The sequence below is a fragment of the Marmota flaviventris genome, chromosome 19 (genome assembly GCF_047511675.1).
Source record: "Marmota flaviventris isolate mMarFla1 chromosome 19, mMarFla1.hap1, whole genome shotgun sequence".
Lineage (NCBI taxonomy): Eukaryota > Metazoa > Chordata > Mammalia > Rodentia > Sciuridae > Marmota > Marmota flaviventris.
The window spans coordinates 17301380-17373468 of NC_092516.1; the positions used below are offsets into that span (position 1 = coordinate 17301380).

The following is a 72089-nucleotide window of genomic DNA, read 5'->3' on the forward strand; positions in this document are numbered from 1 at the left end:
GCTGATGAATTCCTCAGCAGGTTGCAGGATATCAGCCCAGCACACAAAAGATAATCAGCTCTATTTCTACACATTAGTGATGGAGAATCTAAAAATGCAATTAAGAAAACAATCCCATCGACAATAGCAACGAATAGAATAAGAGAAGCAGGAATAAATTTAACCTAGGAGGCAAAAGACTCACGTACTGAAAACTATAAGACATCTCTGAGAGAGGTTTTAAAAGGCCAAATAAGGGAAAAGACATCTTAGGTTTACGGATTGGAAGATGTGACATTATTAATATGGCAACACTACTAAAGAGAAGAAATTCAGCGGAATCCTTATCAATCAAAATCCCAATGAAGTTTTTAAGAAAAGTGGGAAATTTGATTCTAAACTTCATATGAATTGAAAGAGACCCTGAATAGGGGCTGGGGATGTGGCTCAAGCAGTAGCGCGCTCGCCTGGCATGCGTGCGGCCCGGGTTCGATTCTCAGCACCACATACAAACAAAGATGTTGTGTCCGCCAAATACTAAAAAATAAATGTTGAAATTCTCTCTCTCTCTCACTCTCTCTTTAAAAAAAAAACAACAAAGAAAGAGACCGTGAATAGCCAAAATACTTTAAAAAGAAAAAAAAAGTAAGTTGGAAGACTCACATATTTTGGTTTTTTTGGTACCAGGGATTGAACTCAGGGCACTCAACCACTGAGCCATATCCCCAGCCCTGTTTTGTACTGTATTTAGACACAGGGTCTCACTGAGTTGCTTAGCACCTCACTCTTGCTGAGGCTGGCTTTGAACTTGAGATCCTCCTGCCTCAGCCTCCCAAGCTTCTGGGATTACCAGCATGAGCCAATGCATCCAGCTCACTTGCCTTGATTTTAAAACTTACTCAAAGCTGTAGTTATCAAAACAGTAAGGTACTGGCATTATCCTAGACATACACAACAGTCGAACAGAATTGCAACTCCAAAAAATTAATTCAAAATGGATCAAAGATACAGATACCAAAGTTAAAATTATAAAACTCCTATAACAAAACACGGGAGTAAATATTCATGACCTCAGTTTTAGCAATGGATTCTTAGAAATGATACCCAAGGCACAAAGAAGAAAAGAGAAAAATAGATAAATCAGACTTCATCAAAAAATGTTTTTAAAAAAACCTGTGCATCAAAAGGCACTGTCAAGAAAGTGAAAACAACTTAGATATGAGAGAAAATATTTGCAAACCATATATATGACAAGAGTATAGGATTCAGAATATATATGACAAGATTTCAGGTCAATAAGAAGTCAATCTTTAAAATGAGCCAAATGGGTTGGGATTATGGCTCAGTGGCAGAGCGCTTGCCTCACAGGTGTGAGGTACTGGGTTCGATCCTCAGCACCACATCAAAATAAATAAATAAATAAAAGCATTGTGTTCATCTACAACTAAAAAAAAAAAATATTTAAAAAAAAATGAGCCAAGTGCTGGAGTAGACATTGTGCCAAAGAACACATACAAATAAGGACCTGTCAATCAAGATGACAATCAGGTGCCACTAGACAGCACTCTCCATATGGTAGTATGGCTACAATAAAATAAAACAGAACAGAAACCAAGTATATTGGCAAGGAAGCGGAGAAATTGGAATCCCCCTGCTGATATAAAACGGTACAGACACCATATAAGATAATTTGGCTACTTCTTTAAAAGTTATATAAAACCAAAGTACTGGAAATAGCTTTCTTGTCTCTCAACGCTGTTTCCAGCTGAAGAAATTGGACCCCAGATGGTGGGCAATAATACTTCATCTCCCCAGGTACTTCTACACTATCCAATATGGTCGTCGGTAGCCAAGGAGGCTATTTCAGTGTAAGTCCCTCAAAATTAAATAACATTTTGAATTCCATGTCTCCATCACACTAGCCACATTCAAAATGCCCAACAGGGGGCTGAGGCTGGGGCTCAGTGGTAGGGCGCTCACCTAGCATGCCCGAGGCACTGGGTTCCATCCTCAGCACCACATAAATGTAAAATAAAGAGATTGTGTCCACCGAAAACTAAAAAATAAATATTAAAAAAACACACTCAACAGCCCCAGGTGGCTAGTGGCTACTGTACCGTAGAGTGCCACTGGGGAGTATTTCCATGATTATAGAAAATTCTATTGGGCAACCCTGCTCTAGCCTCAAACATGGGCAATAGAGTATTCCTGAGATAGAGACAAAAAATCTTGTATGACATGTCTCCCCTGGGGTGCCCTGCCCATTGAAAGTACTCTTTTACTAGTCCTTAGCTCCACCCAGGGTCCTACTGGTCCTCCTGAGAAATCCTTTATTTCCCCACCTGCTAATAGATTGATGCAGCTGGCAGTTTGAGAAATAAACAATAATTAAAACAGGAATTAATACAACTTTTTTTCCTGTGCACTACATACCCACATTAGAGCAATGCTTGTTGTCTATTAGGCCTTGGTAATTATAGTCATGCACTGAATGAATCATTGATAATAATGGCTAACATTTTTCAAGCACATAGATTGTGCCAGGCTGTATTTGTCTGGTTTTGTGGCTATAACAAAATTCCTAAGGCTGGGTCATGTGTAAAGAAAAGAGCGTTATTTACCTCACAGTTTTGGAGCTTCAAGGGCGCTGTGCCAGTATGGAGATTCCTCAGACAACTTGGAATGGAACCACTATTTGACTCAGCTATCCCACTCCTTATTTAAGAACTTAAAATCAGCATACCACAGTGACGCAGCCACATCAGTGTCTACAGCAGCTCAATTCTCAAACGCTAAACCATGGAACCCACCTAGGTGTCCTTCGACTGATGAATGGATAAGGAAAATGTGGTGTATGTACACAACGGAACATTACTCAGCCCTAAAGAAGAATGACATTATGGCATTTTCAGGTAAATGGTTGGAGCTGGAGAATATCATGCTAAACACAATAAGTCAAGCCCTCAAAGCCAAAGGCTGAATGTTTTCTCTGATATGCAGATGCTAATTCACAATAAGGTGTAGGGGCTAGAGGAAAATAGAGATACTTTGGATTAGGCAGAGGGGAGGGAAGGGAGGGGAGGACGTAAGAGGGTAGGAAGGACAGTAGAACGAATGGGACATCCTTACCCTAGGTACATATATGATTGCACGACTGGTTTAATTCTACATCATGTACAACCAGAAGAACGAGAAAGTTATGCTCCATTTATGTATGACAGGTCAAAATGCATTCTACTGTCATGTATAACTAATCAGAAGACATTTTAAAAATAAAAGGAGCACTCTGCCAGCATCTGCTTGGCTCTGGTAAGGATCCCATGACACATGGCTTCTCAGGGACAGAGGTCCATGCAGAAAAACTCACCTGGCAAGACAGGAAGTCGGCGACCAGGGAGGGGCCAGGCTTGATCTTTATAACAACCTTCTCAACGGAATAACCTAGTAACCTAATAACACCACCACCTGGAGGACCAGACTTCCCACCTGTGAATCCTTGGAGGGACACACTCAAAACACAGCCAAAATCCAGAGCACAGACACGGGGCCGGCTTCACCTGCCCTGCTCATCAGGGGATCAGAGGGAGCCTGCTTTGAAGCTCACAGATTCTGGTAGACATCATATCATCATATTTTCACGGAGAGAGGGGGTGAGAACGGGGAGTGGGGGGCGGAGAGCACCCCTCAGCCAGCCCTAATTGCCGGGGAAGGGGTTTTTGGTACTGTAAGGGTTAATGAGCTTCAGGACTGGGCTGGTGAGGCCCTAAGCCATGTCTGGAGACATGTTTGGCTGTCCCAGCTGGAGACAGGGACGCTACTGACATTTAGGGGGTAAAGGCCAAGGATATGAGCCAGTCCCACAAGAAAAGATTAACCTGCCCAAAATGTCAACAGGTGGAGAGACTATTAGGTGAAAGCCTGGTGTGTCCCTTGGAGTTTGAAACCCGTAAGGAATGCTGATGTCAGACCCTGACCTGGGACCCCAAGAGGACACCCTTGCTGTCATTTCTCCACCCCCACCCCAGGAGGAATTATGCATTTCTTTATTCTCTGCTGGAGGCCAGAGGCTAACACAGCCCCTTGGGAATCACAAGAGATTGGCTCCAGGAACCCCCCCCACCTATGTAAAATGGCACTGTACTTTCTACCCACCCACATCCTCCCATCTTTGCATCATTTATAACGCCTCATATAATATAAATGCTATAGAAAGGGTTGTTTTATTATTCAGGGACTATTTTCAGCCGCTGGGCACGGTGGCACAAGGCTGTCATCCCAGCACCTTGGGAGGCTGAGGCAGGAGGATCGCGAGTTCAAAGGCAGCCTCAGCAAAGGCAAGGCACCAAGCCACTCAGTGAGACCCTGTCTCTAAATAAATACAAAATAGGGCTGAGGGTGTGGCTCAGAGGTCGAGTGCCCCTGAGTTCAATCCCTGGTACAAAAAAAAAAAAAAAAAGAAAGAAAGAAAAGATATTTTCAGTCCTGGGTTAGTTGAATCAAAGCGAGCAGAGGGACCTAGAGGAAGGTTCTTTAAATCTTGTAGTTGCAGACCCACGGGAGCCCACTAGGGGGCGTTCCTCGACATCATCTGTTTGCAAAAGTTGCAAAATCAAAAGAAAACAAGAGCAGTTCCCTGTCACGTGCTCCCCTAAAAGAAATTGAAGAGTCTGAAAGGGAGACACGTGGGTTAAAATTCCGGTCCACTTATCCGTATTTGCACCCCCCAAAATGAGATATGCCTGCGGATAGCACATCCACAAGGAAATTTTTCAAGGAAAAAAAAAAAAAAAAGGTAAGCACAGAAAGTTATTTTTAAGTGGTTTTATAAAGAGAAATTTTCTTTTTAAAACATAGGTAGTACGGCTTTTATAATTAAGCATGCACGTAGAGCAAAATTTGAAAAACACGAAAGAATACCCCGTGGAAGGTGGTTCTCTCTTATGCATCCATAAAATTGTCAAAAATTAAAAATATGGTATTGTAATTCTAGGTGTTGGCAAGAATATAGAAGCTGAGGCAATCAGTTACTGCTGGTAGGAATAGGAATTGGCACAACCATTTTGAAAAACAGTATGACATGATTAAAGTTAAAGGACTTTGATTCTTTACCTCCTTCATATGTGCACCAGCTGACACAGCTGAGATATTTGTAGTTTATAATGCTATTGAAAACATCCTCAGCAACTTCATGAGGCCTAAGCAACTCATGAGACCCTGTCTCAAAATAAAAAAAAAATAAATTAATAGGGCTGGGGATGTGGCTCAGTGGCTAAGCATCTCTGGGTCCAATATCCTGTACCCAAAAAAACAAATAAACAAACAAACAAAAAACTATTGAGTTCTCCAAAGAGCATTGGCTCATAGGGGTTACACCTTTTCTTTATTCTCTTTTGTGGTGCTGGGGATTAAACCCGGGGCCTTCTGCATGCTAGGCAAGCACTGAACCCCAGCCCAAACTGTATGTTTTTAAAACATGGGAAATCTAAACTGAGAAACTTTTGAAACACTTATTAATGAATTCCTGAAAAGATAACAAATCTACAACATGTTAATATAATTATGAAAATAACATTTTGTAAAATTGAAAGTTGGGATAAGGGTTGCGTAACTTTTCAATCTTGTAACTCTCTTGAATGTCTACTTTACTAGGAAACAACCACGTTCTCGTATTCTGTTCGGTCTATTGCAATATCACGTACTATTGGGTTTCTTAAAAGCTCCACAGCACACTGATGAGAAAGAGAGAAGATTTAAAAGGCAAACAACTGCTTGGTATTATGTGCTGTGCACTTATCCTGGGTACTGTGGGAATAACTCTGATCCCTTGCATGCTCTGACTTTGAAAAGTACTCTTGTATAACCATGGAAATGAACGAGTTACATGATCAGAAGTGTGGCATACATGTCCAATGTCACACAGAGCTCTCACAAATGTCCTCCTGAACAGAAGCAGCAAAATGCAAAGGGATACATTCAGGGGGAGAGAAATGGGCCATTATCATTTAATGGGCCATTATCATTTAAGGTTGCTGAGGCTGACCTCACCTTCATGATCCTCCTTCCTCAGCCTCCGGGCTGCTGGGATTACAGGTGTGTGCTCCTGCGCCTGGCAGAACTCAATAGTCTTAAAGAATGTGAGGAAGTTCTGAGAGTCACAAATAGGTTGAAAGTTTCAGGTTTACAAGACAAAGAGAATCGTGAAGATAGGTGGCAGTGATTGCCGCTGTCTGGCAAGGCACAAAATAACGGAGCCGCCACACAGCCTTGTAGGTTCAAAACAGGAACTCCTTCATTCTCCGCACTCCCGCGATCGCCACGCATGGGGCCTTCTCCCGGGACACACCACACACCAAGGGGAAATGCCTCCTCCGGAAATCCCTCCTCAGGCATTTCCCCAACCTACTCGAACTCCCCAGGAATTCTCCTGGAGAACTCCAAAGTAGCAGGCCGAGGTGGACAGCAGGGGTCTAATATACAATTGAATACACAGCTTAACATAACCATCATCATCTCAATGGCTCGCTGGCGTCACCTCTCAACCACTTCTTCTGGCAAAAATGCCATGCATCATCCCAACTGGGCTGTGGCCCTCAACAAGTGATGTTTGCACAACATTGGAAATGGACTTAATAGCACTGAGCTAGACACTTGAAATGGTTATGAGGACGATTGTTCTGTTAAGTATATTTTAGCACAATTAAAAAAATTTTTTAAAGAATGCATTTGACATGACTCCATTCACAAAATGTTCAAACAGTGTCAAAAATAAAATGTTGCTTAAAGATACATCCAGAAAGCTGTGGTGGCACACACCTGAAATTCCAGCAACTCAGGAGGCTGAGGCTGGAGGATCTCAGTTTCGAGGCCAGCCCCAGCAACGTAGTGAAGTCCTAAGTAACTTAGTGAGGCCCTAAGTAACTTAGTGAGACCCTGTCTCAAAAATAAAAATCAAAAAGGCTTGGGGATGTAGCTCAGTGGTAAAGCATGCCTGGGCTCAATCCCCAGTGCAAAAAGGGAAAACACACCTAGGTACATGGTACATCTTTAAATACAAGCAAGGAAATTTGCATTACAAAAATCAGGATGGTGGGTACTCTAGAAGAATAAGGTTGTGATTGAAAACTGAGCTGCATGGTACTCTGTAATTATAACTTAATGTGAACATACATAATTAGATATTTTATATATAAAATTTATTTAAATATACATATTTTATTCAAAAGAAGAATAAGCAAAAGTTCCTGTGTAAAATCAATGGCTCTCAACACAAGTGAAAAGGAGGCTTTCAAGGGGGTAGGTAGCCCAAAGCAGGTGTTGCAGAGACAACTGCAAATCCATGCAAAAAAGTCATAATGATAAGTTTTGACCCATAATCAAAAATTACCTCATGCTGGGTGCTGTGGTGCATGCCTGTTATCCCAGTGACTCAGGAGGCTGAGGCAGGAGGGTCACAAGTTCAAAGTCAGCCTCGACAACTTAGTGAGGTCCTAAGCAACTTAGCAAAACCCTGTTTCAAAATGAAATATAGAAATTGATGTGGCTCAGTGGTTAAAGTGCCCCTGGGTTCAATCCCAGTACCCGCCCCCCCAAAAAAAAAATTAACTCAAAATGAAAGATAGGCCTAAATGTAAAACCTAAAATTATAAAACATCTAGAAGAAAACACAAGAGTTATTTGAGTTACTTAGGCAAAAATTTCTTAGACAATTTCTTTTCTAATCCGTAAAAGTAAATTATATTGTATTGAACTTCATCAAAATTTTAAAATGTGTGCCCTTTGAAAGACACTGGTAGAGAAATTAGGAGTCAAGCCCCAGAATAGGAGAGCATATTTGCAAAACACATTTTATAGCTCTCAAAAAAAAATACAAAGAACTCTAGGAACTTAATAATAAGAACACAACCCAGTTTGGAAAACACAGGGCCCCAACTAGCCAAAACAATCTTGAAAAAGAACACTTGCTGATTTTTAAACATACTATTAAGCCACACACAAAAAAAATCAAGACACTGTGGTACTGGCTTGAAGACAAAGTCATAGATCCATGGAATAGATTCAATAGCTCAGAAATAAACCCTGTATTTACAGCTAATTGATTTTGCAAGGGTGCTAAGCGTATCCAGTGAAGAAAGAATAGACTTTCAACCGCCTCCCATCATGGCATCCCACAATCCCAGGAAACCAACTGAAAATGATTCATAGGTGTAAACGTGATAAGTAAAATTATAAAACTGCTGGTAGATAACACAGAAATAATGCCCATACTAAAATACATGGGTTTGATCCCTTGGACCGCACAAAAAGAAAATATATTCAACATTATTAACTATTTGGAAAATTTATGCTAAAACCACAATGAGATAACCCTACATACCTACTAGAATGCCCAAAAAGAAAAAGAAAATCTCACAATACTAAGTACTGACAAAGATGTAGACCAACTGGAAGTCTCATATATTGCTTATATGAGCTTTCCACCACTGTGACAAAATGCCTGAGAGAATTCACCAAAAAGCAAGAAAGGTTCACTTTGGCTCATGGCTTCAGAAGTTCCCATCCACTGTTTTACAACCCTGTTGTTCTGGGCCTGTGGCAGCACAGTTCATCATGACAGGAATGAGGGGCAAAGATACTGGTTCATTTCATGGTGGCTGAGAAGCAAAGAGAGGAAGGGAACTGGGGGTTCAGGACCTCCTTCAAGGATCCTGCCTGTAACACACAGGGCTTTGGGGGATATTTCAAACTGTAGCATTGCTGATAGGACAGCAAAATGAAGCCACGTGGGAAAACACTTTTGCAAATGTTTTTTTTGGTGAGGTTCATCATATGTATTTACTCCAAAGGCCAATAACCTACTTTTAAGTATGTGCCAAAGAAAACTGAAAACCTGAGTTCCTACGGAATCCTCTACAGAAATTGGATAGCAGTGTTGTTCCCAACAGCCAGAAAAAGAAATAACCCAATGTCCTCAGGGGATCAATAAGGAAATCATGTTGCATCCAAGCAATGGTTGATCACGCTGTAACAGAAAGGAATGGATCCGTGAGGCGTGGTGGCACAGGCCGCCATCCAAGTTCCTGGGGAGGCTGAGGCAGGAGGAGCTCAAGTGTGAGGCCAGCCTCAGCGACTTCACAAGACCTTGTCTCAAAATAAAAAATAAAAAGGGCTCCAAATGTTTTCTCTGATATAAGGAGGCTGACTCATCATGGGGTAGGGAGGGGGAGCCCGGGAGGAATAGATGAACTCTAGATAGGGCAGAGGGGTGGGACGGGAAGGGAGGGGGCAGGGGGTTAGCAAGGATGGTGGAATGTGAGGGACATCGTCATCCAAAGTACCTGTATGAAGCCACGAATTAGTATCAACATACTTTATATACAACCAGAGATAGGAAAAACTGTGCTCTATATGTGTAATAAGAATTGTAATGCATTCCACTGTCATTTATTTTTTTAAAAAAGATCAATTAAAATAAATAAATAAAAAGGGCTGGAGATGTGGCTCAGTAGTTAAGTGCCCCTGGGTCTAATATCTAGTACCAAAAATAAAAGACTTAATATTTACAAGCATATATGTGTATATATACATATTTAAGTGTGTGAGTGTGTACATAATTTATATATATATATATATATATATATATATATATATATATATATATGAGCATATTTGCATATGATTTACATATATGCCTATAATTTAGGCAGCTTATTACATGGTGATTTTTACTGTGCTTTTGACGGTATATATTTTGGACACCCTCTGAATCAGACCTAGCAGCCTGTCTCATGCCTTTTCTTTTTCTCTTTTGTTTTTGAAGCAGGCAGTTAACGTGACTGAACAGAGACTTCAGATCGTCCCCTTGGGGCCGTGGCTGCGTTACCAGCCGGCCTTGCCTAGTCTTGGCTGGAACCGCTTTGCGCATGCGCACGCGTTGCTCCAGAGATATGGGCAGAGTTCACATACGCAGGGTTTGGGGCTCCCCTTCCCTGGGGCTCTCCTTTCCAGGACCTAGCCCCCTCCTTTTCCAGAAGCTGAGTTCCTGTGATTTCTGGCTCTTTGGGCCAGGAAGACCTGGGCTTCCAGCACTGTTGACCCAAGACCGCCCCTTGGCAGGGACCTGCTCTGCCATCCAACAGGGGATACTCCCCCAGAACCGTCCCTTCCTTCTTCCCAGTGACAACTCTAGCAGTGCCTGTGTGTGTGGTCTCTCCCCGGTGTCCCCAGGCTGACAGTGATTATCTGCTCCAGGCCCCAGGCCAAGGGTGGACCTGGGAGGAGTTAGCCCTGAGCTGGGAGCAGAATCCACCTGGCAATGTGGCTGTGGGTAGCAGGAGGCCACTCGACCCCGATCATTGCACGATGAGGGATGGAATGCGCTGTCCGGCCTTTCTGTCTGCATGTGGGAAAATGAAATGCCTTTGGTGTGACCTGGGACGGATGGCTTGACTTGGGCTCTCCTTTGTGAGCCTGGACGACAGGGATCCTTCCCTTGCTGAATTGAAGTTGGGTGACAGCACAGTGGCTGATGCTGGCGTGGGGTGCCCTCTTTGCGGCTTAGGGGCTGTTCCTTGCATGACCTATGAATGAGGTCCTGCCATCTCCAGCGCCACTGGACACGGAGAGCCCTGGGGCCACCATGAGTTGACGTGACTTGCCCCATCTCTCTTGTGGAGTAGCGGGGGTGGGGGATGTATATGGTGCCTGCTGGATGCATTTAACTGAGAGCAACCTCCGGTGGTTTTTTCCTTTTTTTTCCCTTTTTTTTTTTTTTTTTTTTTTTGAATCCTGGGTGTGCGTGACAGTCACCTGGGGATCCCCTAAAGGCTTGCTCAGTCGGAATCTCCCTCGGCTTCTGCATTTGGAAAGAGCTCTGCCCCTTGCCCCCTGGCATGCAAGCCCTGCCTTCTGCTCCCGGTCTCCCGTTCCCTGACTCACTAGAAAGACTTGCTCCTTCCAACCCCTCTGGGCCCTCGAAAGAGTCGCAATCCTGGATTAATGTATTCGTGTCACCTCTGACCCATTCCTAACAGAGCTGTGGAACCTGTCAGGTGGAACCTGCTCCAGGAGCTACCGGAAGCAGATCATGCTCCCCACCTGACTGAAGCCCTAACCCTGGTCATGTGACTGCCGGCAGAGAGGCTGGGAGCGTCTGGGTCACTCAATCTCTGCTTTCTAAACAACCATGCCTGGCGACTCCACGCAATCGTGGGCCCCTGCAAGTTCCTGGAACACCCCAGGACGCTCCCGAAGGTCATTACAGTCCAGCTGTAACTTGAAGATCTTGGGGAACCCTGGTACCAGCCAGCCATACTCAGAGGGTGTGGTGGAGGAGGCCACCTGTCATCCCAGTGGCTTGGAGGCTGAGGCAGGAGGATGGCGAGTTCAAAGCCAGCCTCAGCCATAGTGAGGCCCTCAGCAATTCAGTGAGCCCCTGTCTCTAAATAAATACAAAATAGGGCTGGGGACGCCACTCAGTGGTCAAGTGCCCCTGAGTTCAATCCCTGATACCAACAAAAAAGAATGTCCTGTGTTTCATACCCATATAGGACCTCTCCTCTCAGATTTAAGTATGGTCCTATGGCTTTCTGATCCCACGTGATCTAGCCCCTGCTCATCCTCCAGCCCTGGCCCTCTCCCTCTCTCTGCATTAACTACCCATGAGCCACGCTGACCTTTTCTCTTTACCTGGATCAGACCTCAGGGCCTTTGCACTTGCTGTTCACCCCACCTAGAAAGTTCTTCCCTTAGAACACCACTGTCCCCATTCCTCTCCACCTTGCCGACCTGTTGGATTTACGGTCTATGGATCCTGTCTTCCCTTTGCCTGCCTCCATGTTTATCGGGTCTCTCCCAAACCAGCGTGAAGACTTCAGGAGAGCTGTGAGAACTGTCCCAGGGGCCTAGAACCCCCCCCCCCAGTGAGGTCACTGTCACTCAGTAAGTACCTGTCAGATGGACCAACGCCTTTGCCACCTGCACCTGTTGACCTACTGGCTCCCTGCCGTCTAGGGTCAATTCCTCTCTGGATTTCTGGTGACATCTCACGCGATGGAAATGCTAAAGGGTGGTCACAGCCTACAGTTTGGAGCCATGACAGGAAGGGCTCTGTCCTCTTCAGGACAGACACAGCTTTTCCGAATATTTGCAGCCTGCCCAGTTGGAACCCGGAGGGGGATGGTGGCCCGGGGTAGGTGTCACAGCGTCACCAGGCGGCGGCAAGGGCGGGGGTTCCTGGGAGCAGCTTGTCAGGCAGGGAGCCCCAGAGATGGCCTGCGTCAGCAGCCTCCACCTGCACTTCCTCCAGGGACATGGACGCCAGAGTCAAGGCCGCAGCTTCCCTTTCATCTCCCAGGTTTGTGCTGCGGAGTCACAGGGGGACCTTCAGGCAGGACTCTCCCATTATCACCCAGAGAAGCCGCAGAGGAGGCCCACAAAGCGCTGCCCTCGGGGCAGTTAATCTAGAAGCCAGGACAAGACAGGAACCCAAGGCCCCAGATAACCGGATTAGCCGGCAGGAGCAGGTCTGCTGGCCGAGGGCCAGCATTGCTACCGGCTCTGGGGAGTGGGGCATCCCTTCCCCGACCGCCCCCCCCCATAAGAGGCCTTGGCTGCATGCTCCATGTGAGGCAATAAAATGGAGTCAGTGGTTAAGAGGCCGCTCCTCCCAGCCACGCACACCCTGTTTTAAATTATGGCTCCTGTGTGACCTCAAGCCTGTGACCTAACCTCTCTGAACCTCGCTGCCTCAAACAGGGATAACATTGGGACTTCTTCACGGGATCCTTGGGAGGACGGAAGGAGTAAACGTGATCAAAGGGCTTGGCCTAGGTGTGGTGCTTGGCAAACGAGAGCCACTGATGTTGGGTCACTGTGTTTATCCAAGTTGGAAACACTTCAAAGGAAGGTCACAAGCGCTTGCCAGTTAAATCTCCCAAACAACATTTACGTGGTGTTTGGACAGCTGGACGGTCATTAAATCATTTTAAGACCCCTTTAAGTAGGAGTCTGTGGTTTGTTTTTTTTTTAATTTGTCTTTTTTAAACATCATTTTAATATCAGTTTTTACACAAGACATAAAATTTATCATCTTAGGCATTCTTAAGTGTGCGGTTCAATAACATCAAGTCCATCTCCGTTGTCACACAACTGATCTCCAGAACGTTTTCATCTTGCAAAACTGAAACTCCACGTTTGAACACTACGTCCTTATTTCTGCCTCCTCCTGCCCTCCCCCCAATAACCACCCTTTTACTTTCTGTTTCTAAGAAGAAGCTGTTTTAACTCTGGTTTACAGACCCAGAAACCAGGACCAGCTACGGCATTTGCATGACCCAGAGTAAAATGAAGAATGTGAAGTTCTGTGTTCAAAATGTACAAAGAATGTCAAGAGGATGATGGCCGAGCATTAAACTATGCACATGTGACTATTGCTACACAGGGCCCAGGAAGCAGGCTCTGGAGTGAACAAAGGACCAGAAAAGTTAAGTAACTTTTTCAAGATTGCACAGCAAATGTTGGAGCTAAAAATTCAAGCCGAGCCTTTAAAATGGTGTGGCTTCCCTTACCTATTGTAAGCTCCCTGCATTCCAGGGCTCTGACTTGATCACCACTGATTGCCCAGCTCACATTGGCACTCATCACATCATTCCATATTTGGGGGGAATGAATGAATAGGTCATTCACTCAAAGAAAAGAGGTGCACGCCCTGTAAAGCCAGCAACTCGGGAGGCTGAGGCAGGAGGATCGCAAGTTTGAGGCCAGCCTCAGCAACTTAGCAAAACCAACCCCGTCAGAAAATAAAAAAGGCTGGGGATGTAGCTCAGTGGTAGAGCACCCCTGGGTTCAATCTCCAGTACAAGAACTCAAAAAAAAAAAAAAAAAAAAAAAGAAGAAGAAGAAGGAGGAGGAGGAGGAGGAAGAAAAGAAGCTTCTTCGAGGTTCCTCACTTTGCTTCAGCTTAGCTCTGACAAAATAATACTTTCATCCTCCATATTGACCCAGGACTCTTGAATTCCTAGCATGAGCAAGACAGTGGGACATGCGTCTGTGCACGTCTATTGCCCACACACAGACACCTTCCCAAGGCCCCACCTCTCAGGCCATTCCTGTCTCTGAATCCCAGATTTAGGAGACATTGGGTAATGTGAAGTCACTGGTCACATGTTCTCTCTCCCGGTCCCACATCATCCGGAGGCTGATGGCCAAGTCCTCTCTCTGATCTCAACACAAGAAAACTAGAAGCAAATTATCAAAGCATAACCAAAAAAAAGAAAAAAAAATTTTTTGAATTATGTTTATGGCATTAAATGAGAAAACAGCACCTGGTAGTTAAAATTAATCTGAACCCATCAGATGAGACCAATCCATCTTACCCAGACTTAAGAAACCAGTCTAATCCTTATTTCTTTAAACGGACGCTATTTTTCTGTCTCAATGTTCTGTGAGGTTCTCTGCTGGAAGGCAAAACGGACGGAGACGTGGAAACTTGGGGTCACACAGATTCATCATGAGTCTGACATCAGGACGCTTGTCAATGCTGTCCTGCCCGTGGCTGCCTGCGTCTGCTTTAACAGTCGTTCTTTGTTTATTTTCAGTAAAAGGAGCAATACTGCAAACCTCACCCAACCAGCAACAATCACCAGCATCTCCCAGGTCCCCCCGCGGCTCAGCATTCCATGTCAGAGGTCACCAGGGTCCTGAATTTTGTGTTTTGCAGTCCTCTCTTTAAAGACTTGTTAAGTATGCAGGCCTCCCTGAGGTATTGCTGAATTTCATACGTCTGTGAAATTCATAAAAAGGATATTTTACACTACATCATCTTTTTCTTTTCTTTTTTTTTTTTTTTGGTGGTGGGGGTACAGGATTGAACTAGGGGCACTCAACCACTGAGCCCCATCCCCAGCCCTATTTTGGATTTTATTTAGAGACAGGGTCTCCCTGAGTTGCTTAGGGCCTCACTCTTGCTGAGGCTGGCTTTGAACTCAAGATCCTCCTGCCTCAGCCTCCCCAGCCACTGGAATGACCGGCGTGCACCACCGCGCCCCGCTACTACATCATTTTTTTTTTTTAAAGAGAGAGAGAGAGAGAGAATTTTAATATTTATTTTTTAGTATTTGGCAGACACAACATCTTTGTTGGTATGTGGTGCTGAGGATCGAACCCGGGCCGCACGCACGCCAGGCGAGCGCGCTACCGCTTGAGCCACATCCCCAGCCCCACTACATCATTTTTTGATACTTGCTTTTCTACTCAAAGAAGCTAAAAACATTCCACTACCATGTTACTGCCTGTAGCTGTGTTTTATTTATGTCTGGATAAACCAGAAAATATTACCCATTCTCCAGGTGGAGAACTGGTCCCTGGGCTTGTTTCAGGCTTTTGCTATTAAAAAGAAAGATTCCATGGAATTCTTGTGCAAATGCTCGAGTTAAATTTCACCATGAACATATAACCAAGAGTGGAATTGCTGACTCCCAGGGTATGGGAATGGTCGAATTATTGAGAATTCCAAATCGTTTCCCCAAGTATCATTCTAAGGTACACGCACCAGCGAAGCACACAGGCTTCCTTGGATCTCTGTCACAGAGAGGGTATCGTCAAACTTTTTAATTTTGCTAATCGAATGGGTGTTGAATTAATAGATGAATCGTGGGGAAACAAGGGATTGTTCACATCAATTTTCAAAAAAAAAAATCTGTTCTTCTGATGACTTAATTTAAGACTGGTTTTCAACAAATTGAATATTCTTTAAAATGCTGCTAAGAAGGCAAATCAAAAAGCAGTCTCTATAATGCCGAAAAAAAATCCTTTAAAATTAAAATCATTTCATCTGACATAAATCACCATAAAACATAGTTGGAAAACATAACGTTTTGTGAAATGTCATAAATTCACTCAGTCGTTTAATAACATGCAATTACAGAATAATCATCTAGAAAAGGGGTACTTTTTCTGTAAAGGGGTAGGTAATAAATTTTGTTCATACTATTAAATATTCTTCTTTGATTTTTTTTTTAATTTCACCCTTTAAAAAAAATAAAAGAACCCTTCTTAGCTCCAGAGTCACACGAAAGCACCTGGTAGATTGGATTTGGACCGTGGGCCATTGTTTGCAGATCCCTAATCTAAAATGACAAAAATCAACATGACATTCCAAAATTGGTGCCTTTGCTACATGTGTATGGGTTAGCTTTTAAGGGACTTGTAGTGAACTCTTATGGTTTCAATGCGAAACAAAACAATCAGCTAACTACTTGGAGGAAAGTATCAATGAGAAAACAGACTTATCAAAATACATTGGGTGTCCCTCTGTGGACCATAAAATGAAATGGAACCATACTTCTCAACATACACAAAAACCAATTCACACAGGTCAAGGAATTAAATGTGAGGGGCAAACTAAAAATCTGTAGATGATAGAAGATTATCTCATGTCACCAGTTTGGGGAAGGGTTAGTTTGGTTTTGTTTTTGTTTTGCACTGGGATTGAACCCAGGGGCACTCTACTGAGCTGCACTGCAGTTCTTTTTATTTTTTTTATCTTGAAACAGAGTCTCACAAAATTACCTAGGGCCTGGCTAAATTGCTGAGGCTGCCTTGAATTTACGATCCTCCTGCCTCGGCCTCCCGAGTTGCATTGCGGAGTTTACAACATGAGCCATGGTACCCAGCTGGACGGAGGGATTTTTAAACAGTACATAAAGTACCTTAACCATAAGGGAATTTACAATATTTATTTGTAAATTTCTATTTGCTAAAATATATCTAGACTGGGGCTGGGGGTATAGCTCAATGGTAGAGCGTTTGCCCAGCATACGCAAGGCCCTGCATTTAATCTCCAGGACTCAAAAGAAAAAGAAAAAAAAATCTAGACTAACAACTAAAACATTAAGAAGAAAGGATGATCTTAGAAAAAAATCACAATTTTGCAAATGTCATAGTAATCATTGTTTCATGTAGGAATCTTCAATGGATGCCAAAACTAGTGGGTAAAATGTCGATGAGGAACAAGGTATTCAAAGTCTCAAATGAATCCTTATAATGGATAAAACTAGCAAATACAACCTTATTTTAAAAAATCAGGGCTGGGGGCTGGGATTGTGGCTCAGCAGTAGAGCGCTTGCCTAGCATGCTCAGGGCCCTGGGTTCGATCCTCAGCACCACACAAAAATAAGTGAATGAAATAAAGATATTGGGTCCAACTACAACTGAAAAAAAAATAAAATATTTAAAAAAAAATCAGGGCTGGGGTGGGTGGCTCAGTGGTAGAGCACTTGCCTAGCCTATGCAAGGCCCTGGGCTCCATCCCCAGCACTACGAAAATGAAAATAATAATAATTAAAAATCACATTCCCAATAATGAGCAACTGTCACATGCTTCCCACTAGAAAGGTGTCCCAAGGACACATCAATTCTATGTTTTTTTCCTACCAAAATTGCATAGCCTGAGTGAAGCTCTGAGGAAACATTAAAAGAACCCAAATTGAGGGACCAAACTCAAATGAATGACCCTGTGCTTTCTAAAACTATCGAAAGACCAAGGAGGGCTGGGTGTGGTGGCTCATGCCTGTGATTCCCCCCCCCCCCCCCTTGGCTGGGGGAGGCTGAGACAGGAGGATTGCAAGTTCAAGACCAGCTTCAGCAATTGAGTGAGGCCCTCAGCAACTTAGGGAGACCTTGTCACTAAATAAAAAATTAAAAGGGCTGGGATGTGGCTCAGTGGTTAAGTCCCCCTAGGTTTGTTCACCAGGGGCAGAAAACAAAACAAAAACAACAATAAAAACCATAAGGAGCTAAGAAACTGTTTCAGATTAAAAGAGATTTCAGAGACATGACAACTAACTGCAATGTGTGATCCAGGATGGGACCAAAGACCAGAAAAAAAAAGAGATGAATGACATTAGTGGGTGGCAAACTCGGAATCTGAACCGAGGATTAGATAATTGCTGGGTATTGGTGTTCCGTTTTCTGCTTTGATAAGTTTTAAGTTTGGAAGAGAAAGTCTTTGTTCTCCAGAATCATACATGGATATTTTTAGAGATAAAGGGACCTGAAGTCTTCAAAATCCTCTCACGTGGTTCGGAAATAGATATACGGAGACAAAGAAAGAACAGATGATACAGGGAGTGGGACAAAATATTAATACTTGGTGAATCTGAGGAAAGGATAAATAAATGTGCTCGTGTTGTTCTCGCCATTTTTCTATGAATGTAAAATTATTACAGATTTAAAAATCGCCCAGTGATATTCCAATCTGAGTGTGATGGGGGAGAGGAGGGACACACAGGCAGAGCACAGGAGACTTTCGGAGCTGTCATGGTAGACGATGTCACCCTACATTTGTCAAGACCTCTAGAAGAGCTGGGCATGGTGGCATATACCTGTACTCCCAGCAGCTCCGGAGGCTGAGGCAGGAGGATCACAACGTCAAATCCAGAGTATTGGAAAATGAATTTGCAACATGCAATTGTCAAAGGACTGATGACCAGAATACAGTGGTCCCTGGGTATCCATGGGGGACTGATTCCAGGGCTCCCCCACAGATATCAAAATCCCAGGATGCTCCAGGCCCTTCATAAAATGGTGTGTTACCTCCCCACGAGGTGGCACACGCCTGAAATCCCAGCGGCTTGGGAGCCTGAGGCAGAAAGATCTCAAGTTCAAAGCCAGCATTAGCAATTTAGCAAGGCCCTAAGCAACTCAGCAAGATCCTGTCTCTAAATAAAATATTAAAAAACGGCTGGGATGTGGCTCAGTGGTTCAGTGCCCTGGGTTCAAACCCCAGTACCAAAAAAAAAAAAAAAAGTATATAACCTACATATATACTCCCATGTCCTTTAAGTAATCTTTAGATAAATTGTCATACTTAATACAAAATAAACATTCTGCAGATAGTTGTTATACTGTATTTTTTAGGGAATGATAGCAAGGGGGGAGGGCAGCACAGGTTCTGCGCATGTGCAATGCTTTCCCCAGCATTTTCAATTGGAGTTGGTTGAATCCATGGATTCAGAGCCCTTGGATATGGGGCAGACACTACACAGATTTTTTTTCCCATAACATCTCAATAGGAAAAAATGGACCAAGGATGTAAACAGGTATCTTCCATAAGAGAAAACCCAAATAGCCAATAAAGATGTGCTCAACTTTTTCATAGTCAAGGAAATTTGTGTTACAACAAAGAGAAGCAATTACCTACTTGCTCAATTGACCAAAAAAAAAAAAAAAAAAAAATGAGGCCTGAGAAGAAAACCTGCTAGGGCGGCCCGCCCTGCTGTGGAAGAGTCTATTCCTGTTCCTCCATAAATCCCATTAGGCAAGGTTCAGGGGACTGTTCTTGGACTTTAGAGCTGCAACACTTCTTGGCTGCAGAGGCCTGCAGCTTGTGCAGACCCCCACCTGCCAGAAGAAGCAGTGGATTGAGTTGCATCTCGGAACTCCAGTTTCAAAGGTGTTTGCGGATGCTCTGCAGCTGCCTGGCCCAGGCAGAATGACTCAGGAGGAGCATTTGTGCCTGAGAATCAGAATCAGAGATCATGGCAGCTCAGCTGGTGCCGGAGAATGCTCTCAGCCTGGTGATGATTATGTCTCACGAACATAATTCATTCAACATACATTCATTGAGCACCTACTATCCTCTGGACACTCTTCTGATGAGTTCCAACAGGGCACAGTGGTCATGGCTTTTCTCTGCCCCACACGGAAGACTTAGCTGGAAGAGCCGGGGGCTGGGGTGACTTGACAGCTGGAAGTGTGGAATCTCCTAGAGGCATCTTCATTCACAGGTTGGATGATCTGCCTTGAAAGAGGAAGAGAACATAAGACAGGCTGATCTATTGTGTGAGAAAGTTCAGGAAGACCTAAGAGAAAGATAAGAACAATATGACAGAGAAGTTGAAGAGAGTCTCCAACTCTTTTGGGATAGTGGACATGGAATTGGGGGCTGTCAGAAATTCTTTGACTGAGGTTGTGGAGGAAAGAAATGAAGCCCAGAGGCAACTCTATCATGAACAGAATGAGAAATACAGTTCATGAGATTCTGGACAATCAACTTTGCTATGAAAAGGAGTTGGATGATCTTAAGAAACAACTGGAAACTTCATCTTCACACTGTGCGTGTCTAGATATAGAAAATCCATTCCTGAGGCAGGAGGTTCTACCTGGGGAAGGAATGAAAAGAAGATGCAAAACAAAAATAATAATAATAATAAAAACAAACTGGATGAGAAGAAAAAGCATTTGGAAGACGAAATACCCTCCAAAGACCTAGGGAGAATACTATGGTAGAAGTTGATCTGATAGAACAGGATGAAAGGATCACTGAACAGAGAGCAAGAGAGGACGCCTTGGAGGAGATGGTGCGATTTTCACAGGCACAAAGCTATTTACATAATTTAGGAGAGCATCACGGGGCTTCAAGGAGAAGGAAAATGAAGCCGAGAATTCAAGACATGGAGCCCCCAATCCGTGAAACGACCATTCAAGCTTCTTTCATAAGAGAGATGGAAAAGTCAGAGCAGCTCTCTTGAGAAGAAATGGACACTGGAATAAATATCCTTGTCAGATGAACTTCACACGACAAAGGAGAGGCCGGCGGAGGTCAGTGCTGGACTTGTCACAGAGGAAGAGCAGAATCTGACCTCACTGACCGCACTCCATCAAGGCCTGCCCTAGACCACCCTTCCACTGGAAACGGTCCTGGCAGGTCCCTACTGGGCAGAAGGTGTATGGTAAGCCGAGAGCTCAGTGGTCATAAACCACACCCCTTGTCCTGACAAGGACAAATGGCACAACCCTGACCGCAAATGGCTGCTGAGCTTGAATCTAGAACTTCAGGGCTTCTATCCTGGGATCGACTAAGAAGTGGAGACACACCTTCGGAAGCATCACAAGAGTAGAGCAAAAAATTGGAGACGAGAATATATGAGCTGAATGATCCTATCTTATAGATGAGGCGTTTTATATAGCATTTTAATTGTTTCTCATTAAAAATGTGATCTGGAAATTGTAGGGAAAAGAATCTATTATAAATATACGATGGAATTCATATAAATTGAAGAAGGTCTCTTAGCATGTATGACTTAATAAATACTGTAGTGTTATATGTTTGGAAAGAAAACTGTAGAACACCAGGCCTCACCATCCCAAGCTTGTCAAGGGTGTGGGACAGAGGAATGGGCATCACTGTGGAAGTGCCAACAGGTACAGTCGCTTTGGAAAACGGCTTGGCATGGCACTCCTAAGTAAATTCCCACAAGACTGCATTTCTCTGAACTGGAGGAACGTGTGCAGAGTAATCCCAAGAGGTAGTTCAGCAGAGCGATAGAACTTACAATAGGACTGATAAGTAAATTACCATTGTTCTAGTCAGCTTTTTCGCTGCTGTGACCAAAAGACCTGACAAGAACAATTGTAGAGGAGGAAACGTTTGTTCAGGGACTTCAGCTGACTCCATTCCTCGGGGCTCAAGGTGAGGCAGGAGGACATGGGGCAGAAGATTGTAGGGGAGGAAAGCAGTTCAAGACTTCACACCAGGATGCAGAGAGAGCTCTGCTCAACACAGACAGAATGTAAACCCCCAAGGGAGGCCCCCAGGGACCCGCCTCCTCCAGCCACACCCCACCTGCCTACAGTCACCACTCGGTTAATCCCTATCAGGGGATTAATCCACTGACTGGCTTAAGGGTCTCCTAATCCAATTGTTTCACCTCTAAACCTTTTTGTGTTGTCTCACACCTGAGCTTTGGGGAGACACCTCATATCCAAACCATAGCAATGAGACAATATATTCCCACAACGAAATAATCTAGAAAACTGAAAATGAGCAAACAACTACTCACGATATGGATGGTTCTTAAAAGCAGAAGGTTCAATGAAAGAAATGTGACATGAGAAGATAGACCATAGGAATCATCCATCCATATAAAGTTAAAAAATGATTTTAGAGTACACGTACACATAGACTCACCAGAAAGAAAGGTATCAGGACGGTTGCTATTTCTAAGGATGTGAGAAGACAAAGGACTCACAGAGTTTTGTTTCAGTGTTTTTTAGTCTTTAAAATGGGAAATGTTGCTCATAATATTTTGTGCATTAACCCAGGTGGTAAGTATATGGATAAGTCCTTTGTAAAACATGTGCAGTTTGCATTAAACTGTAATATATAGAGTGTGCTTTTCCTCATTAACAATATTCTTTACAACTAGAAGAGGATAAATTATCTTTGTTCTATAATATACTTGATACAATGAAAAATTCAAGTGCATTACAACGTTTAATTTAAAAACACAAAGTCATACATCAACTAGAGGGAAATATAAGCAAATAAGTGCCTAACACGAGAGCTAAGTGGCTAGGAATTACTTTTCCAAGCATATGAGTAAAGGCAAAAACCATGAAAGAAAAAAAAGTGGGTGGATTTTATTTCATAAAAATGCAAAAGGTCCTGTACGCTGAAATATTAAATAATAAAATAAAAGACAATATAAGGGCAATCGACATCTGGGGAGAGGAAGATACTAGGCAATGTTGAGATGCATCTGGCTTTTGTGAATTTGGAAGAGGGCAAGAATAGACTTATACTCACAACAACTGATTAAATTAAATGTTATAACAGCCTCTTTTTTTTTTTTTAATTGGTACCAGGGATTGAACTCAGGGGTGGTTAACTACTGAACCACATCCCCAGTCTTTTTTATATTTTTTAATATTTTATTTTGAGACAGGGTCTCACTTTGTTTAGGTCCTCCTTAAGTTGCTGAGGGTGGCTTTCTACTTACAATCCTCCTGTCTCAGCCTCCTGAGCCGCTGGGCTTACAAAAGGGCACCACCCTTTTGTAAGGAATTACCACCTGTTTGGAGTAGACCTAACTTCTAACTTCCTGAGCCTAGATAGTGCACCAGGGGACAGCCAACATGCAGAGGAGCTTCTTGGGCCTCCCAATTCTGTTCTCTGAAACTGAAATTTGGGCACCAAGATATAAGATAGAGGCTGGGTGCAGTGGCGCAGGCCTGTAATCCCAGCGGCTTGGGAGGTTGAGGCAGGAGGATCGCAAGTTCAAAGCCAGCCTCAGCAATAGCAAGACACAAAGCAACTCAGTGAGACCCTGTCTCTAAACAAAATACAAAATAGGGCTGGGGATGTGGCTCAGTGGTCAAATTTCCCTGAGTTCAATCCCTGGAACCCCCCCCCCCCACACACACACACACACACAAGGTATAAGATAGAGCATCTGCTCACTGTTTCTGGTGTGAGAATATAGAGAGTTTGAAAGTGGCAAGTTCGAAATCCTGGGATCTTAGAATCTCTCATTGTAGATATAGTTTAAAAATACTTTTCAAGGGATAATAACATTTTTGGTAGGAATTGGAAAAAGTGTCCTGGAAAACATCTTCATCTTCCTGAATGAGAACTACAAAACTGAAATTAGTAAAGAAATTTCAAGAAATGAGCCAAATGTATCATCATCAATTAGTCTAATAGCTCAGTGGTAGAGAACTTGCCTAGCAGATGTGGGCCCCAATTTGGATTCCCAGCATCATCATGAAAAAAAAAATAGCCAAAAGAACTTAAATCTTAAATCAACTTAAATCTCCCAAGTATATTTATGATGATTGTGAGTGCATTTGGAGCTGTTTGATGGGATTACAGTATTACAGTATTCAGGTGAATCACAGAATTCAGGTGAAAATTACAGTATTCAGGTGAATAAAGGTTGGTGATGGGCTTTTGACCTGGTGTGGTCAAATTATAATATTGACTACATTCTTTCCAAGGACACAAACTGTTTCTTTGGTTATGTTCTTATCCTTTCTATCCTATCTTGAGGGTGTGACCCACTTATCCATCAGCTGTTTCAAGTAGGCATTTTGGATATAAAGGGATTAACTAAAGAGTGGATAGTGAAAGGATTTGGCAGTGATGATTTATCATTTTCTTTTCCAGTTTCTTTCATTAGATATAATTTTTTTCCTTTCGTTTACACAGATTTTTAAGAAAATCAGCCATCCTGGGCCAGATGACAGGGAAATTTTGTTATCAAAGATAACAAAAGGGAAGGGCTGGGGTTGTGGCTCAGTGGCAGAGTGCTTGCCTAGCATGTGTGAGGCACTGGGTTCGATACTCAGTACCACATATAAATAAATAAAAAATAAAGGTACATCAACAACTAAAAGATCTAGCTGGAATAGATCGTACCAGCTATGATATTTCTATAGATCACATAAAAATGTATATAGTTATTCAATGTATCAAGCATTGAGCACCTACTATGTCCAGGCATGGTTCTAAAGACAGGGAATTCAGCAAAACTAAAGATAAAATCCCTGTTCTCATCTGGGGGACATAATTAAACAGTAAATATATACCATGTCAGCTACTGATTAATATACTAAGAAGAAAATAAAGAAAAGAGGAATCAAAAGTAATTGCCATCCTATTTAACTAAGATGACTGCAGGAAGGTTTCTCTGACAAATTCAGAGTTTGGGGTGTGACATTCAGGAAGTTCTTGGGGAAACTGCTACCTCTTGATTGATTTGTTCTTAGTTGCCCAACTTCTTCGTAAAATTCATAGGGGATGAGGAACATGCATTGTAAATGATAGTGAGTATCAGTTTATTATAATAATTGTATAACATTATGAATTTTATAAGGCAATAACTTCCCCATGTAAGAAAAAAAATATTCCAAACTCCCGGCGGGAGGGGGGGACTTCATGGCACAGTTCCTGGCAATCCTAATTAAAAATGGGACTGGGACCCTACAAAGGAGCAGGCGTTCCTCTTCTGCAAATTCAGGAAGTGCATGACGGTTCGCTTCAGTTCTCTCATCTGTAAACGGGAGATAATGGGAATATGAATAATTTCGGGAGTTTCATGTTGCTACATTGACATCTATGGAGTCACCTCTACTGAGACACATTGAATCATTTGTGAGGCATGGCCTCAAAGCCTGGAAATGTATTCATTCATTTAATCCATGACAACTCGGTCAACCAAGGACTATTTTTAACCGCGTTTTACAGCCAAGGAAAGTCAGGCAGAGAGGAGTTGAACCCAGAAGCCCTCAACCAGGGCGCCAACCCAGACGACTTGGCTCCAGCTCCTGGCGGTGCTGTTAACCCGGTTCGCCCTGTGCGTAAATCTATTTGGAGCTGTGGCTCCTTGTAGTGATACCTGAGTACCTACTCTGTCCAGGCATTGTTCTGCAGAGAGGGAATGCAGCACACACCGAGATAAAACCCCTGTTCTCGTCTAAAAAGTAAACCAACAGCCTGTCAGCTCTAAATGCAATAAATTGCCCCCATTCAATTGCGTTATCAACTGTGGGCAGAGGCAGCTCCGGAAATTCTGCTTACGAAGAATCCAGGGTAGCCAGTTTGTCCGAAAGGGAAGTTGGGGAGTGCTTGCGTAGCCACCGTCTTGTACTGCCCAGGGACATAAAACTTATTTAAATGGGGGGAGGCTTCGGTGGTGGCTGGGGACTGTGGGACAGGGGAAGGCAGCCCGCCACCCCCAGGGCACGCCAATCAGCCGCAGGGAAGCCACCCCGGGCAGCAGCTGCCAAGTGAGCTCCCCTCCCGGAACCGCCCCGTGAGCCGGTCCTCCCAGAGCCTCAGCCTCACCCCCCCTACGGGAGGCAGATGGTCTGGCCCGTTCTCGGGCTAGTTCAGGTTCCGCGCTCCGAGTCACAAAGCGCAGGGTCACGTGGGCGGGCCGGTGCGCTTTGTGACGCCACGGCCCCGCCCCTCGGCCCGCCTATCCGCGCACACCGGCTCCGCCTCGCGCGCGCCGCCCGTGCAATCCCTGCTTAGAGACCCCGGAGTGGGGCGCTCGCCCGAAGCCAGGCCGCGTCCGCCATAGTGCCTGGCTTGGAGGTGTCGCCGTCGCTGGGTGAGGGCCCGAGAGCGGCAGGGGGGCAAAACAAAACAGGGATCCCGCGAAGCCCTCACCGCCGCCCGGCCATTTCCGGGCTCAACTGGTCGCGGTTCTGGGCCTAAAGGCGACGGGAGCGAAAGGCGAGAGAAGCTCGGAGGAGGATCCGGCGAGAGGAAGCGTCAGGGAAGCCTCGGCGGTGTCCCCGGGGTCCGCCGAAGCCACCCGGCCGCTGGCTGGGGCCCGGGGTGGTGAGGAAGTGCTCCGAGGCCTTGCGGAGGCCCAGCGCCGGCTTTGTGTCGAGGCGGCGGCGGCGGCGGGGGGGAGGCGGAGCCCGAGCCGGGGGCGGCCTGCGGAAGGCCTCTCCTCCGCCGACCGCGCGTCCTCGGCCTAGGCCGCGGGCCGCTCGTGGCCGCCGGGGAGCAGGCGCCAGGGTGTGTGTGTGGTGGGGGCCTGGGCCTGGGGAAGCTGACGCCGGTCGTCCGGAAGCCAGCCGGAGGCGAGAGGCCGCTCGAGGACTCCGGGCCTAGGCCCTCTCCCCGCAACCTTCTCCCGGGGCCTGGGTCACCCCCATCCACGGAGAGAGACCAGCCGGGAGGTGCGGCCGCGCTATGGACCCCTGACCCCGCGGGGGCACCCGGACTCTAACGTGTGGACTGACCGCTACTGACTGCACTGCCGGCCCTTAGCATGAGCGAGGGGGACCCAGCCGGGTGACATTGTGCCCGTTGGAGGATTCTCGATTTCCCCCCTTCCCGGTCCTCGTCCTCCTCCTCCCACATGAAGCGCTTCTGAGTGCCGGGGGGGTTCTGGATTATTGTTCTCACGCACCCCTGCTTGTGGTTGGGGGGTATTTAATCTGAGGCCTCAGGGTCCTTCGGTGTCTCTTTTGAGTGTTTTCTGTGTGTACATATTTTGCTCTTCCGTTTTATAAATATACATATATTCAGAGTGTCCACGTCTCCTCGCTGAACCGTAGGAACCCTTTGGCACAATGTCCTGTGTGCATTATAAATTTTCCTCTAAACTCAACTATGATACCGTCACCTTTGATGGGCTCCACATCTCCCTCTGCGACTTAAAGAAGCAGATTATGGGGAGAGAGAAGCTGAAAGCTGCCGACTGCGACCTGCAGATCACCAACGCGCAGACGAAAGAAGGTAAGGGCCACCTGGGCGCCAGGTGTCTGCTGGGTGGAGGTGGGTGGCCGAGCCCTGGTTGTAAGGTGCCTGGCAGGGGACTAACCGCCATTCTGGTTCGTTCTAATACTTCCGATCCAACTTTTCATTGATGGCCAGGGGGTTGCAGCAGCCGACCTTGCAGTTTCCCAGCCCTGGGTGATTTCTGCAATGCTGGGGTCTTCTGGAACAGGCTAATCCGAAAACGTGGAGATCTGGTTATTCCCGATTTTTTTTTGTTTTTTTAAATGGGGAGGGTGGGTCGAGAGAAGGGGACCTGGCTGTTATCTGTGGCGTTTTCTAACTTGTTTGAAATCAGAATGGGAGCAGAGTCTAGGCAATGTTTCTTTCTTGTTAAGGCAGTAGTAGACATAACATGAATTTTTTACCCAAGAACCTTTTGGAGGTTAATAGCAAATTGTGTGTACCTTCCCCCCCCCCCCTTATTTATTTGTTTATTTTGGAGTTGCCTGTGTTGTAGAGAAGGGATCCTTGCTTTAATATTTTTTAAAGATTTTAATCAGTGTCGGGATTGTTTTTGGAATTTGAAATGTTCTGATGTCATCACTCTTGTCTTTTGTGTAAATTCCAGAATTTGCAATACAGTAATTGAGTGGTTGACCTCTTAGTTTATCGTATGACTCTTAAAATTTAGCAATTCAGTCAAGCTCCAGAATACTGACATTTCTTCTTTAAAGTGGTAATTGCTAGAATTTCTTTGGCTCTGAAAAATAGTGAACTCTTCTGTCTTGTGAGTACAGGTAAACACTGATTAGAATCTTTTGAGTTCTTTCTCTATTTTAAAGATATTTTGTAATATTTGGAATTTAACAGTAAATATGTGACCCAGGAGTCCTGTCTGAATCTGAACTCGTTTTGGTTTCTTTTTCTCAGTGTAGTAATGCTGATGTGTAGTTTTCAAATAGATCAGTCTTCAGAGATTTATTGATGGGGGATGCAAAGAAATGGGAATGAAGTTCTAATATGGTTAGGGTAATTTTTGATCACCAAATTCCTGGTAAAGTATGGCATGAGCTTTTTATATTTGGAAATGAAGGTTCCCACCTCACCTGGAGTTTGGTAGATGAGTAAGTTTTATCATATAGAAGCAGAAAAAAACATTCATTAAGGAAAAACTATATTTGCTCACATAACATGCAAAAAACAAATTGCCCCCCTTATTTTTTTAACAAGGGTCATACCCTTTAAAAATTGTCATCATCTGTAATGTCCCTCTGCTTAGGGAAAGGGACAGATAGGAAGTAGATTTTTTTTGAAGTTCACCAGAAGTATCCCTTAATACTGCAGTTATAGTTCACAAAACAAATGGATTTTTAATAATTTTAGGCCATATTGCTACATTAATGCATATTTATGAATGAAAGGTAAAGCAATATAGGTGAAATTTGAGGATATTAAGGCAATTTTGTCCCGGGTTTCTGCACCAAAAAAAAAAAAAAAAAAAAAAAAGCAATTTTGTTACATACTATGCAGTTTTCATTTTTGCCATTTTGAGTTATGTGGTAGGGCTAGGCTTTATCCATCTTGTCTACATAGCAATTAAAAGCAGCTTTTAGACTGGAGGAAGTTATGGTTGAAGGAATCTTGTCCACAAATGGGAGAGTTTTGTGACTATGTGTTACTTTTTCCCTAGTCCAGGAAATATAAATACATGATAACATAATCTAGGAAAGTGCTTTGCCCAGCAGCATGTTTTCTTTCATTTATAGTGTAAGCTGCACTTCAGTGGAGAAAGGTTAGGCTGGTTAAGAAAAGAGTGGGAGACAAATGTCTATTTCGTGTAGTCGTCATTTTAGGGGATGAAAAGATACCATTGATAGCAGCGTAGAGGGTAGCAGCTTCATGAGTTTTGTGAAAAACAGCATCCGCTGTTTCAAGACCCTTGAATAAAGATGCCACTTGGTTTTAGCACTGTTAGTAAAGTTGCAAAATAAGTGTTTGTAGTATAAGAGATTGCCTAAGAAAGAAGGTTGAGCTGGATCATTTCAGTTTCTGCTGTGTTTCTATTAAACATTTCTTATAGTTTTTGAAATCTGTCTGTTTAGGACCCCTAAATCCTGGTAATACTAAAATGCTTGAATCAGAATTTTGTTTTAGATTTTAAGTATCCTGTTTACTTTTAGACCCTTTCTGAATCTCTCCATTTCTCAAATTCAACATTTTTCATTCCATCTATGCCATTCATGTTTTTGGATCAAAACTTATGCTGGCAGGTCCTTAGAAGCTAAAAGACTACTTATTAAGGAGTTATTTTAAATGTAAGATATTTTGGGAGTTAGAAAACCATTGTAATTCAAGTAAAGTGGTCAGTTAGAATATCTGTTTGAAGGGCATCAGGACACCTGACTCTTTAATACTATTTAACATAGTACTGTGCAGATCAAATTAATAAATTGGTTTTGGAAGCTATTATGAATGCATTTGAAAATTGTTACATATTCAGAAACTTCCTGTCAGATAGTTGACTTATTTTGACTTTCAAATTAACTTTTTAAGCTTATTAAAAATCCCTCATCCTTTCCCACTTCCAATTTTCCTGACTCAGATTGATTGGAATTTGGGACTGTAACAAGCTATCCAGCATAATGTCCAGAGTCTTACATTGGCATGCCTAATTCTGGGAGATTGTGTCACTCTAATTGGATACTTGTAAGGTATCACCAAGTAGTTGAAATATATTGATAAGAACCCTTGCCTGAACAATTTATTTTATAACAGGGAATACTAATAGCATTATGACTAAAAATAATAAAGCTGACATACATTTAAAAACCTAAAAATTCCACACATGTAATAAGCTTGAAATAATTGAAAGAGAGATAGCCACTTTGTGCTAAGTAATTTAAGAGAAGCACATAAGCTTAATACCATTAAAAGTGAACCCTAATATCTGGTTGTGGGATTAAGAGAGATGGATACATTTTTGCATCTCTAATGAGTTATTTTTTCTTTTTGATACTGAGATGCCTTGGTAAATCTTGTTATTGTAGTTAAGGGTGGGTTCAGTTTGTTTGTTACTAGTATAAGTTATAGACAGTCCAAGAAGGGAAATAGCACCAATTCATCCTCTCTCGGTTTTCTCAAAAAGTAGCACCATTTACTAAAACTAGGAACCTAGGAATTCATGCCTCTTTTTCCTTTATCTTCCCATTATTCAGCCCATCAGCAAGCTGTGTCATTTCTGTCCTAATAACATTCTTTATTTTATGTATTTATGTGGTGCTGAGGATTGAACCCAGTGCCTCACACTCACTAGGCAAGTGCTCTGCCACTCAGCCCCAGCTCCAGCCCTGTCCCCATAACATTCTGGCTCTCCATTTCTTTCTGCCACATCCCCACACATTATCCCTGTCTGGTATCATCTTCATTATCTCTACCAGGACTAAGAGGCAGCAGCCTCTTAGTCACCCCGTTTCTCCTCTTCCCCTACAACTTATTCTTTACATAGGTGACATAATTTTATTTTTTAAAATTAACTTGTTTGATTTATTTACTTATTTTTGTAGTACTGGAGTTTAAACCACTAAGCTAAGTCCCCAGTACTTTCTATTTTTTATTTTGAGTCAGGGTCTCATATCCTCCTGCCTCAATCTAATAGGTGGGATTATAGACATGTGCTACATGCCCAGAATCTTTTTCTTTTATAACATAAATTGTTGTCATTTCATATAAAATCCTCCAGAGACTTCCTTGTACTTAAAAACAAAATATAAATCAGTATATGTCCCACGCCTTTTTATCTGTTGTGTATGTCATTCTCTTGTTTGTTTGTTTTTTTTTCAGCTCTTTAGTTCTTTGTGTCATTTTTTCATGTTTTTCCCTCTGCCTAAAATACTTTTCATCTAGCTTTTTTGTGTACCTTGCTGGCTTCTCAGTTGTGTTTTGTTGTTGGTTTGTTTTGTTCTGTGGTGATGAACTCATTCTGCCATTGAGCTACATCCCCAAACCCTTTTTATTTTTTACTTTTTATTTTGAGACAAAGTCTAGTTGAGTTGTCCAGGCTGACCTGGCACTTGATGATCCTCCTGTCTCAGCCTTCTGAGTAGCTGGTATTGCAGTCCTCTGCCACCAGGCCAGCTGTATCAGTCTTCAGAGTTGCAAATGTAGGTTCCTTAGAGGGGCTTTCTTTGGATAGAATGTTGATTCTATCCAAAGTTACATCCACAATCTTTTATTATATAAAAAGAAACTCTGTTCATAATGTCATAATTTAATGCATAGGCTGTTTTCTCCAGTAGTAATAAGCTCCATGGGTGCAGGGTTTGTAATATTCAGTTCATTTTTAGAGCTTGAGGAGGCAGAACTAATCTTCATTCTAAATAAGTTTTGCCATGTATGTTGAACATTTCTGGCTAAATACACTAGGGAATGGCATAGTCTTAATGAGATTGGGAGTTCCACGAAGTAGAGGTACCAGAGCTAAGCATTTGCTTTTGTTATTTGGTGTCCTTGGAACAGAAGCCCCCTATGGCTTTGGATATATTATCTAACAATATTAGAAATGATGCAAGGAACATGCAGTTGTTAGTGCCCTTTTGTGATTGTGTTCATTTCCCACGACACTTATATTTGGTTGAAGTTGTCTAATTCTTGAATATTTACCCAAATCCCCAAATAGAAATTTGACTCTTTTTTTCCTTTATTTACAGAATATACTGATGATAATGCTCTAATTCCTAAGAATTCATCTGTAATTGTTAGAAGAATTCCCATAGGAGGTGTTAAATCTACAAGCAAGACATATGTTATGTAAGTATTTTTGAATTTTTATGGATTTCTCAAAATAGACCTTTTTAAATTTTTGAATCCTATTTATATCTTTTTGTTTGTTCTGATTTCTTTCCCTGGTTAAGCTGACTTAGCCTGTCATTTATAAGCAAGAACTATTCTTAGGGAAAATTTCTGCTATTTTCTCACCATAAAAAATGTATATGTGACATAGATCTTATATATTTTGACAGCATTGAGAGTATTCAGTAATGCTGACTTACGTTCTTTATCAAAAGAGACTTCAGTTAGGAGGCCATATATATAGGATATATGAGCATAGCACTGGAATCGGGCTTAGGTTTGACTTTGTTTATTGCTTTATGCCTACCAATTGTGTTACTTTGGGTGATTTTCCTAAAGTGTGTGTTGCCTCAGATTTCTCTAAAACAGAAAGGGATATGATATATAGTTTGCACTTTGTATCCTTGGGTTCTGTGTCTGTAAGTGCAGATTGAAAAGATTAGAAAAAGGAAAAAAAAGTTACTATATAAGTCACATATACATTATATTCAGATATGCCATTTCATATAAAGGACTTGAGGGTCCTAGATCCAATCTCATGAATACCTAGGTTCAACTAACTTACAGATTCTAAAAATTAGATAGTGCTAGCCATATGGTAAATGCCCAATATTGAAATAAGAAACAGATTCTCTCAGGACTAGTCTAAGAGTTTATATTTACTAGAAGGGTATAATTAAAACTTCAACTTCTCTGCTTTCTTGCAACTTTTAATACTGATAGCAGAACTAAAAATATGTGAAGAAGGCAGCAATTTGGGCTATTTAAAGAGTAGTGGTTTTTACTGAGAATTTACATAGCTTTGTTTTAAATTTGGCAAATTCTGCTTTGGGTCAAAGAAAAATTATGGAATTTGTTGGTCCTAAGAAATGCAATGTGTTCTTGGAAATAAGGTAAAATAGTCGTTTCTTGGAGTTTTACCTCATGTGGGCAAGTGTTGTGAAATTTTTCTCACTAGTTAGTTGTAAAGTTACATTCTATATCTTAACATTTGAAGGTCTCTTGTGTAATAGCTGCAGAATAGTATCAGCTTTAAAAAGGTGAATACCTTTTTGTTGTGATTACCAAGTAAACTTTGTAGTACATGCTTTTAACTGTAAATGATATTAAGGATTATGAATTAAGATGATGATTTTAAGAATTAATTTCTGTAACCTAGTATGAAATTACACTTTTTATCATGTGTTTTTTAGAAAAATAGCAAACATCCCTTTCTCTGGATTTCTTTTCTCTTTCTTTCTTTTTTTTTTGATTGAGAAAAGAATAATTTGAAGTAAATGGCAAAACAAGTTGCCTCTTAACACAAATTGCATGTTAATTATCAACACATAGGGTTTTGTTTATAATAAATTTGCCTGAAAATATCTCTGTGTTTGTTGAGCAAATACTAGAAAATGAGCCCCCCACACCCATTTTTTTAATCTCAGAACTTCCAAATAATGCATAAACTTAAAATTAAAGCTGAGCATTTAAAAGTTATACTTAGAAACTCAACCCCTGTTTATTTCCTGTGTGAGCTAAGGAAATTTCTTTTTAGATTTATTTGTATGTCCTTTTAAAAATCGTATTGTCCAATTCTACATAACCATTTAACTCATTCTTTTTAACTAAAATACTCTCAGACTAAGTTGTATCTTCCTGAGAGTTTGGGTTCTTATTCAATTATTGGCCATTGTTTTGAAACTTTTAAAAAATGAAAATAACTGTCAACCTGTCTATTTGAAAATTAGTTTTTGGAGGACGGTAGTTTCTCGTGGATCCAAATCAAATGCTAATGGCAATAATCTTGCTTTGAGAAAATATGTGTGGAAATTCATTAGGTGACTCTTAAAAAACTATAGAATGATCTTTCAGTCTCTTAAGAATGAACCACAGGGGCTGGGATTGTGGCCCAGTGGTAGAGCTCTTGCCTTGTGTGCATGGGGCACTGGGTTCTATCCTCAACACCACATAAATAAATAAAATAAAAGTATTGTGTCCTACAACTAAAAAAAAATTTAAAAAAAAATGCACCACAGAGTTTCTCAACATAATAAAGTCCCCATACTACCTTTCAGAAAACATTTATTATAAATGGCAAGGTACACCTATTCTAGAATTCCCCACTGTGGAAATTTTTTTAACCCTTTTGAAAGGGGGTAAATATAAAATTTTTGTATGAAAGGAAAATTGTGTTACTAAAAACATGTGATTGGTGATATGAATTAATATTTATTAGCACAAAAAAATCAAAAATACTAAGGTTAGTTAAGATTTGTAAAAACTAATGTTAGTCTTTGTTGTTTTTTGTTTTTTAGAAGTCGAACTGAACCAGTGATGGGAACTACAAAAGCAGTATGTAAAAACACAATCTCACACTTTTTCTACACATTGCTTTACCTTTTTATATTGTTGCAGTGAAGTAAATCATTTTTAGTACTTAATATTCAACTGATCATAGTACATATTGTAAATAAAATGTATTTTGATGACAGCTCAGTCGAATATGGATATATGTGGCATAATTTGCACACTTATTCTGTAGAAATGGGAAATTTGTGCCCATAACACTGTTTCATATTAAATATGATAGAATTCTCCCTGTATGACACTGTGTTGTACAGTAATGTATGATCCTTTTTAGATCGTATAGGTTTTACACTAATGAACATGATAACATGTTCTACATCTGTCTGTCTATAGTTAGTATTTTGTATGTATGTACAGGCTGTTGTGTGCTTTTTGTTTCTTGCAATAAAAAAATGTTTGGAGTTGTATATTTTGCCATTTTCACGTTGTATCACTTAGTTTTTGTTAGTTCCCCACCCCACCCCCTGGCTGATTGATGGCTTTCAAAAATGCATTAGCAACATGCAAAGCTTACATTAAAGTTTGATGCTTTCTCTAAGTTGAAGCACGTCATAGAAAAGAGCTTTCCAGAGACCATTGATGCAGCTTTATTATTTATTCTTGCTTTATTTGGCAATTTTGAGCTCCTATTCTTTCTTTACAGTGCATTATAACGTAAAAACTACACCCTTCTCCCCATAAGTACATAAAAGTCTCAATGATTTTGATGATTTCATACAGTTGGGTATATTGTTTTCAAAATTTAATACAAGGCCTTGCACTTCTATCTAGCTTATTCAAAAGTCCAATTGAAAATATTGCTCTTTCATGAGATTCTAAAATGCTGCATTAATTGTAGGCTATTAAAGCTATAGGTTATCAAAGGTAACTCCTCTTGACCAGGGTAACGTCTTAATTTTTATAATCCCAGATTAACCTTAAGTGTGACACTTCTTTGACTTTAAGCTCTTAAGTAAAAGGTAGCAGCATTCCTAAATTGTGAAGTGAAACATCTGTTTCAGAATACAGGTCTATCTTAATTGAGTTCTGTAAACTTGATGGTTCTCTAAACATTTTACTGCTCAGGCTTGATATTGTACACAATGCAAGATGTCTGAAATCTTCATTTAGAATTCAAGGGTTTTGCTTGCTATTTCATTTTATACTTTCAAAGTACTACTGATTTTGTGTATGAGGCATTTCACTAACCTTGGATCACTGGATCTTAAACATAACGTAGAATATCTGAACTCTGGACTTGTTCTCTAAAGTATATGGCCTTTAGTTCTGATGGAACTAAATATAGTTATTCAAAGATCAAAAGTCTTAGAGTTTTGGGTTGTTTTTTTTTTTTTTTTTTTTCCTTCATTTTGGATATATGGGTTTTTTTTTTTCTTTTTCTTTTTCTTTTTTTCTTTTTTTTAAAAGCATAATGCTGTAAAAACTGTCCAAGTTTCTGTTTTGCTGGTGATTGGTTTAAAATGATTTTTATGTATCCAAATGCTAGCACAAATTAGATTGACTCTCCTGGTGACTGTAGTAGTAAATGTAACACGTTTTGTATAAAGTACATTTTTATATAGTATTTAAGCTAATTCAGATGAAGTTTTATTTCTTGAAAACAATTATTTCCTTTTTGTTTATTAGCATGTGTATAAGCACAAAATCACATGTTCATAAATAAAGTTAACATTCTTTTAGCCTTGTGTGTTCCCTGGCATGTCTGTATTACATTTATAAGAAGCAGTTTATTTTAAGCTTATTTAGGCTTTTCTTTTTATTTATTTTTTTAATACTTTAAAAGTGGTTTTAGTTTTTAGCTAGGATTATCTGAAATGGACAACTTGTTATCCCCATTCTTTACCTGCTTGGGGTGCATATGCTGACATTTAGGATGCAAGAGTATATTCAAACATAATCTGTGCTCATCTTAGGAGACTTAATTGTGTGGATTATATTCATTCACAAAAGTAAATAGAGGTACAGGTCTAAATTTTTTATTCTCATTAGTAAATGTATGCACTCTTTTTGGTAATGTAAGGCAAGTCATAATCAGAGGTAGTCATTTCCATACTCCCCAGCCTTGTTTTAGTCAGTCATCCTTCCATGTTAGTCCTTCAAAGCTGGGTGTTGTTCTTGCTAACTAAATATAAGAATTACATTTAGGATCCTTTAGTTTCAGACAAGTATAACCACATAAAAAGTTTCAGATCCTTGCTCCCAGAAGTAAGACCTCCTGGTTAGATGCAGGGAGGTGGGTTAATTTTCATGATGACTACAATGCCCATCAATTAGTTTTGTGTGAGGACTTTTTTTTTTTTTTTTTAATGTGGTAGGTTTTTTTTTTTTTTTTTTTTTAAACATTAGTATCTTGGTAGAATGTTACAGAGAAGTCACTATGTTGACATTTTAGTACATATAAATTTCTAATCATTTTTAAACCATTCTTTGTTAATATTCTTCACTCATTTCTTATCACCTTGCTATTATATAGAAAACAAAATTGGATGCCTTTCTAAATTTGTGGTAAATTTGACTTTTTGCAGACTGTAGGAATTATTTGATGGAAAAACTTGATTGAGGTGCAGTTGCATGTGTGAAACCACTTTCAACTCATTAAATATATGATAGTGGCAGAAAGCTGGAAAAAAAAAAAAAAGAAAACCCAGCATAAAAACAAAAAAGTTAGATTTTAAGTGTTAAGAGTGGGAAGATATTTTAAAACATTTTTTCAGTTTCAATGGTAAGAATATAATGGATTGCTTTCTCAGGAAATTCTCAGCATTCCTATTATAGATAGTAATGAACTATTTTTAAAGGCTATTAATTTGTTTCATTGGATAGAAACATTGTATAGTTGATTGGGTTGATAGCGATTTTTTTTCAGTCCTTGGTAGTTAAATTCAAATAATTCCTGGTTAATGTAAAATGTAATCTTTTTAAAATAGAATGAGTGGGTCTGAATTCTGGATAAAATAGGAAAGTTATATATTTCATTTCATTGTTCTGCTTATCCTTGAGATTAGTTCTTAAAGATTATGCTACTTCAAAGCTGAGCAAGGAAGAGAGAACCTACTCGTGGATTATGTGGTTGATACACATTAGGAATGTGGGATTTGTGCATTATGAGAACTCTTTACAGTCCTTCAGTGTGGAGCAAAAAAATCTTTTGTCTGAACAAACACCACAGTAATAATACCCATCAAACTAATTTAAAATCCTAAGATATTTGTAAGATGTATCTTAAAATTAGACAACATTATTTTTTATTTACATTTATTTGGTCCCTTCTGTGGTGGGCTTTGGCGAAGAACTTCATACTGAAACTGGTTACATTTCTTTTTGAGGTCTTGAGTCATGCTGCTTTTATTTTAATAATCTTAGAAAAAATATCCAATGAAGACTTCCTTTGATCCAAACATCTTGTTACATTCTCTCCATTTTAGGCAAGAGTTCCGACCAATAATGCATGAGGAGCTTATAACTTGGAATAAGCAACCCACTTGCTAAATAGGGAGCTATAGGGAAGCCATGTCTTCCAGGTTTTAACTAATTAAAATCATTTCATAGATCAAATGAAAAAAGTCTGAAGGTTACATTTTAAAATAACATTTTTTAAAGCCCTCATATCCTTCATATATATTCATATGCTTCCTGTTTGATTAAATTAACTTTCTTTTCTCCAAATATTAGAATCCATCATCATACTTGACAGCTGTTCACCCTTTCTCCAGGGCACCTTCAATTTTCCTTTTTTCTCCCCCTTATCATCTTTGCCCTGATAAAGCTGTGGTTTCTTTGGCAAGAAGCTATTGTTACTCTTTATGTGGAAGAATAAACAAACTTATTCAGACTGAACAGTGCATGCTCAAAGAGGAGAAAAAAAGTAGCAATTATGTGGGAGCTGTTATTTATTAAAGCAATTATCTGAGCCATTAAAGAGCTGCTTGTTTTTACAATGTTGTATAATGGCATAGAGGAGGATTAGAAAGATTTCTTATTCTCCAGTGTACATTGTCTTGAGCATTATCAAATTTAGAGACCATTGAGAGACACGGGACTCTAATTTAGTATTTAGTCACCACTCTGAACAGATTTCCTATGTGATATACTTTCAAATTGTAGTTGAGTCTCCTTCAACTGTGAGCCTTTGTTCCTGGGTATGAAATGTATAGAGAAAGGTGAAATAGGTTGAACTACACTTTCAAGCTTAAAAGATAACATTCTTTAGAAAACTAAGAAAATGCCCAATATTTAAACATTAAGTGACATTGGGGGCTGACTGATCACTTTCAGATGTTTTCAGTGTGGAACTTGAATGTGTGTTTAATTTTTTGTGAACAGATTGATGACTCTTCTGCATCTATTTCTCTGGCCCAGCTTACAAAGGTATATATATATATATTCTTGAAAATATAAGTCTTTTTTCTATCATCGTATTCTTTTATGTGGAACAATTTTTTTTATGGGTTGGGGGGGAGGATGTATTTTGCGAAAGCACTGTACATTTTGCTATCCTGTAAAGAGTAGTTGCTGTTTTGAGAAGATAGGGGAGTTCTATATGAGCCTCAGCGTAATGTTGGAGTATTGTTCATCTTCAAGACAGAAGAAGCACACGAAGCTACACTAAATCATGCCCCCCCCACACATATATTGTTTAATTATACATTGGAAACTAACAAAGTTCTGGAGGAATTCCCTGGATTTGGCTGTAAATTATGTGGACTTTCTCTAAGCAGCCAAAACAGAAGATTTCCTTTACATGGACGATTGCGTGGCTATTTCTTGAATATTTGAATCAAACCCGTGAAGGTCAATATTTTAAATGTCATACATGAAGGTCAATATTATAAATGTTACAGTTGGTTTTTTTTTTTTTTTTTTATGCTATAGGCTTGTAGTCTGTCTGCATTAGAAAAAGTTTTAAACAACCTAATTTGTTTGAACGCAGACTACATGAGTTGTGTAAGTGTATAAATATGTTTGTAGGAATATACCACTGTGTATGTGTGGCAGAGGGACAAATTGTTACCTCCTGAAATCATTGTATATGCCATGTTTTGCGATAAGATTGCTTGCATTTTCTGCTCAACAATGTATATCTTTTGTTTGGAAAAGCACTAGTGATGGATTTTTTTTTTTTTAAACAACACATTTAGATTGCAAATTGTGCCTTAAAAAGGAATAGGTAGACTTTTTAGGGCCAAAAGGAAGTTGTCCGGTTTTCCAGAAATCCTTTTTTCCCTGCTGTCAGAAATGTGAAACCAAATTTGGCAACCAAGATTAAAGAAAAGATGAATTTTCCATTAGTGCTTGTCCCTTTGTTATAGGTTATATCTTTTTCCCCTAGGATATATCCCCCCCACAAATGTCCAAGTACAAATAATTGCTTTTTAAGCTCCTAGGAAAATTAAACATTAAAATGAATGATTCTAAAACCATCTATTTTATCATTTTCTAATGCAAAGTGGCTTAGAATAGTTGACATCTTTAGCAGGTAATAGTTTCCTGTTTTTATTCTTATGTACTACAAGGACCATATTTGAGTTTGGGTCTATTCCTACCATTGTTTCTTTGTGGGGAGGAGTTGGGGAGGTTTGGGGGATTCTTTCCTTTCTTGCTTTCTTTCTTTTAAATTCTATTTGTAAAATAATGTTTGGGTTCAAACAAATTAGTTGTTAAACATCTGTAATCCAGTTTTCTGTAAATGTTGCTGTTGTTCTAAGCTCTGTTAATGTTAAGCATTCTTTGTATATAAAATTACAATAAAATGTTAAAACTGGTTGCTTGTTTTGTGGATGAATGTAAAGAAATCCATGAGTGGCTGATATATGAGTGCTAGATGCTTGAAGATTGAAGTTATTAGAAATCACTCCCTTAGACCCTGCTTATATCTAGACTATTATATAATAATTCCTTAAAGGTGAAGTTCATAAAATTTATCTGGAGAGTTGAATTAAAAATTATAATAAATGCTTAATGCACATCCTTCATACTTAATTTGAAACTGACACCACTACCTAAAGAGCCTCTGGCTTTTAATTGCTGCATAATATGCTCAGCCATGTACCCCCTCCCTACCTCCAAGTTGTAAGTGTGAATTAGCCTTAATGTTGTGACACTTGAAATATTTTTAATTTAAGAACATCAAGTGTTTCTCTTCTAATTTAGTCTTTACCTCATAGAGCAGTAGTATGTAAATCTTAACGTAAGGTACAAACAGGGTCTAAGGTTTGAGTGTCTCCAGAAAGACTTTCTTCAGCTCCCAGACACCCATACATCGTAGAATGACTTAAGGAATTCCCATTGCCTCTTCCAGGTTATATGTGTAAATAGCTGTTTTTATGCAAGGTTAGTTTAGATACTGCTCTTTACAGGATGAGTGGTGTTGTCTTTGGCTGTGTGGTCTTAAATGTGTTTCTAATGTGTGTGTCAAATAATTACCTGTTAAACAGACTGCCAATCTGGCTGAAGCCAATGCTTCTGAAGAAGATAAAATAAAAGCAATGATGTCGCAATCTGGCCATGAATACGACCCAATCAAGTAAGTTCATAAATACTTTATACTAATTGGAACTTTGGGGGTGAATTTTTCCCCCCAGTCAAAAACATTATTTTCTAAAAGACCTTTTGTACATGTAATCATTTTTTTTTTTCCTTTCAGTTACATGAAGAAACCTCTAGGTCCACCACCTCCATCTTATACCTGTTTCCGTTGTGGTAAACCTGGCCATTATATTAAGAATTGCCCAACCAATGGGGTAAGTCCAAAGTAGAAATTATAATTCATCTTTTTCTTAGAAGTATTGCTTAGTCATCTTTATTTTCTTGGTAAAATTGCTTTCTCTAATAAAATGTCAAATGAGCACAACCTCTGGAGCCAGATTTGCCAGTCTTCAAGTCTGGGTTCTGCCATTTAGTAGGTGAGTGAGCTTAGGCAAGTTCCTTGATCTCTCCAAACCTATTTTTTTTTCTTCTAAATGGAGATAACAGTACTTACCTCACACGGCAATTGTGAGGATTAAATAAGAGCACAAGTATGAAGTATTTCAAATAAAAAGAAGTAGTAAGCACTGCATAATGTTAGCTAATTGTTAAATAAGGATGTCTGCTTTTTCTCCTTTCTCTTTTCCATCCAAATAGGATAAGAACTTTGAATCTGGTCCTAGGATTAAAAAAAGCACTGGAATTCCCAGAAGTTTTATGATGGAAGTGAAAGATCCTAACATGAAAGGCGCGATGCTTACCAACACTGGAAAATATGCAATACCAACCATAGATGCGTAAGTATACACATTAGGTATGACCTGTGGAGAAAGAGAGCACAGTCAGTCCTAGGGCATAATGTTTGAATCTTGGGCTTGTAAATTAGCTACTTGGATTCCTTGGGAACTTTGTATACCAAGATCATTAGTCTCCACATGTTGCGTTTCTGTGTTTTAAGATTGAAACACTGCAGTCTGCTCCATTTAAAGCAAATTTCAAATGATTGGGGGATTTTTGTCATCAGTGAGTGCCACTTCCCTTGTAGTCTTCTAATTTTTTCTTTTTCTTTCATTCCCTGCTTTCTTCCTCATTCACATACATATTCCCACATTATCTTATATATGCTATTTGCATTCTGAAATTATTTTGAAAAATAATCATAAGAAAGTTCTGCAGAATACTGAGGCAAATGTATTAACTGCCAAGCATCAACAAAATATTGACTAATAAGCGTGGATACACCTTGTAGTCTTAAGATTCTAAAGTAGGTTTATTTTATAAACCATTAGTTCAAACCAGCAATAGCTTTATAAAGCACCCTCATGCTTACTTTAATGCATTTTTCGGTTTTATTTTATGAACCGGTTTTTAATGAAAGGAACAGATGTGAAAATCTAGTGATATGGTTCAACTAGATGACGTTCCATTTTATCTCTCTTAATTATTTTAATCACCTTTTTGATTACCTTCAGTAGTTGTGAACTCACATAATATATATTATATTAAGTGTTCCTCTGGACAGTGGATCTAGGTATTATGCCCTGAGCCCCCAGTTTTGGATTTAAGGTTATGTAATAAGATCTTGATTCTGTATTTGTAACAAGTCTTCCTTCCAGAAGATTAGGAAATTAAGAGAAAGATCTTTAGGACATACTTTGAGAAACATTAGTTCATAGAATATGTGTCCATGTTCTCTCAATGACAAAAGGAAAATTAAAAAAACCTCAGGAGCAACACAGTTTTCTCAAGTTTCATGCCATAAATATTGTTGAAGTGTAGTGTAGTGAGCAGGTGGTGATGAGGAGAATGGTTATGCTAGAGAATGATACTGAGAAGACGTGTAAGTGTTTTTTAACATGCTTCAAGATAAATACAGTGTTATAGTTCACAAATAAGAATTAATGTTGGCCTGGGGCTGTAGCTCAGTGGCAGAGTGCTTACCTGGCACATGTGAGGCACTGGATTTTGTCCTTAGCACCACATAAAATAAACAAATAAAATAAAGACATGCTGTCCATCTACAACTACAAACAATTTTTTAAAATAGTATTTTTTATATTCTTATACTCTCTCAACCCTGCTCACTTTCTCAACTTCACCCCCATCTATTTTTTCTTAGTCACCATCCTGTGTTGTTGTGGTTCATCTTAGAGCAGTCTGTTGTTATGCTGTTTATAATCCAGACACATTCCATAGATGCTTCCAAGCAGTGATAGGTTGAAATTGACGATTTTTATAGTCAATGAAGAGCAGACTGCTATATGTAAAATTTCTTAGAGAATAGAAGTTTGTGTTAGAGAAGTTAACATCGCCTGTGAACCTTTAATAATTAATTTCATTGCTTTTTGAGTGCGGAAATATAAAAGCCCATTTGTGTCAGACACACAGCAACTACTGGGGAGAGATGGGAGCCCAAATATTTTAAATGAAACTTTCACCCTCTCCACTAACACCACTGATAAGCAACTCAGATTCTTCTTCTGTTTCTTTTTCTATCCTCTGTTCTCCTCTTTTTTTTTTTTTTTTTTTGTCTTTTCTTTTCTCTCTTTGGGCAGTGGGAGACTCCTCTTTCACAAATTGGGAACAATGGGGCATAAGCAAATTGATACTTATTTCTGGAATCGTGGTGATGTCTATGGAGCAACTGCAACACAAATAACACACCTAAGGTACCCTACTCCATACAGCTGAGATTCTTTCATTTTCAGCATTGAGATAAACACACTCTGTTCCTAATTGAAAATAGAAAAGATTTCTCTAGAAATTCCAATGTTTTACAAATTTAATTGCAGAGAGAATGGGGTTGTGGAAGCAGGTAGTGACAAGTCTGAGATTACCTCTCTCTTTTTTTTAATGTATTTTATACCCAACATTTCTGTAAAAATGCATTTCTACAAAAAAAAAAAAATGGATCCAGAATATCTGACAAGGTGTTACTTCATATTTTTGTAACACATATTCTGATCATTTAAAATCATGTTTCTTAATTGATTGTAATCTCTTAAGATAATAATTATAGGTAGATCATTGGTCTGAAATTTCATTCTGACAATTAAATGTGTGGTGATGATATATTTTCCTTGAACTATTTCCCCTGATTTGTATAATGACAGTTCTAATTTTAATTTCACACCTTGTAGCATTCACTCTAATACCTTCACAGGTTTTGGAGACTGTTGGAATATGGAAAGTTTTTGTTACTTGTTTTTCAAGAAACAATGGTGGGGTAGGGAAAATTAGTGATTTGAGTATTCTCAAATTCTCTGTTACGTAAATAGAACTTTATGGCACTGAAAGTGTTGCTTTACCTCTTTGGTGGTTAGTTTTTAGAGTTAAGGATTCTAAAATCCTTTTAGCTGCTTTTACAGCATTTTTTAATTTCATTTTGTTGGGCTTATTAGAGTTTAGTGTTTCTTGTTTAGGAAGAGGATGTGCATTAACTGCTTTCTTATTTTGGAAGATACACTTGTCTAAACTAATTGGCATTGTACTGAATTATATGTTCCCATTATATTACAGTAAAACATGTAACATGAATAATTTTGCCTTTTAAACAATGTTAAGACACTAAAACCTTCTTTTACAGAGAAGCATATGCAATTGGGAAGAAAGAAAAACCACCGTTCTTACCAGAGGAACCATCTTCTTCCTCAGAAGAAGATGATCCTATCCCAGATGAGTTGTTGTGTCTCATCTGCAAAGATATTATGACTGATGCCGTTGTCATTCCCTGCTGTGGAAATAGTTATTGTGATGAATGTAAGAACTGCTGAACCCTTGAGGACATAGGTGTTAGAGTATTTGTATATACTTTGAAAGATAATGTAGATAACCTTGTTATCTACATTTCATGTATTTTAATAAGTGAAATGTAGATAACAAGGGTTGACCAACAAGCATTTAATAGAAAGTTTTTTTTTCTTTGCCCTTTTAAATATTAGAATTGGCCACCTCCTATACTGAGATTTCTTTAATTATAGAATTTTTGTTGTACATTTTACATGGTGTATAGAATCTATAAAACCTTTTCAACTTTAGGTAATTCTGCAAGTATTTTTAAATGGAACCAAAATCCCTTTACTAGATTTGTGAATAATATTCTGTTCTTTTTCTGAAAAGTGTAATTTGACCTTCTTCCTGTAAATTTATTACCCAAAATTGCAATTGTGATTGGGTTTTTTTTTTTTTTTTTTTTTTGTCGTCCCCCGCCCCCCAATCACTTATTAGCACCTACTTTTTTCTGTACTTACCCTAAGTTTATTCCTTCTTAACCAGAGAAGATGGTGTTATCTGGAAAGTTCACTGATCAGTCCTGCTGTAGGTTTTTCCATTTCTAGAAATAGTTTTGGAATACAAATCTATTTTCAAGCCTTTTCATTAAAGACTAAGATCAAGAAGAAGTCGCTTAACTGAAATTTGGAGACTGAGACAGGAGATCATGAATTTGAGACTCTGTCTTAAAATTAAAACTAAAAAGGATTTAGCTCAGAGGTAGTGTGTCCTGGTTTCAATTCCCAGTACTTCGAAAGAGAAAAAGAAGAGGTCACTCGGATAGGTTTGAGAATAAATCAGTAAACTACTTTTTGAAGCATAGAGAATCTACAGCTTAGTGTTGCTCCTACCTGCTGTGTTGTAGGTGTCTCTTCCTGCTTGAATAATACTTGTTTTTTAAAATTCTGTATTTTTATGATGCATTTTCAAAAATTAAACCATATAAAGTGGGTTTTTTAATTAATTTATTTATTATTTCTTTTGGTACTGGGGATTGAACCCAGGGGTGCTTTACCACTGAGCTACATCCCCTGCCCTTTTTATTTTTTATTTTGAGAAAGGGTCCCGCTAAGTGGCTTAGAGGCAAGCCTCAAACTTGTGATTTTCCTGCCTCAGCCTCCTGAGTTGCTAGGATTATGGCATGTGCCCACTGCTCCCACGAACCATGTATAGTTTTTATCCCTCGGGACTCATTTCTTTTTTTTCCTACAATATTCTAATTACCAAACAAAGAATAGTATTTAGGAAATAATGCCCTTTATCCCTATTCAGGCTTTACTTTAAATGTCTCTCTGACTTTTTTAAAAGTAAGTCAGGTGAGAGAAAAACATAGCAGAAGAGTGCTGTGAGAATGAGAGATTTTACTTGTTTCTTAATCTAAGAAGTGATTGATTTTGTGTGTTTGAAAAACAGTAATTAACTGAGCAGATGTAAGCCCTCTTTTTTGTAAGTCATTCTCTAAACACCAAGTTCCTGCTATACCTTTATTAATATTTAAAATCTTATACACAGGTATAAGAACAGCACTCCTAGAGTCAGATGAACATACATGTCCAACATGCCATCAAAACGATGTCTCTCCCGATGCTTTGATTGCCAATAAGTTTTTACGACAGGTAAGTTAAATTTTTTATGAAAAGAGATTTTTTAAAAAGTTTCTAATAATTTAACTATTTCCTGAGTGAATACCACATTACATATTTTCATATTTTTATGTTTGATATTGATAGGCTGTTAATAATTTCAAAAATGAAACTGGCTATACCAAAAGATTAAGAAAGCAATTACCTCCACCACCACCTCCAATTCCACCTCCAAGACCCCTCATTCAGCGGAACCTGCAACCTTTGATGAGATCTCCAATATCAAGACAGCAAGATCCTCTGATGATTCCAGTGACATCATCATCAACTCACCCAGCTCCCTCTATATCTTCATTAACTGCTAATCCGTCTTCCTTGGCCCCTCCTGTGCCTGGAAATCCATCTTCTACCCCAGCTCCTGTACCTGATATAACTGCAACAGTATCCATATCAGTCCATTCAGAAAAATCAGATGGACCTTTCCGGTAAGTTTTATGGATTTCTCATTGTTAGAAAACGAATGAGATAAATGATGTAGTGTTTTGTTGTATGGCTTTAATCATTCTAGAGGTCCACTGTGTTCAGTAAGTTTAGATGACTTGTAAGAAATGACTTGAGTCTTATGGAGCAAGAGGCAAATGAAGGTGATTCATTTGGCAAATGATAATTAAGCATCCCATAGTCAAATACCACCACACAAGTTGCCAATAACCCCTTTAAATGTTGGCTCATAGAACAGTTCTGTACTTCAGAAGTAAGAGAAGAAGTCACTTCATAATGGTCATAATGATGATATTAAGAAAGAGTAGATTTGAGTGGAACTTTTTACCATGCAGGTAGTAGAAAAGAGGACTTAAGGCGCACTGATGGAAATAGAAAGGTCAGGAATAATAATTATTTTGGAGCATAATTATATAGCAAATTAGTGAAAACTGATTTAAATCCTACTATTTCAAAAATGTAAAGGACCGTGACCATGTAGTCTAATAGCTCCATAGCATTCTTTTAGAAAAAAACCAACCAGCAATAGAGGGAAAATGTTGGGTGAAGGGGTACGTGCTGTAATCCTAGTTACCTTGGAATCTAAGGCAGGAGGATTGTAAGTTCAGAGCCAGCCCTAGCAACCTAGTGAGACCCTGTCTCCAAAAGGGCTGGGGATGTAGCTCAGTGGTAAAAATCCAGCACCCCTGGATTTAATCCTCAGTTTTTAAAAAGATTTTTTTTTTTTTCCCTGAAAAACAGCTTTTTAAAAATGTGTCAGGGGTCTATTTCAGATATACTGAAGCAATCTTTAGGGAGTCTCTCGTACATGTATATTTAAGGAATTCCACTGATCTGGTTTCTTTTTTGGCCTTTTCTTTGCTTGAATAGTGGTAATAAAGCCCAGAGAGTTCTGGATACCCCTTCAGTTTAGTAGCAGAACTAGAACTAAAGCCTGCTATTTAAGTACCATGTTCTTTTTTGTCCTCATAGCCCACACTTTGACGTTCTTTATAAGTTTGACTCCTCTTTTTTTGTACTAGAGATTGAAGCCAGGGGCACTTAACCACTAAGCCACATACTCAGCCTTTTTTTTAAAAAATTTTGAGACAGGGTCTTACCAAGTTGCTGAGGCTGGCTTTGAACTTTTCCATCCTCCTGCCTCATTCCCAAGCCACTGGGATTACTGGCATGGGCCACTGTGCCTGGCGGCAGTTTTCCTCTTGCAGTCACTTTCTTTCATACCGTATCTTGTCTTAAGGAAGCTCCTCTTTTTTTGCCTTCACTTAATGTATGAACAACTCTCCAGAGGCTCAGTCCTCATTCTCACTTTCCTCAGAGTTTTTCCTCATGTTTGACTTAATTCATTGTAAGGCAGGTGGTAGATAAACAGTGACACTTGTTATCTTTATTCTTATTCCTTCATATCTGAAACTTTTTAAAAATATTTTTTGATTGTTGATGTGCCTTTATTTTTTATTTATTTATATGTGGTGCTAAGGATCGAACCTGGTGCCTCACACATGCCAGGCAAGTGCTCTGCCACTGAGCCCCAGCCCCAGCCCCCTGAAGACCTTTTAATGTATTACGAATTATATTTGTTTTCTAGGGATTCTGATAATAAAATATTGCCAGCTGCAGCCCTTGCATCAGAACACCCAAAGGGCACCTCCTCAATTGCAATTACTGCTCTTATGGAAGAAAAGGTAAATTTTACTGGCTTTTAAATTTAGTCTTTACAGTAGGGTTTTTTGTTTTAGCCAATCCTTTCTTTTTAAACTTTTTCTTTATTTTAAAGGGTTACCAGGTGCCTGTCCTTGGAACCCCATCTTTGCTTGGACAGTCACTACTACACGGACAGTTGATCCCCACAACTGGTGAGTAAAATTATTTTAATTTGGACTTTTTTCCCCTTTAAAAAATGATTTTAGTTTTACTTAACATACAATTTTATATTTACTCACTGGATTCTTTTGTTTGTTTGTTTGTTTTTGTTTGTTGTTTGTTTCCAAGGTCCGGTAAGAATAAATGCTGCTCGTCCAGGTGGTGGCCGTCCAGGCTGGGAACAGTAAGTATATGTAAAAATTAAACAAGATAATGGCTCTTGAATTAAATAATGGAAACTACAACTAAGCGTTATGTTGCTGCATACTTTTTATTGTAAACTACCCTTTTATATGGAAGATTCAAATAGGTTTTATGTCAGGTGTCACAAATTCAAGCTTACATGAGGAATTATTTTCCAAAAGAATGTATAGTGATCCTTGAACAACTTGCAGTTGTGGGGCACTGACCTGATCTTCACATAGTTGAAAATCCACACATAACTTTTTAAAAAACTTCTTATAAGATTCGTATATGTTTTATGGTAAATGATATAAGAGACATTGTTTACATATAGTATTATGCATTTAGGACTCACTTTTAAAAATTTCTTCTTGGGCAATGCAAGTTGTCTGCAAATTTTTTTCAAATTGTCGCAAATTTCCCCTCCCCCCCCAAAAAAAATCCATATATAAATGGACTTATGCATTTCAAACCCAAGTTATTCAAGGGTCACCTGTAATTTTTCCACAATAGTAAAATACAAAATCAAATTCTTTTTGCTTTCATGGCTTACAAATGGTGGTCACTACTCAGTGAGTAGATAAAAATTACTTGAAAACCTATTTTAAATATGGAATCACTTGTTTCTCTAAAAATTCAAACTGTTCTTTGTCTATTTTTTTGTTTCTAAACTTGATAAAAATTTAAGTAAATAAATACATATTAAGATTAAAGCCTACCAAGCAAAAAATTCGTTTTTTTTTTTTTTTTTTTTTTTTGAATAGCATCTGTGTTAAAAAAAAAAATCTTACTACAGATTAAAATCTACAAAATGTGATTTTTTTTTCCCCTGCCCTGAAAGGCACAGACCTTTGATGTTTGTGGACTGTTCTATGGCATTAAAAATCACATTTATTTAATCTTTATAATTTCATTTTGTGAGACTTAAATTCTAGATCTTTGATCTTTGTTTGAAAGATAAACCAGATTTCTCTTAGTGAAAATATTCTGTTTGAGAAACTAGCAGAGTTTATCAGTAGAAAGAACATAGGATTTTAGAGTCAGGTAAGCCTAGGTTTAAGTCCTAGTTCCTCTATTGCCAATTACTTGATCATGAGCATGTGGTTTTACTCCTCAAGTCTCAACTTCCTCGTTTGTAGAGTTTAACATGAAGTGCCTGCATAGTGTGTTGCAGGCATAAGGGTTCTTTTCCTTTTCTATAAAAAGTTTATAGAGTAATTTGTAGAATATTAAGATATATAATGTATTCTATATTGTTTTAATTAATCAGAAAAATAAGTTAATTTTAAGTAAATGTAATATTTGCTCAGATCTCTGGAACAAGTTTAAAAATCAGGGAGTAAGAAAAATCTTTTTTAGAATAGTTAAAATAGATGCCTTAAAATCTATGCACTAAAAGGTTGTATATTATCTTCATGGAAAAATCTCGAGCCTTTTTTTATCTTTCCTTTACATACAGTTCCAATAAGCTTGGATATCTAGTTTCCCCACCACAGCAAATTAGAAGAGGAGAGAGAAGCTGCTACAGGTAGGCATGCTAAATATTAGAATAATAGTAATCTTATAAGACATTAAGCCTCAGCAACAGCAGGAGAAAGGGAGGGGTGGTCATTTGTTTTATGCTCTTCTCTTTTTTAAATCTTCAGTAGTTGTCCTTAAGAAACCTAGAAAAGCACAGATTTACATTTAGTATTTTAAATGATGGCTTTTAAGGGTATATCCTTTATTCTCCTTCCCAGTGATTACTTTTCCCTGTCAGCACAACAGAATGCTGGTAATGAAAGTTAACTTACTCAGCTTTCAAGTGTAATGAATTACATTGTTTGTCTTTTAAACTCACCTGCCCTTCTCTTTTCCAAAAAAATAGGGTAAGGAACTTTTTATGGGCTCTTGTCCCGAACAGTTCACAAGTAGTGTTTTTCTAAGTAAGCCATAGATCTTCCACCTAGGTCATAGTTGCCCAGGAGAAAAGAGTCTTCAAAATTTTATCAAAAGGGGGCTGGAGTTGTTGTTCAGTGGTAGAGCACTTGCCTCAAAATCGTGAGGCACTGGGTTCAGTCCTCAGCACCACATAAAAATAAATAAATAAAAATAAAGATGTCCATCTACAACTAAAAAAAAAAAAAAAAAAACGCTAAAGGTATTTTCTAGTGCTTCACTGAGAACTGTTACGCTTATGAAAGTTACTGTTTTTTTACTAGATCACAAGTTAAGAGAAGGTAATAGTTACTAATTCCTGATTGTGACAAAAGGCTTAAAATCTAAACCCCTTCTGCTTGTGTTGCCATAATGTAAAGAACTTTTAGTTTTACAAAAGCCCACTCGGTTTCTTTGATGAGGCACAATTTAGAAACTTTAGCTAGCACTATTTGTACTTAATCCTTTGAGAGAAAACGGTGGGATTTTCAGTTGTTGATGGGATTTTTTTTCAGTTCTTAATTATAAGTGTTAGAGCTGATATTTATTCTACTTTATATGGCCTTGACCCCCATCTTCCCTCAAAGAGGTTGCAGAAAAAGTGTTTTTTTTGTTTTGTTTTGTTTTTGTTTTTGTTTTTCATTTATACTTTTGATCTTGGAAGACATTATGTCGAAAACTGGGTCATAGCTAATTAGTTATTCAAAAGATACATTAGGAAGTAATAGGTGATAATTAGTGAAGTAATAACCAATCTAAACTTCACAAAAGGTAATTTTAAATATATCTCCATATAAACAATGTCCCATAAACTTTCCATTGAAATTCCTAAGTAGCCTTAAAAATCATGATTTTGTTTAGAGTTGCTTTTTTTTTTGAGATGGGGAAATGGGGTCTTGCTATGTTGCCCAGGCTGTTCTCATATTCTGGGCTAAGCGATCCTCCCACCTCAGCCTCCCAGGTAGCTGGGACTAAAACCATTGCACCTGCTTTTATAGAGTTATAACAAATAAGTGGTATTACTGTTTCTATGGTATTTGAACAGTTAATTCTATTCAGTTGTTTGTACATTTGAAAATGATTATGGCTAGGAAAAGATAAGTTTATCTTTACTTATCAGATGAATTTAAAGGAATAATATCTTGGAATTTATTTCTCCAGAAGTATAAACCGTGGGCGGCATCACAGCGAAAGATCACAGAGAACTCAAGGCCCATCATTACCAGCAACTCCAGTCTTTGTACCTGTTCCACCACCTCCTTTGTATCCACCTCCTCCCCACACACTTCCTCTCCCTCCAGGTGTTCCTCCCCCACAGTTTTCTCCTCAATTTCCTCCTGGCCAGCCACCACCTGCTGGGTATAGTGTCCCTCCTCCAGGGTTTCCTCCAGCTCCTGCCAATTTATCTACACCTTGGGTATCATCAGGAGTTCAGACAGCTCATTCAAATACCATCCCAACAACACAAGCACCACCTTTGTCCAGGGAGGAGTTCTATAGAGAACAACGCCGACTAAAAGAAGAGTAAGTATTTTAATTTGAAATTATTATATAAACTTTTTTCCATTTTCTTATATAACATTAAATAGGTGTCTTTGGAAACATTTTCCAGTGTTTCCAGTTAGTACAAGAAAATTCACCTAAAGTTTAAACCAAACCATACAAGCAACTTTCTCAGGGATTCCTAGTTATTTGTAGTTTTAAAGTAGAAAACTAATGGCAATTTCATTCATTTCATTCATGATCTAATTACATTTGTCTTGTTAGTTTTCTTAAATGGTTTTTGTTAACTTTCACTCTTTAACTTTATTTTACTAGGGAAAAGAAAAAGTCCAAGCTAGATGAGTTTACAAATGATTTTGCTAAGGAATTGATGGAATACAAAAAGATTCAAAAGGAGCGTAGGCGCTCATTTTCCAGGTTAGTGTTTTGCAAGCCTTCACAACAGAATTACAAATGGGACTTTGAATATCCAGGGATTAGCTATGGATATAAACAACATTGCACTTATGAATTTTTTCTGATTCGGTCTAGGTCTATAGAAATGGAGATGTAACCTATTTCCCAATATCTGTTCACTGAAATAATGTCTCAATGTAAATTCTATTGTGTAGAACTAGCAGTTATGGGGATTAAATTGCCCTTGTCCCTTGAAGTTATTTGCAGTGTAAAATAATTGGGAAATGTTTATGGAAGGAAAGAATTAGGGAAATAACCAAAGAATATATCTGAGGACCCTTTTATCATAAGGCTACAGCTTCTTGCTGGAACATTAACCTGTGTGATTGTAAAGTAGTAGTAGAACACAAAGTGCTGTATTGATAGAAAAACTGAATTAGAAAAATTCCATACAAGTTTGCTTTAAAGATTTTTCTTAGCCTCACACTTAAAATGTGGTTCCTTTAAAGTTAGATTGTTGGCTAGTATAGGACAAAAGATGGACTCCTACTTTTAAATAATTAGATAGGAAGTGAAATTCAAATATGATTGGCATTTTGTTTAATGTTAATAAGCTCATATACTCACGGTACATTAATGCACTCCACTCTAGTTGTTAAGACTTCACTTTTGTTTTATAACAAATGATTGCTCTGCTTTGTGTATTTTATTCCATTCCAATAGAGGTCACTGTGCCTCTTTAATCACCTAAGGTGAAACTTGGTATTAACAAAAACAAAGATGAAACCGTGAGAAGAGAATGCTAGAATATTAGAGTCTGTATTCTATTTTGAATATATTTCTCAACTATCAATTATTGTTTTGTTTTTGTTTTTAGGTCTAAATCTCCCTATAGTGGTTCATCATATTCAAGAAGTTCATATACGTATTCTAAATCAAGATCTGGCTCAACACGTTCGCGCTCTTACTCTCGTTCATTCAGCCGCTCACATTCTCGATCCTATTCACGATCACCTCCATATCCTAGAAGAGGCAGAGGCAAGAGTCGCAATTACCGTTCACGGTCTAGATCTCATGGCTATCATCGGTCTAGGTCAAGGTCACCCCCATATAGACGCTATCACTCAAGATCAAGATCTCCTCAAGCATTTAGGGGACAGTCTCCCAATAAGCGCAATGTACCTCAAGGAGAAACAGAACGTGAATATTTTAATAGATACAGAGAAGTTCCACCACCTTATGACATAAAAGCATATTATGGGAGGAATGTTGATTTTAGAGACCCATTTGAAAAAGAACGTTACCGAGAATGGGAGAGAAAATACAGAGAGTGGTATGAAAAATACTACAAAGGTTATGCTGCTGGAGCACAGCCTAGACCCTCAGCAAATAGAGAGAATTTTTCCCCAGAGAGATTTTTACCACTTAATATCAGGAATTCACCCTTCACAAGAGGTCGCAGAGAAGATTACGTTGGTGGACAGAGTCATAGAAGTCGAAATATAGGTGGCAACTATCCAGAAAAGCTCTCAGCAAGAGACACTCACAATCAAAAGGATAATGCAAAGTCAAAAGAGAAGGAGGGTGAAAATGCTCCAGGAGATGGCAAAGGAAATAAGCATAAGAAACATCGAAAAAGAAGGAAGGGGGAAGAGAGTGAAGGTTTTCTGAACCCAGAATTATTAGAGACTTCTAGGAAATCAAGAGAACCTTCAGGTGTTGAAGAAAATAAAACAGACTCATTGTTTGTTCTCCCAAGTAGAGATGATGCTACACCTGTTAGGGATGAACCAATGGATGCAGAATCCATCACTTTCAAATCAGTGTCTGAAAAAGACAAGAGGGAAAAAGATAAACCAAAAACAAAAGGTGACAAGACCAAACGGAAAAATGATGGATCTGCTGTGTCCAAAAAAGAAAATGTCACAAAGCCTGCTAAAGGACCCCAAGATAAAATAGATGGAGAGCGTGAAAAATCTCCTCGGTCTGAACCTCCACTTAAAAAAGCCAAAGAGGAGACTCCAAAGACTGACAGTACTAAGTCATCATCTTCCTCTCAGAAAGATGAAAAGATCATTGGTACCCCCAGAAAAGCTCACTCAAAATCAACTAAAGAACACCAGGAAACAAAACCAGTCAAAGAGGAAAAGGTGAAAAAGGACTATTCCAAAGATGTCAAGTCAGAAAAACTAACCAATAAGGAAGAAAAGGCCAAGAAACCTACTGAGAAAAACAAACCACCTGATAGTAAGGGAGAGAAAAGGAAAAGAAAGACTGAAGAAAAAGGAGCAGAGAAAGATTTTGAATCTTCTTCTGTGAAAATCTCTAAACTCGAAGTAACCGAAATAGTGAAACCATCACCAAAGCGCAAAATGGAACCTGATATTGAAAAATTGGATAGGACCCCAGAAAAGGACAAAACGTCTTCATCAGCTGCCCCAGCCAAAAAAATCAAGCTCAACCGAGAAACCGGGAAGAAAATTGGAAGCACAGAAAATATAGCTAGTACAAAAGAGCCCTCCGAAAAGTTGGAGTCCACATCTAGCAAAGTTAAACAGGAAAAGGGCAAAGGAAAGGTCAAACGAAAAGTAACTGGAACTGAAGGATCCAGCTCAACTCTTGTGGATTATGCCAGGTATTATGGGAAGGCGGGAGCAGCTGTCCATCTCAGGAAATCACCCTGGAATTTTATCCATGCTTAAAAGTGTGTTTGGTAACAACGTGTGCCTAAAATGGGAATTAGGCTGGCTTACTCTTTCGTTATATTTAAACTGGGGTGGGGGGGGGGCGGCGTATTATTAAAGATAAGGTTTCAAGAAGATTTGGGTGGTTGAACCACATTTGTTTTTAAACATTTGTGTATTCGAGCAAAATAATTTAGCTTTTTAAAGTTTTAAAGGACATTTATCATTAGTTCAGGTTATTTATCAGTTTTATAATTGGTAGAACATCCTTCCTTAATTAAAATTGTTTCTTTTCTTTTTAGTACGAGCTCAACTGGAGGCAGTCCTGTGCGGAAATCTGAAGAGAAAACAGATACGAAGAGAACTGTCATTAAAACCATGGAAGAATATAATAATGACAATACTACTCCTGCTGAAGATGTTATTATTATGATCCAGGTTCCTCAGTCCAAATGGGATAAAGATGACTTTGAATCTGAAGAAGAAGATGTTAAATCCACACAGCCTGTACCAAGTGTAGGAAAACCTGCCAGTGTTATAAAGAATGTTAGTACTAAGCCATCAAATACAGTCAAATACACAGAGAAAGAAAGTGAGCCATCAGAGAAAATTCAGAAACTCACCAAAGAGGTGAGCCATGAGATTACACAGCATGAAGTCAAAAGTTCAAAAAACTCTTCATCTAGTGAAAAGGGGAAAACCAAAGATCGAGATCATTCAGTGTTAGAAAAAGAAAACCCTGAAAAAAGGAAGAACAGCACTCAACCAGAGAAAGATAGTAATTTGGACCGTCTGAATGAACAAGGAAATTTTAAAAATCTGTCTCAATCTTCCAAAGAGACTAGAGCTTCAGAAAAGCATGATTCCATTCGTGGTTCCTCAAATAAAGACTTCACTCCCAACAGAGACAAAAAAACTGACTATGACAACAGAGAGTACTCAAGTTCCAAACGTAGAGATGAAAGAAATGAATTAACAAGAAGAAAAGACTCTCCTCCTCGGAGTAAAGATTCTGCATCTGGGCAGAAAAATAAGCCAAGGGAGGAGAGAGAGTTGCCTAAAAAAGGAACAGGAGATTCCAAAAAAAGTAATTCTAGTCCACCAAGAGAGAAAAAGCCTCATGATCAGAAAACCCCCTATGATGCTAAGCGCCCAAGTGAAGAGACAAAATCTGTAGATAAAAATCCTGGTAAGGATCGCGAGAAGCATGTGTTAGAGGCACGGAACAATAAAGAGTCAAATAATAGTAAATTACTTTATGTACTTAACCCACCAGACCCACAGATTGAAAAAGAACCAGTTACTGGACAGATTGACAAGAATGCTATCAAGCCTAAACCCCAGTTAAGTCATTCCTCCAGACTGTCCTCTGACTTAACTAGAGAGACTGATGAAGCTGCTTTTGAACCAGACTATAATGAAAGTGACAGTGAAAGTAATGTATCTGTGAAAGAAGAAGAAACTTCTGGAAACATTTCTTCTGGAAACATTTCTAAGGAGCTGAAAGATAAAATGATGGAGAAAGCAAAAGAGAGCCTGGACACAGCAGCAGTCCCCCAGGTGGGTGTAAGCAGGAGCCAGAGTCAAAGTAGCCCTAGTATTAGTCCAAGTAGAAGTCACAGCCCTTCTGGAAGCCAGACCCGAAGCCACAGTAGCAGTGCCAGCTCAGCTGAAAGTCAGGATAGCAAGAAGAAGAAGAAAAAGAAGGAAAAGAAAAAGCACAAGAAACATAAAAAGCATAAGAAGCATAAGAAACATGCAGGCACTGAATTAGAGTTGGAAAAAAGCCAGAAACACAAACACAAGAAAAAGAAGTCAAAGAAAAGCAAGGACAAAGAAAAGGAGAAGGAGAAAGATGACCAAAAAGTGAAATCTGTCACTGTGTAGGAGGACAGATTATTTTTAACTGACTTAATTACTAAGTCATCTGTATTAAATTTTGTTATAATGTAAAGAGATTCAAGCCTTGTAAATAATGACATGGAAGACCCTGTGCTGCACTTAAAATATTGCTGCTTGATTATTTGATTTTTACATCAGAGCTTTATAACACGAACTTTTGTACAGAACTGTGAGTGTGTGACCATGTAACATGAGAGGTTTTGCTAGGGCCTATTATTTTTAACCACCATTAATTAGTTGGGGTGGAGTTTACTGTACTGTGAAATTTTCACATTTGAATTTTTTTAATTGCCTGGCAAACGCTGATATAAGTTCTAAATATCAGCAGAATGATTTGCTGAATTCATTACAACCCCGTTATGTCACTTTTTGATTACAATAAAAGTTTTCAGTAAACTTTTCAAATGTTGAATATTCGCATTATTTAAAGAAAACAGTATGGTATCTCTTCCCTTTCCCTATTCAAAACATCTTTTGAGCCTTAGGCTGAATTGGATGTTTAAAATTTAATTTGGCACGTTGGAGATACAAAGGTGTGCTGGAGATAGGTGGCTGGAAATAGGTCAGGTCAGTTGGCGATATGGTTGAATAAATCTAGGGGATCTTGACTACAGTAGATAGAAGCTTCATTTCTTAAAAGGTTTGGGTTTACAACTTGGAGACAAGGAAGTGTGATTTATGACCGGAAGACTTGTCTTGAAATTTTGATAAGTTAGTATTAAATCTCTTGTAAAGGAGAATGCAGGTAAACCTGTGAGCATCCGTGGCCTGCCCCGTCTACCCAGTTGATAAGAGCAAACAGTAAGTACTAGATAAGACTGTGGTGGGTTATTGCTTTATTGCTGTGGTTCAGGAAGAATACTGTGAACAACAAAAAGGATCTAAGAAATGTACATAGGAGTTGCACTTAAGAAACACGTAAATGGGGATTATGTTCATCTTCATTTAGAAAAAATGGAGAACACTTGTGGTCTGGTAGTGATCCTGGAGGGCTTTGGTGGTTGAAGACAAGGCTTTATATGAGCAACAAGCTGCTGCCTAGCTCTGATTAAAAGCATTTCCAGACTCTGCCAGGTACACCACACTGTCTGCTGCTGTTGATGCGTGATTTTAAATGGCATACAGATAAACTTTTCTGACTGTGAGTGTGCATTTAGTGCAGCATTTTAACATATTGACTTAAAATTTGTACACAAGCACTGTAATCATGAAAGCCATTTAGGACTGAGAAATTTGGAAAGTATACTCTAGTAGCAATCAGATTTCTTTAAATGGACTGTGTATGTGTCTCCTTCACAGCAACAAGTGTGAGCTCAAAAGGTATGTGTCTGGTTTTTGTTCCAAAAACCATTCTATGCACCTAGTAATCAATAAATGTTTTAAATAATAAGATGACATAATTTTTTTAACTTTAAGGTAATTTTACCAGGCAAATTCTTCCCTACATAGTGGTTGAAATATGCCTAGGGGCCAGTAAAAGCATACTTCACTGCAATATGTCAGCTTCCCCCTACACCCCAAGGGAAGAAATTCATTTTTGAGCTACTGTAGATTTGAGAAATAGTATTCTCCCAGTAACCAGGAAACCATGTTTCAGTATTCCAAACTGTTAAAATCAGGTGCCTAAAATAGTTGCCTTGCTAGTGTTAGCAGATGAAGGGAGCTGAACCCCCTCCAGAATATTTAAGCCAGTGGTATCAGGTGGAAAGCGACGTAATGATTTATTCTTCCCAATTTGTGCAAGTGTTCCCAGGTATGTGTTGTCCCCTTTTACCTGTTTAGTTCATTTAACAAATGCTATTATTTTGCCCAACTCTATAGAAGAAAACCTCTGGAATGTGCTCTAAGACCTTCTTTTTACTATTGCCAGTTTGCTTTAGCTTCAGCACTTGTTTTTTAACAACAACAATAACAAAGCCTCAGGTGAGTATATAAATATGTGTGTTTTGAGTGTACTGCTTTGTAGGTCATAAACACCCCTTTGGCATCAGTTTTTCACATTTTTAAAATCATTTTTTTAACTGATCATATATCATTTCTTTGTGGTGAAAATTTTCAGAAATCTTTTCTGTAGCTTTAAGAAACACAGGACATTACTGTTACCTGTAGTCCCCCTACTGTGCAACAGCATACCAGAACCTCTGGCTCCCCCACTAACTGGTGTCCTCCTACCCATCAATCCACCTCTCCCCACCCCACCACCTACCAGTTCTCCCTGGTTCCTGGTAACCACCATCCAACTCTCAACTTCCTATATTCCACATATGTGTAAGATCATGAAGTACATGATCTTTGGCCTATTTCATTTAGCAAAGATCTCAAGTTTCATTCATGTCACAAGTGACAGGATTCTACCCTCTCTGATTGAATGCTGTTTCACTGTGTATTTTTACTACATTTTCCTTCTTCATCATTTGATGGGTACTTTGGGTATTTCCATTGGGGGTGGGGGGTAACGGTGAACAATGCTTCAGTGAACATAGGAGTGCCATATGTTTGACGATTTATTCCCGATTTGTGCAAGTGTTCTTCTGATCGCATCGGAAGCTATTTAGTGATTTATCTATGTATGCATACGTATAGCACTCCATATATATAAAGTAGTAGGATTGCTGGATCATGTGGCAACTCTAGTTTTAATTTTTTGAGGAACTCCATTCAGTTTTCGATAATGGACATACTAATAATGTACATTCCCTCCAACAGTGTGCAAGGGTTCCCTTTTCTCTACATCCTCACCAGCTCTTAGATTTTAAATTTTCTGTTAGGAAAGTATAGAATTAAGTAAGCCACTTAAATCCTTGATAAAGAGTAACATGGAGCTGGTATCTGTGAAGAACAATTTGAAATACTAGTAAGAAAGGGTTAAAGGGAATATTTCAAAGAATTCTTTGTAGTAATCTAAACAGTTTATCAAAACTCCTTTTTATTAGCCTTTGAAATTATTTTTATGATTATGTCAACAGAATTTTTTAAAGTGACAGGCTAATTCCTTTATGCACTTTTTAAAAACTTAATGGGAGGCGAACAGTGTTCTCCGCCTAGCCCAGAGCTTGCTCCTCCTCTCTTGGCAATGTGCCTGCCTTTGAATCGCCATGAAGTTGGCTTGGGCAGTATGAATCTCTTTCAATTCAGTTTTCCATTTTAAAGTCTTTAGTGGCAATTAGAGCATGGACATGTATTTAGGATTCCAAATAAAGTGTTCTCTTGCAGAAACATTTGACACCTTAATAAAATTGTAATAATTGACTAAATATATTTTAACACAAATTTAATGATGCCCAAAGCTGGTAGGTGTTTCCATGTCTTAGAAACTAATAAAAACAAATACGAAAATTAAAAGATAGGGTAAGGCTAAAAACCAGGGGAAAAATGGGATGGTAGAGAGCCACAAATGTGGGGGACTTCTGCCATATTACCACATCTAAACGATGTTTAAGAAAGAAGAAATGCAGACACCCATCTACTGACAGAGCTCTCTGCCTTAGAAAGCAGATGTACTCTTGGGAAGCTTAAGTAGATCGTGGGCATCATGAACACCCCGTGTTCCGGGGGAATGTTCACTTAGAAGTCACTTTAAATGTAACAATTGCACAAGTGGATCAGGAAGAGTAAGCTACTGTATTGATGGAGATGGAGGAAGAGTCCATCAACAGAACATTGGTTACAGCTGATCCCGGCTAGGAAGGAGGGCAGGCCACACAGATCTTATTAACCTGGCTGCTGTTGGGTGGGAAGGGAGACAGAATTCTCAAAGCATTATGGTATTGGTGCTAGAATAGACAAGTTAGTGGAATTGAATGTAACATCAGAAGTTGGACTAAATATAAAACTTTGAGCATGTGAAAAAGATAGATTCCCGCCCCACCCCCACCCTGTAAGCAGCTTTGAAAAAAAGTTTCTTAGGATTCTAGAAGGGATTTGGTGGGGGATGGGTGTGGTACTGGGGATTGAACCCAGAGGCTACCTCTGAGCTACTACACCCCAGCTCTTTTTTAATTTTTATTTTGAGACAGGGTCTCAGTAAATTGCCCAAGCTAGCCTTAGTGAGATCCACCTGCCTCAGCCTCAGCCTCTGTGGTAGGTGTAATAACAGGAATGTGCCACTGTGCCCAGCTGGATTAAATATTTTTTATAATTACATGACCCAAGGGTTAGCCTGTATTTCCCCAGTCTTCTGGGATCACCTTTAATAGCTTAGGTCATTTTTTCCAAACTGTTCAGTCAGTCAACTGGAAACAGGGATCTTCCCCAACAGTTTTAACAATTATTGTATGAAACCTGGTTTATCTTGGTTTGTTCCTTCTTGGTTCCTTGAGATATATTCCTGGTGCTGATTTTTCTCATCTCTCACTAAGTCTCAATCTTCACAAACTACGATATTTCTATCTTCTCAGAACATGGCCATGTTCTCTCACTTTTTCTTCCTTTTGTTTCCACACTGTAGGCTCTTCCACTTTTAAGCTGAAATTAGTCATTAAGGTTTGTTTTGTTTTTTTTTTTTTTTGAACCAAGAAACAGTTTCCCTGAGATATGGATTGTGCCATTGGAGAGCAGAAGAAGCTGCTGTTTTCCAAAATTGCAACTTTTTCTCCAGTCCAGTATTTAAAAATTATTTCAATTTTTATACAGAAATACAAATGGCCATTTTATCTGAAAAAAGTTAAAGTTAACCCCTCACAAGTAGTAAAGCAAAAATGTCAATAAAGCAATTTCATTGCCTTTAGGCTTTCAGACTAAACCCTAAGTCCAAAATTACATCTTTCTCCATCTTCCCACCACCTTGGCACGCATACACATCTCCCCTCTTCCATCCTCCAGATAAAAGTTTTGTCATTTAGGGTAAATCATAATGGAGTACATTATTACATATATTACAGATATAGAATAACAAAGCTTTTAAAAATTGTATACATATGCATAAATCTGAATATATATACAGAGTTCATAATTGAATTAATTGAATCATTTGGAATAGTAAAACGCCTTTCTGGGAACTTTTCTGAAATTATGAAAACTTTTTTAAGTGTTTCATTTTTCTAGGTTATCAGAAGCATAAACCTCCTCTTAGTATATTCAAATTAATGAAATATTTCATCAGTTTTATCTTTTTTCTTGGCATATTCCTCCTAGAATCTTTCTTCTTCCTATCCAAAAAAAACCACTGGTTGCCTGCTAGGCCTGCCACAGAGCTCAGTGCTGCCAGCTCCCGGGAGTTAACCGTGCCTTCTGCAGTGGGCCTGTGCCTTCCATTCTGTCTTTTTTGATTGCTTCCTCACTCAGTGGTGGAGGACACATAGTTTTTGTTTTTATTTTTTCTGACACATGCTCTTGTAAATTCCTGAGGAAGAGTTCATAGGAAGTCAATTTTCTTGAGTTCTTTAGACATAGTAGTTGGGTTATCCCGGCAAATTCATACATGCATGGAATTCTATTTCAGTTCATGATCCCCTCTTCCCCCACCACGTCCTCTCTCCCCTCTCCAATTCTTGTTCCTCTATTAGACTTCCTTTCACTCGTCTAATAATTTATACACACATACATGTCATTGATGGACCTTTATTTTTATGAATACCTTTATTTTGTTGTGTGGTGCTGGGGATCGAACCCAGTGCCTCACACATGCAAGGCAAGTGCTCTACCACTGAGCCACAACCCAGCCCTCCTCTATTAATTTTTTTTTTTTTTTTTTGAGTGTGTGTGGTGCTGGGAATTGAACCTAAGGCCTTGTGCGTGGGAACCAAACACTCTACCAACTGAGCTATATATGTATCCCCTCATCTATTAATTTACATTTGATAGGTTCATTATATTATCCAATTCTTCCATTTCCATCTATTTGCTGGCAAATGCCATAATTTCATTCTTTTTGATGGCTTAGTAGAACTCTCATACTTTATTATCTTTATTTATTTATCTCATACTTTATTAATCCTTTCATCAGTTGATGGGCATCTAGATTGATTCCATAATTTAGCTATTGTGAATTGTGCTTCTATAAACATTGAGGTGGCTATATCGCAGTAGTATGCTGATTTTAGATCTTTGGGGAAAATCCAAAGGAGTGGGATAGCTGGGTCATGTGATGGTTCCATCCCTGTTTTTGTGAGGAGTCTCCATAGTGCTTTCCAGAATGGTTGAACTAGTCTGCAGTCCCACCAACAAGCGTATCTCTTCCCACAGCCTCGCCAGCATTTATTGTTTGTTTGTATTCTTGGTCCTTGCTTTTCTGACTAGAAGGAGATGAAATCTTAGTTTCGATTTACATTTCCCTCATTGTTAGAGATGTTTAATATTTTTTCATATACTTGTTGGACACTTGTGTTTCTTCTTTGAGAAGTTTCTGTTCAAATGCCATATGACCGCTTTCAAACTGGAAAATTGTATCTTTCGCTGTAGGACACATTCTTTTATTACTTATGGGATAAAATTTTCTGATTTTTTTTCTGTATTTTTGGGAACTCATTTGGATGTTAGATTTCCTATTTTTCATGAATATTTTTGTTGTGAAATTTCCTCAGCATTTTCCAATATTTTTATGTCTCCTGAAATATTTATAATTTTCTCAGAGTTCTTTTTTTTTCCTTGATGCTTATTGTTCTTTTCTCATGGATATATTATGACTTAGGAAGATAGCTCCTTGAATTAGAAATTTGTGAGATTTATGAAGTACATTCAGTAAGGTGATCTGGTTGGATCATTTCATTGGGGATCTCGAGGTGTTTTTCTTTTTCTAAAAAATATGTATATACATATTTTTTGTTCATGGAGCTTTATTTTTATTTATTTATATGCTGTACTGAGAATCAAACACATGCTAGCAAGTGCTCTACACTGAGCACAACCCCAGCCTCCTCTAGACATTTTTCTTGCTCATTATTTCCCAGGGAGGAACCCTCCACTCTTCAGAAGGGGGAGGACAAGGTGCAACTCTGTCACAAACCTAGCTACCAGAAATGTACGCTTCATTCAGAATATACAGACTTGGACTCAACCCTGCCTTCAGCACAGCACCCCTGCTCAGGCCGAGCCTGATGTCAGGTCCAGAGTCGACCTGTCAGTGGTGCTCAAGAGAAATGCATATGAGATTATCTGGGGAACTTCAAAAAATACTGAAGGCTGGGGGTTTCTGATTTGACACATCTGGGATGTGGCCTGAACACTGGACTTTTAATCTCCCAGTAGATTCCGGTATGCATCCAAGATTGAAAAGCGCTGCTCCAAAAGGACTTGTCTCCTGCCAGGCTGAGTTGCTCAGTATTCACCTCGTGGCCCCACGTGCATTCCTGCTCTCGGAGTTATCCCTTATCTGATATTCTGATTTTTTCTGGGCTTCTATGTCATGAAGCGTCTGGCTTTGGGCTTTTGATTTACACTTCTGCTTTCTGGTCTGCTAGGTCAGTTACCCGTTTGTCCACATGAATTTCACCATTCAAAAACGTGTTGGCGATTTCCTTTCCTGCTCTTTTGTTCTAATTTGTGCCTGTTTTACCACCGTGGTACACTTTGGGGATGGACAGAGGTACATATGAATATTCAGTTCATCGCACTTCACTGGAATTCCTTAGTCCTGCTCTGTCATCAATAGTGTGTCAAAATGTCAGCTGTGCTTGCCAAGTCAGATTGAGCAAAAACTGGACCTGATTAAATATTAAAGATTTCCCCCAAGACACTACAGATCTGGGCTGTTCATCTTTTCAAGATCTTTCTAGATTTCTGATTTCTGGCTCTTTGGTCAGTATATCAATAACCTCTTTCTTTAGATCAAGAACATTTTCTTCCATTTCCTTATTTCTCTTTTTCCTCCTCCACATCTTCCTCTTCCTCCATCACTTTTTTTTTCTTTCATTCTTTTAGGAGTTCTGTCTGTAGGATATAATGTAACTAAGGGATTTGTCTTCCATACATGTTTTTCCACAAACTTTTTTAGAAAGTTATTTTTAATCTTTTTCTGTGGGGAAAAATCAGTTTGACTTGCTAATTCCAATAACTGCTTGTGTATAATCTGTCATTTACTTCCTCCCTTGTGGTTGTTAATTCCAAACAACATTTCTGACCTCCCTTCAGTCCTCCTTTGCTGTAATTTTTCTGTGACAACTTGGTCAAGTTAAATAAATGCAGAATCTACTTGATGAGAATATGAAATTTTTTAAAAATTCTAATCTTTTTGTTGTTTCTGAAGGAAACAACTCTTAGTCTCTATATACTTTGTTTCATTTTTTAAATTACTTTTTCACACCCAATTTATTCACCCATGCATAGGATAAACTTTTTTTTAACCAAATGATTTCCGATCCCTTTATTCTGACTTGTCTTTCCTTTTCTTCTTTCTTTACTGAAACGTTGATTTTTGCTCTACAACTTCAGAAGTAGCATGCATTAGTTTCAGGCAATTTGGAAATTATAGGAATCAAAAAGAAGACAATTAAAATTAATTCCACAACATAAAGACATTTTACTTTCAGTTTTTCTTAAGTTTATGTGTAATTATCCTGATTTTTAAAATATTTTAGGGTTGTTTGTATCTTTATTTTATGAATATGTAATACCCTCGCATGGTTCAGAAATCACATATGTACTTATTTGTGTACAGATGAAGAAGACTCCTTTGAACAGCTGTTTGCACAGCTCTTCCCCAGCTGACTGCTATTATTAGGTTCGTATATGTTTTTCCAAAGTTGTTTTTATACATTTTCAAGCATCCACACTCACTTTTATTGCCCTTTTTATATAAAAAATATATTATTAAGTATACTGTTTTGCCCTTTGCCTTTTTCACTGTATACCTGGACATTATTCTTGATTAATACATAGGAAAAGTTTTCTGTTATAGCTGTATAATATTCTGTTGTGTATAGATGTGCCATAACTTCATTGGTCTCTTGATAATTTAGATTATCAACTTTTTCTATTACATATAATGTCAAGTACACTAATACCAAATTTGGTAGCATTTTTCTCTTGGTCTAATTATTGTACTGATATCTATTTCAAATATCAGTACATAACAGGCCATTTTTATTTTTTAATTTATTAATTACCATATATTAGACTCTGCATGTTTACATTGTTTTGATCTGTGTACACTTGTGAAACCATTGACCAATCACCCACAATCAAGATAAACCCATCTTTCTCCCTAAATATTTTCTTGTGTCTCTCTGTAAGCCTTCTATTCCACCCCTCCACATTCTCTCACCCCCAAGCAACTCTTGATGTGCTCTAAATTAATATGATACTATAAATTTGTTTGAATTTTCTAGACCATAATATGCATGGACTCGTGTAACAGTACTCTGTTTGTTTGTTTGTTTACTTTCTTCTCTCAACATAATTATTTGGAAAGCCATCCCTGCTGTGGCATGCTTCATTTCTTTTGTTCCTGAGTAGATTTTGTTGTTTCTGTCTGTTTAACCATCCACTCATGGGTGGGGATTCAGCTTGTTTATAGTTTGGGAATATTAGAAATAAAGCCACTAGAAACATGGATGGACAATTCTTTTGAGGGATATGCTATTTCATGTCTTATAGGTGAATTTCCAGGAGTAGAATTACTGGGTCACACAGTAGGAGTCTGTTTAACATTTTAAGTAACTGCCAAACTGTTTTTTCTAAAGTGGATGACTATTTCACATGTCCATCAGCAGTGAGTTCATGCTGCCCACATTCTCGTCAATGCATGCCGTGGCCAGTCTTTTTAGTTTGAGCATTCTAATAATGAGTAGTATCTCATTGTGTTTTCATCGTTTCCTGGGGAGTGCTTTTCTTAGGTGCTATTTGCCACTCATCTCTTTTATTTAATGAAGTGTATATTCTAATCTTTTGCTTATTTGTAAATTGCATAGTCAATACATTTTGAGGGTCCTTTATATATTTAAGATACATGTCCTTTATCAAATATGTGTTATACACATGTTCTGGTCTGTGACTTGGTTTACTCAACATTGTGTTTTTAAAAAAATTTTTTTCTTTTAGTTGTAGATGGACATAATACCTTTATTTTTATTTATTTATTTTTATGTGGTGCTAAGGATCAAACCTAGGGCTTCTCACATGCTAGGCAAGTGCTTTACCAGCCCCTCAACATTGTCTTTTGAAAAACAGAAATTGCTTATTTTGATGAGGTCCAACTTATTTATAGATTTGGTCTTTTGATGTTAAGAAATGTGCTTTTGGTGTTAAGAAACTGTTATCTAACCCAGGCTCAAAAAAGATTGCTCATTTTTCTTTTCTATATAATTGTATGACTTTAGGTTCTGCACTTAAATTAATGTTTTTTTGGGGGATTTTTTTGTTTTTTGATTTTGTTTGTGTCTTGTTTTGCTGTCAGTGGCACCCAGGGCCTTGCACATACTAATAAGCATGCCATCTGCCACCAAACGACACCCTTAGCCCTGATCCATTTTTAATACAGCTTCATTAAAATGTATTTCACATGCTATAAAATTATTTTATTTGATCTGTACCACTGAGTGGGTTTAAGTATGTTGCAAGTTGTGTTCTCATTACCATTAATTTTGGGACACACTCACCACCCCAAGAAGAAACCCCACAGCCATTAGCAGTCACTTTCCATTCTTTTCTCACTTCAGATCCTGGCAACTGCTAGTTTTCTCTTGGTCTTTGTGGATCGGCCTGCTCTGCACTTTTCACATTGACCTTAGTGTCTGGCTTCCCTCACAGGCATGTTTGCAAGATCCATTTGGGTTGTGGCGTTTTGCCCTTTGCCTTTTTCACTGTATACCTGGACATTATTCTTGATTAATACATAGGAAAAGTTTTCTGTTATAGCTGTATAATATTCTGTTGTGTATAGATGTGCCATAACTGCTTGCTTCCTTTCCATGACTGAATAATAACCAAGCCATGGGTCTACCCCATTTTGCTCATCAGTTGAAAGCATCCGGGTGTTGTCTACTTCTGGCTACGAGGAGCAACATGGCTTCAACATTTTGCGCACATGTTTTTATGTGGACAGATGTTTTCAGTTATCGGTCTGTGAGTGGGATTGCTTGTTCTTATGTCCAGTTGTTTCTTTTTCTATTTGCCACTCATATCTTTTATTTAATGAAATGTATATTCTAATCTTTTTCTTATTTCTAAATTTGCCTAGTCAGTAGGTTCTCACCAGCAGGGGATGGAAATTCCAATTTCTGCACACACTCCAACACTGGTCATTGTCCATCTTTTTTAATCACAGACCCCCTAGTGGCATAAAGAGGTATCACACTGTGGTTTTGATTTGCATTTCCATAGTGAATAATGATTATGAGCATGTTTTCATGTGCTTATTATCCATTTTCATCTGCTTTTTTGTTGTTGATGATTGTTTTTGGAGAAACATCTATTCAGATTTTCTTACCCCCCCACACACTCACCTTTCTTTGAGATGGAGGCTTACTGTGTTGCCCAGGCTGGCCTCAAACTCTTGGGCCCAAGTAATCCTCTGTTTTATTTTCAATGTTGCTAAGTTTACACACCACTGTACCCAGTTTCTTCCACCTCCCTCTCTTTTATTTTTTTTTAATTTTTTAAAATATTTTTTAGTTTTCGGCAGACACAACATCTTTTGTTTGTATGTGGTGCTGAGGATCGAACCCGGGCCGCACGCATGCCAGGCGAGCGCGCTACCGCTTGAACCACATCCCCAGCCCCCTCTTTTATTTTTAATTTTTAATTTTTGTGGGGCTGGGGATTGAACTCGGGCCTTGTGCATGCAAGGCAAGCACTCTACCAACTGAGCTAGATCCCCAGCCCCTCTGCCCATATTTTAATTGGGCCATTTGTCTTATTGTTGGGTTTTAAATCTTCTTTAAATAGTCTAGATACAAGTCCCTTATCAGAGACATGATATGCAAATATTTTCAGCCATTCTATAAGTTCTTTTTACTTCCTGTGTGGTATCTTTTGAAGCACAAAAGTTTTTGTTTTGATGATGTCCAACTTATTTATTTTTTATTTGTCATGTGCTTTTGGTGTCACATAGAAAATACCATTGCTTAATCAAGGTCATAAAGATCTACATTTTATTCCAACACTGTAGTGTATATAGTTTTAGCTCTTACATTCAGGTATGTGATGAATTTAAAGTTAATTTTTGCATGTGGTATGAAAAAGAAGCCCGACTTCACTTTTTTTTTGCATGAGGATGTTTGTGTGTCCCAGGACCATTTGTTGGAAGACTTATTTCCACATCAAATCTTGGAACCTTCTCCAAAATCAGTTGACTATAGATGTGAGGATCTATGTCTGGATTCTCAATTTTAGTCTGTTGATTTAGATAGAACGATAGATAGATGTATATATGTAAGTATTTCTGTGTGTGTATATATACATGTATCTGCATCTCTATAATATATAGAGACAAATATATACATCCATATGCCAGTATCACACTGCTTCTTTTATAGTAAGTTTAGAAACTAGGAAGTGCAAGTCTCCAACTCCGTTCTTTTTTAAGATTGTCTTGGCTATTCTAGGTCCCTTGCATTTCCATACAAATTTTAGGATCAGTTTGTCCATTTCTGAAGGAAAACACACACACACACACACACACACACAGTCAAGATTTTTGTAGGGATTACATTGAGTCTTTACCTTGCTTTGCATAATATTACCATTTTAATACTGAATCTTTCAATCCAGGATTTCTTTCCCTTTATTTAAATCCTCTTTAATTTATTTCAGGGATGTTTTATAGTTCTTTTTATTATACAGATATTTTATTGTATACATATTAGGTACACAGTTTAAAAAGAATGAAAATCTTGTTCTCTAGAACATGGGAAAGACAATAAAGATATATAAATGGCATGAACATTAGGCTAAGTATATGATCTTCACATCCATATTACATACATAGTTCAACTACTCTGTTATGATTTATTTGAAACTGTGGAGTGATATAGAATATATGCCACTTAAGTATTAGTTCAGGGCCTTTAAAAAGCAGTTTTATTGGTGGTATTTATGTGTAGAGAGAAGAAAACTGTTCTCTATATGTAACTATCAAGTCTCAGGGGACATGATTTTAAGATAAGAAAGCCAAGTGTAAGTATTAATTATTTCAGAAATGCTACTTACCTGACACTTCTTACACACACATTCCTTCCTGAACTTCATACTAATATAATTTATAAACTCTTAAATGAAGCTATGGGAGTTAAAAATTTAACATCATCCAGCTACAAAAGGAACTCAGACTAGATTTAAAGTTTGTAATATTCACTAAATTTGGTATTTTTTTATTATACAAAGTACCTTCTCTTAGAAATGGGTATTTAGTTAAATTATTCTTTCTTATGATCTCAGCTAGATACAAGTTTTATACATCTTTGCACAAGTTTTATACATTTCATTGTACAAGTTTTACACATCTTTGCCTAAACCAAGTATTTTATTTTTAAAATTCTATTATAAATTTAAGGGCTTTCTTTATTAAATAAAAATAATGGATTTTTATATATTGACCTTGCATTCTACAGCCTTGTTGAACTTTCTTACTGTGTCTGATGGTTTCTGAGGATTTATTGGGGTTTCTGTAGTATGGTCACATCATCTGGGAATAGTGAAAGTTGTACTCTCCTTTCCAAACTGGATACCTTTAAAAAAAAAAAAAAAAACTGCCCAATTTTTCTGGCCAGAACCCCCCAATGCAGTCTTGAATAGAAGTGGCAAAAGCAAGAGTTGTTGTTTTCTTCCTGATTGTAGGTGAAATGCCTTTGGTTTTTCATGATTAAGCAGTGCTACATTGTTATAAATTATTTTTATCATGTCAAGAAAGCTTCCTTTTATTCCTAGTTTGTTTAGAATTTTTATCATGAGCAGGCATTGAATTGGGTCAAAAGCTTTTTCTGCATCTATTGAGGTGGGTTTCATCCTTTATTTTGTTAACATAGTGTATTGCATTGATTTATTTTCATATGTCAATCCAACTCTACATTCCTGGGATAAATCCCACTTGGTCATGGTGTATAATTCCTTTTTATGTATTACAAGATGCAGTTTGCTAATGTTTTATTTAGGACTTTTTAATTTATAAGGGATACTAGTCTATGGTTTTCTTGTAGCGTCTTTGTCTGCTTTTGATATCAGAACAATACTGATCTCATAAAATGAATTCGGAAGTGCCTTTGATCCATTTTGAGTTAATTCTTTTGTATAATGCAAGGTATGGATCAAAGTTCTTTTTTGGCATATGTACATTAGCCAAGTTAATACATTTGTTAAAAAGACTCCTTTCCCCACTGAATTGCTGTTTTTTATTGTTGGAAATCAGCTGACCACATTGTGTGCTTTATATTCTGTTCCACTTATTTTGCATCTGTCTTTACATCAATACCACATTCTCTTGATTACTATAGCTTTATCCTCTGACATCTTTATTAAAGTTTCTTCCCTGCTACTGTATACCCTTGCATTTCTGTGAATTTTATAATCACTTTTTCAAAATTTTTTTATTGTAGTAAAATAGAAATAACATTGGCATTTAGAGAGATTGTTCATAGCGTCGAGTTCATTCTCACTGATAGACAGGCATCACCATCATCTGTGTCTACAACTTTGCTCTTCATCCCAAACTGGAACTCTGTACTGATGAAATAACACATCCTGTCATCCCTACCTCCTAGCTCCTGGCAATCACCCTTCTGTTTTCTCTCTCTGAATTTGAGTACTGTAGGTGCCTCATGTGAGTGGAATCATAAATATTTGTGTCTTTATGACTGGCTCATTTCACATTGAATAATGTCTTTGAGTTTCATCTATGTTATAGCATATGCCAGAATTTCCTCTTTTTTTAAGGCTAAATAGCGTGTGTGTACGCATGGGGGACATATTTTGTTTATCCATTCATCTGTTGATGGACAGGTGGGTTATTTCTACCTTTGGGTTATTGTGAATAATGCTGCTGTCAACATTTGTGTACTCAACTTTCCAATTAAAAAGAAGAAGGCTGGGGTTGTGACTCAGTGGTAGAGCACTAGCCTGACATGTGTGAGGCACTGAGTTCGATCCTCAGCACCACATATAAATAAATAAAAAATAAAGGTACATCAACAACAAAAAAATATTTTAAATAAATAAAAAGAAGAAAGCCAACTAAGGTATTGCACTGAGTCAACAGAGGAG

General features: G+C 38.7%; 1 protein-coding gene across 2 annotated transcripts; it reads left to right on the plus strand.

Moving 5' to 3' along the window:
- Positions 1 to 25754: 25754 nt before the first annotated feature.
- Positions 25755 to 57365, plus strand: Rbbp6 (RB binding protein 6, ubiquitin ligase). 2 transcript variants are annotated; one of them, XM_027948410.3, is made up of 18 exons: positions 25755 to 27013; positions 31702 to 31801; positions 34141 to 34177; positions 38516 to 38560; positions 40627 to 40715; positions 40836 to 40932; positions 41315 to 41454; positions 44244 to 44416; positions 45941 to 46044; positions 46159 to 46496; positions 48101 to 48197; positions 48290 to 48368; positions 48505 to 48559; positions 50018 to 50086; positions 51637 to 51999; positions 52294 to 52395; positions 53252 to 55009; positions 55361 to 57365. In XM_027948410.3, exons 1-18 carry the CDS (start codon positions 26848 to 26850, stop codon positions 56943 to 56945), a joined length of 5397 nt encoding a protein of 1798 aa, XP_027804211.2. In that variant the 5' UTR covers positions 25755 to 26847; the 3' UTR covers positions 56946 to 57365. The 2 variants fall into 2 exon arrangements, with proteins under 2 accessions (XP_027804211.2, XP_027804212.2); XM_027948411.3 differs by lacking the exon at positions 52294 to 52395.
- The last annotated feature ends 14724 nt before the right edge of the window (positions 57366 to 72089 follow it).

What these genes read in the sequence shown, in the direction of transcription:
- Rbbp6 (XM_027948410.3), top strand. Translation starts at nt 26,848, where the DNA reads ATGTCCTGTGTGCATTATAAATTTTCCTCTAAACTCAACTATGATACC. An exon ending in TGATGGGAACTACAAAAGCA is followed by an intron (nt 34,178 to 38,515) that starts GTATGTAAAAAC and finishes TTTTGTGAACAG; the next exon opens with ATTGATGACTCTTCTGCATC. An exon ending in CTGCTCTTATGGAAGAAAAG is followed by an intron (nt 48,198 to 48,289) that starts GTAAATTTTACT and finishes TTTATTTTAAAG; the next exon opens with GGTTACCAGGTGCCTGTCCT.